This window comes from Mustelus asterias, chromosome 26, assembly GCF_964213995.1.
Source record: "Mustelus asterias chromosome 26, sMusAst1.hap1.1, whole genome shotgun sequence".
Lineage (NCBI taxonomy): Eukaryota > Metazoa > Chordata > Chondrichthyes > Carcharhiniformes > Triakidae > Mustelus > Mustelus asterias.
The window spans coordinates 46473021-46545109 of record NC_135826.1 but is presented as its reverse complement, the minus strand read 5'-3'; the positions used below and the strand labels follow the sequence as shown (position 1 = coordinate 46545109).

The window sequence follows — 72089 nt, the reverse complement described above, 5'->3', positions numbered from 1 at the left end:
TTCTGTTTTCAATTGAATTTAACAACTTTCGACTAATCCCTGCGTCCATTTAGTTTTCTTCCACTTTTGAAGGTTTTGGTTTTACACTCATTTTTGCTTTTGAATGGCATCTATTCTTCACTCACTCTTTGTCCTCAAGGCAGATCTTTGTTTTCTTTACTTGTCCCATTATCACTCTTCTGGCCCTACAACAAACCCTTTTATTTCACCTCTCCTGGCTTCCATCCTATCACACACCTTTACTTGTGTTCCTTTCCGCCCTTCCTTGCCTTTCACTTGCTCCTGTTTCTAACTATAATAACTCCAGAGACAGCTGTGATGAAACCACGCTTTATTGCACAAAATGAAAATAAACATTAACCACAAAGGTCCCAACTGAGACTAAAAGGTTAATGGACCCTCTCAGAGTCTTGCTTAATACAGGGCTCTATACAAAGTCCACCTGGTTGACTAATTACCAATCCCCATGGAGCTCGTATTCAACAAGTCCAACTGGAAGGTCAATTAGTGATTCCCCATGCAGATCAGGGAGGTTATCACACTAACTTTTCCCAGTTCTGATGGGTCAGGATTGCTGAAGACACAGCTGTAGTAAGACAGTAAGATGAAGGACTTAGGGGATGCACAAGTTGAGAAGTCAGATCAGAGAAAATCAGATTATGCAAGAGATTACAAGGATGGTGTGTGAGGGCAAGAATTTTAAAATTGCAGTGTTGCTGGAACATTAAACTTCAGAGAAATAAAGATCACACACTTGATTCGTTAACTCAATCTCTCTCCCCATAGATGCTGTCTGACCCGCTATTTCCAGCATTTTGTTTTTCATAGAATCATAGAAATCCTACAACACAGAAAGAGACCATCTGGCCCATCGAGTCTGCACCGACCACAATTCCACCAAGGCCCTACCCATTTACCCGCTAATCCCTCTAACCTACACATCTCAGGACACTAAGGGGCAATTTTAGCATAGCCAATCAACCTAACCCACACATCATTGGACTGTGGGAGGAAACCGGAGCACCCAGAGGAAACCCATGCAAACACGAGGAGAATGTGCAAACTTCACACAGTGACCCAAGCCGGGAATCGAACCCAGGTCCCTGGAACTGTGAAGCAGCAGTGCTACCGTGCCATCCGTTTTTATTCTTGAAAACTAATTAAAGACTGAGAGCTGACTAATTGCCTTTAAGATTGTGAAAAGGGTTGACAGAGTAGACATAAAGGGCAGGATTTTCCAGTCACATTCACCCCAAGACCAGAAAATCCCACCTGAGGTCAATGGACCTTTGCATGGTCCATGTCTCGCCCACTACGATTCCCATGGTGGGCGGGATGGGAAAATTCTGCCCAAAGAATTTCTGGTTTCTGCTAGGCATATCAAAATTAGGAGCCATAAATATAAGGTAGTCATTGCTAAATCCAGGATCGTGTATAGAAAGTGGAACTTACTTCCACAAGTTTTGAGGCAAATAGCTTGGCTGCCTTCAAGCATAAGTTCATGTAATTATGTACATTTGGAGGCTACTTTAGTAGAATAAAAAGAGGTTTAGTTACAAAACAGTTACACGAGCTGCATACTCACAGATAGTCCAAAATACCTCGACCTGAGGAGGTGTTGTCCCCCCCCAGCTGCGTCTTGATTGGTTGTTCAGACCATGTGACCCTTACTCAGTTATGTTGCTCTTAAAGGAACAATCACCACATTTCTTCCCCTTTAATTCTTTTATAAAATCCTCATTAACCAATTTACTTAGTCCTAAATTCTAATTATACATTATATATACAATTCGGACATTTATAAATTGCGACTTTGTTTAAAGTTTATTTATTAGTGTCACAAGTAGGCTTACATTAACACTGCAATGAAGTTACTGTGAAAATTGCCTAGTGCCACACTCCGGCGCCTGTTCGGGTACCCTGAAGGAGAATTTAGCATGGCCAATGCGCCTAACCAGCATGTCTTTCAGACTGTGGGAGGAACCTACGCAGACACGAGGAGAACGTGCAGACTCTGCACAGGCAGTGACCCAAGCTGGGAATCGACCCGGGTCCCCTAACACTGTGAGCAGCAGTGCTAACCTCTGTGCCACCATGCCGTCCAAGAGGGTATTTGAGGGGGTTTTCTGTTTCTTGTAGTGCAGTCTAATTCTGTATTTTGAGATGCTTCCAGTGGATCAATGTCAACAGGAACTACCATAAAGGGTACCCCTTCTGGCACAGGCAGTTCATCACTACTTGCTTCCACACAGACTCTGATATATCTATAACGGGTCAATCAGGTACTGCGGTGCTTACAGATTCAAAAACATTTCTTGACGGCAACATTGACCTCTGGAACACCTCTCTACTCCTCAGGAGGTCCACGTGTTTACAAACAATCTGTCCCTCCATATCCATTGGGTATGAAAGGAGTCCAGTCTCAGGGATAATAATTCCTGGGATCCAACTTGGCTCACTATTAAACTTTTTCAGATATACTGTCTCATCTACCATAAATTCCCGTGCTCCACTGTGCAAATAATGGCTTGTTTTCTTATTACTTTGGCTAGCCTCTATCCTCCTCAGCAAACTTGGAAACATGAGGCTCAGTCTGCTTCTGCGATGATGTATTATCAGCATCTCTGCTGGTTGAACTCCCATTGTTGCATGTGGAGTGGTACAGTAGCTAAGGAGGAAGTGTGAGACTTTGGTTTCCAAGATTCCTCCTTACATTTTCTGTAGGTCAAACTTGAAAGTTTGGACAGAACTCTGCTAGTCCATTTGATGCTGGGTGGTAAGGCGTAGTTCTGATGTGTTTTGATACCATTGGGACTGCTGAAGTTTTGAAATCTAGCACTTGTAAATATGGTTCCATAGTCTGAGACAATGGCTTCATGCAATCTGTGAGTTGAAAAGCATTGGCATAAACTTTTGATGGGTAGCATGCGATGTCGGTGACTTTACCTCAAAAATCTCCATTCGTTTTGAATGTACATCGATCACAAGCAAAAACATTGTGCCCAGGAATGGACCAACATAACAGCACCTTCCAAACCCACGACAACTTTCAACTAGAAGGACAAGGGCAGCAGATATATGGGAATACCTCACCTGCAAGTTCCCCTCCAAGCCACTCATCACCCTGACTTGGAAATATATCGCCATTCCTTCGCAGTCACTGGAGTAAAATCCTGGAATTCCCTCCCTAATGGCACTGCGTGTCAACATACAGCACGTGGACTGCAGCGATTCAAGAAGGCAGCTCACCACCTCCTTCACAAGGGCAACTAGGGATAGGCAATAAATGCTAGCCAGCCAGCAATGTCCATGTCCCATGAATGAAGAAAAAAAAATCAACATGGATTCGTACCCATGGCCAGCCAGGTCATTCCCAAGGGTCCAGTGGGGTGTAGCAGGCACCTTTTTTGCAGTTAGTGCTATTGACAATGCTTGGCTAGCCTCGCGATATCAGCAACAATACTAGGCCACCACACACAACTTCTGGCAAACATTTTCATCTTAGAGATGCCTTGATGAGTTCTGTGTAAGTCAGTTAGAATTCTCTGCCTGATACAGGAATAACTACACCATCATTTTGATTTGATTTGATTTATTATTGCCACAGGTATTGGTATACAGTGAGAAGTATTGTTTCTTGCGCCCCATACAGACAAAGCATACCATACATAGAGAAGGAAAGGAGAGAGTGCAGAATGTAATGTTACAGTCATAGCTAGGGTGTAGAGAAAGATCATCTTAATGCGAGGTAGGTCCATTTGAAAGTCTGATGGCAGCAGGGAAGAAGCTGTTCTTGAGTCGGTTGGTACGTGTCCTCAAACTTTTGTATCTTTTTTCCGACGGAGAAGATGGAAGAGAATTTGTCAGGGGTGCGTGGAGTGCTTGATTATGCTGGCTGCTTTTCCGAGGCAGCAGGAAGTGCAGACAGTGTCAATGGATGGAAGGCTGGTTTGCGTGACGGACTGGGCTTCATTCATGACCGGTCTTGGGCAGAGCAGGAGCCATACCAAGCTGTGATACAACCAGAAAGAATGCTTTCTATGGTGCATCTGCAGAAGTTGGTGAGAGTTGTCGCGGATATGCCAAATTTCCTGAGAAAGTAGAGGCGTTGGTGGGCTTTCTTAACTATAGTGTCGGCATGGAGGGACTAGGACAAGTTGTTGGTGATCTGGACACCTAAAAACCTGAAGCTCTCGACCATTTCTATTTCATCTCCATTGAAGCATCCTGACAATTCAATTCACTTTTGCAGGCAAAGGATGGTTTCATTTCCTCAGAAACTGGCTCATTTACCCATCCTATAAGTATCTTGTCTTTCACCTTAGATAAAAATGCATCTTGATTGTTCCAGTTCCTGGTCTGCTTCACAGACTAACACTGTGTCTAAAATGTTTAATGCCGCGATGATTTAATCTGGTACTGGAGAACATGTGACACTTTCTTGCAAGGGTAGGCAGCTAAGGGCATCTGCATCACTATGTCTGTCCCAGGTCAGCGCTTGAAAGTGTGTTCATAGGTGGACAGAATTAACGCCCATCATTGAATTCTTGGTGAAATGATCGACAGGATTGCCTTGTCGTCTTTGAAAAGGTCAAACAGCGGTTTATGGTCAGAAAAAAACAGTATCTACCATATAAATAATGAATTTCTTGATGCCAAATACTATTGATAGTTCTTCCTTCTCGATTTGTGAATAGCCTTTTTCGGACTCTGAGAGGGTTCTTCAGACATATTCGTTTTTTGATTTGATTTGATTTATTATTGTCACATGTATTAGCACACAGTGAAAAGTATTGTTTCTTGCGCGCTATACAGACAAAGCATACTGCACATTGAGAAGGAAAGGAGAGAGTGCAGAATGTAGTGTTACAGTCATGGCTAGGGTGTAGAGAAAGATTCACTTAGTGCGAGGTAGGTCCATTCAAAAGTCTGATGGCAGCAGGGAAGAAGCTGTTCTTGACTCGGTTGGTACATGACCTCAGACTGCTGTATCTTTTTCCCAATGGAAGAAGGTGGAAGAGAGAATGTCCAGGGTGCATGGGGTCCTTAATTATGTTGGCTGCTTTTCCGAGGCAGCGGGAAGTAGACAGAATCAATGGATGGGAGGCTGGTTTGCACGATCCTTTGTAGTTCCTTGCGGTCTTGGGCAGAGCAGGAGCCATGTCAAGCTGTGATACAACCAGAGAGAATGTTTTCTATGGTGCATCTGTAGAAGTTGGTGAGAGTTGTAGTAGACATGCCAATTTTCCTTAGTCTTCTGAGAAAGTAGAGGCTTTCTTAACAATAGCGTCCACATGGTGGGGCCAGGACAGGTTATTGGTGATCTGGACACGTAAATCTTGAAGCTCTCGACCATTTCTACTTCATCCCTATTGATGTAGACAGGGACATGCTCTCCACTACGCTTCCTGAAGTCGATAACTATCTCCTCCATTTTGTTGACATTGAGGTGGAGATTATTGGCATCACACCAGTTCACCAGATTCAGGCTATCATCCATCTTATGGGACAATACCACACCAACACCATATGGAGAGGCATCGCAAGTCAATATCTGTTCTTTAAGTGGGTCGAAGTGCACTAACAGGTTTGAGGAATGCAGTAATTGCTTCAATCTGTTGAACGTTTCCTCCAGGGAAGCCTTCTAAGATGAACAATGATGCTTCTTTAGCAGACTCTGCAAGGGGGTCCGTACTGTCGCTGTTGGGTAATAACATCAGTTGTCTTTTTCCATCCCCAAAAACTCTTCAAGTTCAGTTATGTTTGTGGGGGGGAAGCGCCTCTTTTATCATCTGACCTTGTCTTCCACAGGGTGCAATCCTTGTTTGTCTACCTGGTACCCTGGGTGGGTCACCTCAGTGGCTTGAAAGGTGCACTTCGCTTTCATAAAACAAATTCCAGTCTTGTGAAATCTCTATTATATTAACACCTCCTCTATTATAGGTTTGCTAGATGCTCAGCCTCCGTCAATCCAGTTCTAAGGAAACCATCAATGGTTTCTACAACCCATGGTAGACACTGATGTAGACTCTCCATTGTCCTTTGAAATATTGCACATGCCAAAAGGCAGGCGTGTGTACTGGACTAGGCCTTTGTGTATGTTTATTGTAATTTAACCCAAGGAAGTGTCATCTAATTCAAGTTGCTGGTACGCATGACGTATTTCCAGCTTAGTGTAAGATTGACCTCTGGCCAGCTTTGTATACAGGTCTTCAATTTTCGGGATATTTATCCAGCTTGGTGGTCTGATTAACTGTTAGCTTATAATCGCTGCAACTGTAGATGGTCTTGTCCAGTTTCAATACAGGGATGATGGGCGCTGCCCATTTCAAAAACTGAACTGTCTAGATGATGCCTAGTTATTCCCACCTATTGTGCTCAGCGTCCACTTTTCCTCAAAAGTCTTGTTCTTTAGAATTGGGAAGGTGTCTCTGGGTCAATGTAAATCTTAGCTTGCAACCCTTTGATTTTGCCTAATTCATCATGGAAGACATTGTCATATTTTCTTAACAATTTTGGCAGTCGCCCTGGCCACACTTGAAAGATTTCAGCCGAATTTAACTTACTTAAGCCCAATCCACGGTCCTTCACCCATCACTATTATTACCGTGAGTTGGACAGACTGCTGCCCGTAGGTAACAGGTACTATTTGACTTGATTTGATTTATTATTGTGGTGCCTTTTATTTTTAAGAACATAAGAACCATAAGAACTAGGAGCAGGAATAGGCCATCTGGCCACTCGAGCCTGCTCCGCCATTCAATAAGATCATGGCTGATCTTTTTGTGGATTCAGCTCCACTTACCCGCCCGCTCACCATAATCCTTAATTCCTTTACTGTTCAAAAATCTATCTATCTTTGCCTTAAAAGCATTCAACATGATAGCCTCAACTGCTTCTTTTGTATACGTCTTCAACTTGGCAGAAGTACTCTCTAGCTTCAATGGTTTGACACCCTCTGTCAGGTACTGAAATCTATGTTCACCCATCGCAGATGCTGCTGCCCCTGTATCCACTTCCATATTAAGTGGCTTCCCATTTATACAGCATGTTACAGTAATATGGTCTGGTTTGCCTGTTTTTAGACTAAAGAGTGAATATCAGAATTACTAGCGTCAAGCTCTTTCACCTGTAACGTCTTGGTTAATCGATTACTTGGCGGACTTGACATTGCTCTGCACTGCTTTATCAAATGTCCTCATTTCTGCCGAGAATCACACATAGTTTCCTTTAATCCTACATGAGTGAGGAGTGTGGTTACCTCCACATTAGTAACATTCCCTTTTAATCATTGTCTAATTGCCTCCATTGTATCTTTTTGTTCTGTGGATGACTGAAATTGTTTCCTGCTTTGCGGCTGCTTCGGTGGTTTTGGCACCATGGCTGGCTGCAGGTTTCCACCCTAACTGGTTAACCGTGCCATTTTGTGTACTCTGCAGCTCCTGCGCACCTTTTTTAGCACTTTCCATTGCCAGCACTATCTCCATTCCTTGATTAAAATTTATACTAACTTGTTAGCAATCTGCGTTGAATAGTGTCATTGCTCTCGCCACAGACTAACCGATCCCATAACATGTCATTTAGGGTCACTCCAAAATCATAGTACACCAACAATTTCTTCAGTTTAACAATGTAAGTCGTGATCGATCTGCCTGGGGCTCTCACCCTCAAATTAAGTGTGAATCTCTGGAGTATGATTGATAGTTGAGGTTGAAAATGACTCTTCACTAATTCCACAAGTTCACTAAATGATTTGGAGTGCTATGGCTGTAAGAATCATGGAATCCTACAGTGCAGGAGGCCATTCAGCCCATCGAGTCTGCACCGACCACAATCCCACCCAGGCCCCATCCCCACAACCCCATGCATTTACCCTAGCTAGTTCCCCTGAAACTAAAGGGCAATTTAGCGAACAAGGTTATAGATCTGAGTTCCACAGACACTCAGGAGAATTGCTTTACATTTGATCTCCTCCCCTATTTAATTTGCTTGGATATATAAAGGCACTTATTGTATTGTGTCCAGTCCTCCATGGAGGAGTTGACTGGGTCTGTTTGCCCAAAGAGAGGTATTCCAGTGAGAACATTCTTTAAATTTTTCTCAGACTTTGGTTTCAACAGGATAGTCACAGAACAGAGATAATGCCAGGATCATTTATCCTTGTCGCCAGATGTAATTATATACTTTAAGAGGCTCCTTTAGCACAAAAAGAGTTTTATTTACAAGACAGTTACATGAGCTGCATGCTTACAGTTAGTCAAAAATACCTCTAGCCTAGAACAGAAGTATTTTGATTCCGTGTGCTGGGTTTTGGCTGGTAGTTCAGACCACCCAACCCTTATGTTGCTCTTAAAGAGACACTCACCCCAGTTAGATAAACAAATAAGGGCAAAAGGGAAAATATGTGAATGGGATTAGAGGAAGAGGAGGCTCGGGTGGGGCATAAACACTGAGCCTATTGAATCAAATAGTCTGTCTCTGTGCTTTAACTCTGATCTCCCAAGTTGCCTCCTAAATGGAATTACGAAGCCTAACGAGATGCGTCCATAATAAATGATGCATTATTATGTTGATTGTCAGTTTTACGAGTTAATGCACTCAGCTAATTTATAAACAGAGTGATACACCATCAATCGAGCAAAGACTAGATTGTATGCAAGAACAAATAGGCTTTTATTAGCAAAAGACTTGGAGCACACCTATGCCGATGAACTGGTCCAGACTGAGGCAGGGGGGTGGGGAGCAGTCGCCTTTATACCTGGACGGGGGGGGGGGGGGGGGGGGAGGGGTCTTAGGTAGGGCCGGCAGGGATGTGTCCAGGCATGTCACATATACAGGTAATAAGCTAACAGTGGTTTACCACATTCACCCTCTGTTTAAAAAAGAGTCCGGTGGGGGTGAGGTGAGTGGAACGATATTTACAGAATTACAAATTTAGTCTCTCTGGGGGCTTGATCTGCCACTGCGACCGCCGTAGTGCCGGTTGTGGTGTCGGTTCAGGTGCCAGGTCGTAGTCGTCTGTAGTCCCTTCAGATTGTCGGGTGCGTGGTGACGGCTCCTGGGGCTCAGGTGTGCTGTATACGGGGGCTAGGGGAGCGTGCTGTGGCCCTGGTGCTGTATGGACAACGTTGGGGGTTGGGGGTGTGGGGTTGTGGGTCGTAGTGGTCCCTGGAGCACCTGCGGGTGCCAGGTCTCGAATGGAGACCGTGTCCTCCCGCCCGTCGGGCTACGCCACATAGGCGTATTGAAGGTTGGCGTGGAGGAGTTGGACCCTTTCGTCCAGGGAGTCCGACTTATGGGTCCTCACGTGCTTCCGGAGCAGGACAGGGTCTGGGGACGTCAGCCACGACGGTAGTGAGATCCCTGAGGAGGACTTTCTGGGGAAAACAAACATTCTTTCATGAGGGGTAGCATTGTTAGCTGTGCAAATCGAGTGTAGTGCATCAGGGAGGACCTCTTGCCAGCGGGTGACTGGAAGATCTTTAGATCTCAGAGCTAGTAAAACGGCCTTCCAGACTGTCGCGTTCTCCCTCTCTACCTGTCCGTTCCCCCTGGGGTTGTAGCTGGTGGTCCTACTCAAGGCTATGCCTTTGGAGAGCAGGTACTGTCACAGCTCATCACTCATAAAGGAGGATCCCCGGTCACTATGGATATAGCTAGGGAAACCGAACAGGGTGAAGAGGCTGTGCAGGGCCCTGACGACTGTGGCCGAGGTCATATCCGGGCAGGGAATAGCGAAGGGGAAACATGAATATTCGTCAATGACGTTGAGGAAGTATATGTTGCGGTCAGAAGAGGGGAGGGGGCCTTTGAAGTCGACGCTTAGGTGTTCGAAAGGGCGGGTGGCTTTTATGAGGTGTGCTCTGTCTGGCCGATAGAAGTGCGGCTTGCACTCTGCGCAGACCTGGCAGTGTCTGGTTATAGACCTGACTTCCTCAATGGAGTAGGGCAGGTTACGGGCATTAAGAAAGTGAAAAAACCTGGTGACCCCCGGGTGGCAGAGGTCGTTGTGGAGAGTCTGCAATTGGTCTATTTGTGTGCTGGCACATATTCCCCGGGACACGGGAATATGTGTACATATGTATATTGAGCTTCCTGGGCCTGTATAAGATGTCGTAATTGTAGGTGGAGAGCTTGATTCTCCACCTCAATATTTTATCGTTTTTGATCTTGCCCTGCTGCGTGTTATTAAACATGAATGCAACTGACTGTTGGACCATGAGTAGGGTGAATCGTTTACCAGCTAAGCAGAGGCGCCAGTGCCGTACAGCTTCCACTATGGCTTGGGCCTCCTTTTCGACAGAGGAGTGTCGAATTTCAGGGCCTTGGAGGGTTTGTGAGAAGAAGGCCACGGGTCTGCCCGCCTGGTTAAGGGTGGCGGCTAGGGCGAAGTCAGACGCATCGCTCTCCACCTGGAATGGGATGGATTCGTCTACAGCGTGCATCGTGGCCTTCGCGAGGTCTGCTTTGATGCAGTCGAAGGCCAGGCGGGCCTCTGCCGTCAGGGGAAAAGAAGTGGATTTGATGAGCAGAAGGGCTTTATCCGCATAATTGGGGACCCACTGGGCGTAATACGAGAAGAAGCCCAGGCATCTCCTCAGTGCTTTGAGGCTGGTGGGGAGGGGGAGTTCCAGGAGGGGACGCATGCGGTCGGGATCGGGACCGATGACCCCGTTTTCCACAACACAACCAAGGATGGCGAGGCGCGTGTGCGGAATACGCACTTCTCCTTATTATAGGTCAGATTTAGGAGTGTGGCGGTGTGGAGGAATTTGTGGAGGGAGTTTGGCGTCGTGGTCCTGCTGATCATGGCCGCAGATGGTGACGTTATTCAGGTACGGGAAGGTGGCCCGCAGCCCGTTCTGGTCTACCATTCGGTCCATCTCACGCTGGAAACCGAGACCCCATTGGTGACGCCGAAGGGGACTCTCAGGAAGTGATAGAGGCGGCCATCTGCCTCAAAGGCAGTATATTGGCGGTCCTCCGGGCGGATAGGGAGCTGGTGGTATGCAGATTTTAAGTCAACGGTGGAGAACACCCGATATTGCGCAATCTGATTAACTATGTCAGATATGCGGGGAAGAGGGTATGCGTCCAGCTGCGTGTAGCGGTTAATGATCTGACTGTAGTCAATGACCATGCGATGTTTCTCCCCAGTCTTAACAACTACTACTTGGGCTCTCCAGGGGCTGGTACTGGCCTCAATGATCCCCTCCCCTAGGAGCCGTTACACTTCGGACCTGATAAAAGCTCTGTCTCCAGCACTGTACCGTCTGCTCTTGGTGGCGATGGGCTTGCAGTCGGGGGTGAGATTTTCAAACAGTGAGGGAGGGGCAACTTTAAGGGTCGAGAAGCTGCAGGTGGTGCGCGGTGGGCGATCTAAGAACTGCTGATAGCAAACAGAGAATGGGGGAAAAGGCCCATTATACTCCATGGTAACGCTCTTAAGGTGACTCAGGAAATCTAGCCCCAGGAGTACGGCAGCGCAGAGTTGTGGCAGCACGAGGAGCCTGAAAGTTTTGTACACTGTGCCCCGCACAGTCAGGGTCGCCACGCAGTACCCGAGGACATCCACCAAGTGGGACTTTGAAGCCATGGAGATCATTTGCTTCACTGGCAGTACTGAGAGGGCGTAGCGACTCACTGTGTTAGGGTGAATAAAGCTCTCCGTACTCCCACAGTCAAACAAACAGTTTGTAATGCGACCGTTTACCTCGATGTCCATCATGGACCTGGCGAGTTGGTGAGGCCTATTTTAGTCCAGCGTAATCGAAGCCACCCTTGGATTTTGCGAGTAGTCGCACGCGGCTGACGGCGTCCAAGATGGCGGCCCGCACGGCCCACATGCGGCTGATGGCATTCAAGGTGGCAGCCCGCACGGCTCACATGTGGCTACCGGCACCCAAGATGGCGACCCCCGCGGGTCGCACGCGGCGCTACTGGGCTTGGAGGTCGATTTCGCTCTGCATACCTTCACGTAATGGCCCTTCTTTCCACACCCGGAGCAGATCGCATCCTTTGCCGGGCAGTGTTGTCGGGGGTGCTTCCCCAAGCCGCAGAAGTAGCACTTCGGGCCTCCGGAGACTGCCGCAGCGGTCGGGTCATTGGTGGGACGTGGCGTGGCGTAGGCCTGCGGCCCTCCCGAGTACAGAGGTGGCGGCGGCCGCGGTGTCCACGATCCGCCCCCGTGGTCGGGGGTGTAGGCCTCGAGATTCCGGAAGGCCACCTCTAACGAGTCGGCAAGTGCCACAGTCTTTTGTAGGTCCAGCCCACCCTGTTCCAGCAGTTGTTGTCGGGTATAGTTTGACCTGATACCTGTGGGCGGCACGGTAGCACAATGGTTAGCACTGCTGCTTCACAGCTCCAGGGTCCTGGGTTCGATTCCCGGCTCGGGTCACTGTGTGGAGTTTGCACATTCTCCTTGTGTCTGCATGGGTTTTCTCCGGGTGCTCCGGTTTCCTCCCACAGTCCAAAGATGTGCGGGTTAGGTTGATTGGCCAGGTTAAAAAATTGCCCCTTAGAGTCCTGGGATGTGTAGGTTAGAGGGATTAGCGGGTAAGATATGTGGGGGTAGGGCCTGGGTGGGATTGTGGTCGGTGCAGACTCGATGGGCCGAATGGCCTCCTTCTGCACTGTAGGGTTTCTATGATTTCTATGACATAGGCATCTCTGATTAAGTCCTCAGTGTTTTGGGCGGCTGTTACGGTCTTACAGTTGCAGGCCCTGCCAAGTGCTCGCAACGCACACAGGAATTGATCACCCGATTCTCCTAGCTGTTGTCTGCGAGTAGCCAGAAGATGTCTGGCGTAGATTATTAGACTGTTTGTTGTACTCGCCTTTTAAAAGTTCAGTCGCATCCTTGTAAGTTTCAGCGTCTCTATTCATCGAGAATACTTGATCGCTTACCCGGGCGTGGAGCATGTGTAGCTTGTCGGTTTCGGTCCGGACGACGGAGGAGAAGGTGAGGAAAGTTTCTAAACAGCGCAGTCAGTGATTGAAGCTGTTAGAAGCTCCTACAGTTTGAGGGTCCAGTTCGAGTTTGTCGGGTTTTAGTATCTGCTCCATCCCAAAACTTTTGCTAATAAAATTGATGTACCATCAATCGAGCAAAGACTAGTTTGTGTGCAAGAACAAATAGGCTTTTATTGGCAAAAGACTTGGAGCACACCCATGCCGATGAACTGGTCCAGACTGAGGCAGGGGGGTGGGGAGCAATCGCCTTTATACCTGGACCGGGGGGGGGGGGGGGGGGGAGGAGTCTCGGGTAGGGCTGGCAGGGATGTGTCCAGGTATGTCACATATACAGGTCATAAGCTAACAGTGGTTTACCACACAGAGTAAGCGTTATAAACTTTTTTTCAAATCTGCTCAACATCAAAAAAGCTCCCCACGCTGACAGGACCAGGTTGAGAAACAATTACAGGAAGTCTGGCTCCTGGGTCAGCACAGTAAGAAGTCTCACAACACCAGGTTAAAGTCCAACAGGTTTATTTGGTAGCAAATACCATAAGCTTTCGGAGCGCTGCCCCTTCGTCAGATGGATGATCTCCTCATCCGAGCAGATCCTGTGTATCCGGAGGAGATGCCGTAGCTTCTCCGCTCCGGGGAAGTACTGGACGACAAAGGGTACTCTGTCCACCGTGTCCCGTGTTTGTCTTCTGAGGAGGTCGGTGCGGTTTTTAGCTGTGGCGCGTCGGAACTGTTGATCGATGAGTCGAGCGCCATATCCTGTTCTTATGAGGGCATCTTTCAGCGTCTGGAGGTGTCTGTTGCGATCCTCCTCATCCGAGCAGATCCTGTGTATTCGGAGGTCATCTCCTCCGGAGCCTTCAACATGTCATTGATGAAGACGAACATCTCGCCAAGGCCATCCCCACACCCCCACTTCTTGCCTTCAAACAACCACGCAACCTCAAACAGACCATTGTCCGCAGCAAACTACCCAGCCTTCAGGAGAACAGTGACCATGACACCACACAACCCTGCCACAGCAACCTCTGCAAGACGTGCTGGATCATCGACACGGATGCCATCATCTCACGTGAGAACACCATCTACCAGGTACACGGTACCTACTCTTGCAACTCGGCCAACATTGTCTACCTGATACGCTGCAAGAAAGGATGTCCCGAGGCATGGTACATTGGGGAAACCATGCAGACGCTACGACAACGGATGAATGAACACCACTCGACAATCACCAGGCAAAACTGTTCTCTCCCTGTGGGGAGCACTTCAACAGTCACGGGCATTCGGCCTCTGATATTCGGGCAAGCGTTCTCCAAGGCGGCCTTCACGACACACGACAGCGCAGAGCAGAAACTGATAGCCAAGTTCTGCACACATGAGGACGGCCTCAACCGGGATGTTGGATTTATGTCACATTATCAGTAACCCCCACAGCTTGCCTCCCTGGCTTGTAGAATCTCACTAGCTGTTCTGTCTGGAGACAATACACATCTCTTTAACCTGTGTTGAATGCTCCCTCCACCCACATTGTCTGTACATTTAAGACCTGGCTGGCTGTAGGGATTCGCATTCTAATCAGTGTTCTGTAACTTGATTTCTGTGTCTGTGCCCTGTTTGAGAACAGATATCCACTCCATCTGACGAAGGAGCTGTGCTCCGAAAGCTTATGGCATTTGCTACCAAATAAACCTGTTGGACTTTAACCTGGTGTTGTGAACTGTGTTCACTCCAGTCCAACGCCGGCATCTCCACATCCTGGGTCGGAGCATGCGCAAAATGAATCCCATGCAACTGTGAAAGGCAACACGTGGAGAAGCGCATGCGCGGTACGATCCGGCCGTCACTCCCGGACGGCGCGTGCGCGATTCTCGGACGACGCACGCGCCGTCCGATCCGGCCGTGACACTCGGATGACGCATGCGCTGTCCGATCCGGCCGTGACTCCCGGACGGCGCGTGCGCAGAGAAGTGCCGAGTTTGGTGGTGCAGGTGTCCGTATTTAGTGTCATAAAACGGTGAGTTTAAAGGGAATATTTCTCCATGAGGATCGTGTGGAGCCAATGCCAGGAAATCGGCATGAACCTCCGGGTTTACTGACAAGGGACAGTTACGGTTTAGCTCCTATAAGTTGGGTTATTTCACTGACGGCTAAGTGTTGAGTGAGGAGGCGCTCAGGGATGCTAGGCCCAAGCTGGAATGTTCTGTCCTTGTGTTACTCCGGCTTGTGTTTCCCATGTATGACTGTTTCATCTGGTGAAATGTGGCATATTCCTCGCAGAGATCTGCACGGCCCTTCTTCTGCTGACACTGACATGCCTTCCAAGAGTAGGTAAAAATTGGGTGATAATTCAGTAGTTTTAATGGTGTATTGGGACCAATATGGTATAAGGACACTTAATTCTTATTGAGTTATCAGCTGTTTCTTTGCTGTTTTACTGTTCCCTGAAGTTACATTTACTGCCCAGAATAGAGATGTTCCCTTCAAGCACAGTCCAGCTTTGAAAGAACTGAGACTAAGTGGCACAGTGGTAACCACTGCTGCCTCACAGCGCCAGGGACCCAGGTTCAGTTCCCAGCTTGGGGTCACTGTCTGTGCAGAGATTGCACGTTCTCCCTGTGTCTGCATGGGTTTCCTCCGGGTGCCCTGATAAAGGGTCATCTAGAGTTGAAACATTGGCTTTATTCTCTCTCCACAGATGCTGTCAGACCTGCTGAGCTTTTCCAGGATTTTCTGTTTTTGTTTGAAAGGTCTGAATTGGGCTGCTTGCCCTACATAATTACATGACAAGGTATGAACATGGGATAGCACTGCACTTCTTGTTAATTGGCATATTAAAGGTATGTGTGTGCTGGGGATTGATTTGATTTTTGATTTGATTTATTATTGTCACATGTATTAACATACAATGAAAAGTATTGTTTCTTGCGTGCTATACAGACAAAACATACCGTTCATAGGGAAGGAAAGGAGAGAGTGCAGAATGTAGTGTTACAGTCATCGCTAGTGTGTAGAGAAAGATCAACTTAATGCAAGGTAAGTCCATTCAAAAGTCTGACAGCAGCAGAGAAGCAGTCGTTCTTGAGTCGGTTGGTACGTGACTTCAGACTTTTGTATCTTTTTCCCAAAGGAAGAAGGTGGAAGAGAGAATGTCCGGGGTGCGTGGGGTCCTTAATTATGCTGGCTGCTTTGCTGAGGCAACAGAAAATGTAGACAGATATATTCTGCTTCCTATTCTAGGGTTCGTACAGTCAATTGCAACAGGCAGAATAGCAGTGTCCTTTTAAACAAACTTGTTAGAGATAAGTTTTCAAAATTTATTTTGCACTGATAAAAATTATCTCATGCATTAGATATAAATTTATTGTACATCTGATTTTCTTCTTTGCTGTTTGTGATTTTTCATTTTCATATTCTTTTTTCCAAACCCTTTCAGTTCCTTTATTCTACACATTGATTTTTCTTTTCTGATGCCTCCTTTGTTACATTTATCTGTCTATTGTTTAAAGAATGCTTACTGACTTGTATTGAATTTGTCAATAGCCTTACTGAGAAGCAGACCAGACTCCTCTTGTTTGTTTAACCCTTTCTCCCCAATCCTAATTCTATCCCTAGTCAGGGAAATTAACTGTTATTGCACTGTGATGGAGGAAGGGATAACCTTGTTTCATAGGAACAGAGGAATTGGGAGCAAAAGTAAGTAAATTCAGCCCTTTGAGCCTGCTCTGCCATTCATACAAACCATGGCTGATCTCTCCTTGGTCTCAAATCCACCTCCATGCCTGTTCCCCATATCCCTTTAACCCATTTTTTAAAATCAGAAATATATCTAACTCCTTCCTGAAACCAATTAATGAATCCGACTCCACCATGCTATGGGGCAGTAAGTTCCACAAATTCACCACCGTCTGCAAGAAGTGGTTCTTCCTCATCTGTTTTAAATTTACCACCTCTCAACCTGTACCTGTGACCTCTTGTTCTGGATTGCCCCATAAGAGGAAACATTTGGTCTACATTTACTCTATCAGTTCCTTTTTTGAATTTTATATACCTCGATCAGATCCCCTCACCCTTCTAAACTCCAGCGCATATAAACCCAAACTGTTTAATCTCTCCTCATCTGTCAACCCTTTCATCCCCGGAATCAATCCGGTGAACCTTCTCAAACTGTCTCCAAAGCCATCAAATCCTTCCTCAAATACGAGACCAAAACTGGACACTTCTCCAGATGTGGTCTCTCCAGCACTCTATACAATTGCGACAACACTTCTCTACTTTTATACTCCAGTCCTTTCAAAATAAATGACACCATTCCATTTGCCTTTTTTATTGCATGCTGTATCTGAACACTGACTTTCCCAGCATACTCACCTGATTTTTCATTCCACGAACAGGAAAACATAGTGGGAGGTAGACAAGGAAATTTGGGTGGGGATCACTACTTCATGGTCCTGCATGGTCTAGATGCAAACTGATTATGAATTCAAAGATATTTAGCATTTGGTAGCTCTATACTCACTTCCTACACTTGAACAGTTGGTGTCATTTCCGCAATAATTCAAGCTTTATTTTTGTTTGTTTGCATAACCATTTATGAAATCCATTATAATAATGCTTTTCTCTGATTTAAATTGTTCTCATTTGCTATTATTCTTAATGAGGCATTTTTGTCTTTGATTTTTGGTGATATTTCTGAATCAGTGCTATGTAGCATTGATAAAAAAATCTAGAACATCAAATCAATGATTGCTGTGTTTATCCTTTGTGATATCCAGCTTATTTTAAGCTGTTAAACACACTTCATCAAACAACCATAAAATGTTAGGAACTTCTGAGATAGATTAGCAAATACATTGCAACTTGAAAAGATCCCCAAACAAACAATTAAATTCACCTCCAGTTCTGTTGACTTATAGAAATTAGGCTTTTTAAAGTCTTTTTGGATGACCTGCCAGCTTAAGTCTGGCTTCAGCCTGGAAGAACAATGCACTGTGCATTGCACAGTATACTGCTCTTGCTGTGAAAACACATATTAACTGTTTTACTCAGCAACACTGTAGGAGATCTGATGCATATTAAAACATGGAAGCTATTTCCATTAATGAAACTGAGCCATACCGATCACTGGTTTGATTGCCATAGTAAATTAACTAATCCTTACAAAATTAGTGGGAAAATCGGTAAAGAATCTGGAAGTATCCATTGATCCTTCCCCTCACTGCAAAGTGTGAAAGTGTAAATGTTGGGTCAGGATAGGATCCATCTAAGATGTGATGTACTCAAAAGCCAAATAGCCTGCCAGCACTCAGGTTTTCTGTGCATATGTAAAGAATTGCTTCTTGAGAAAAGATACTGCAGGATGAAAGTAAGATCACAAGAAATAGGAGTAGGAATAGGCCACTCACTATCAAGCCTGCTCCACCATTCTATAAGATCACGGCTGATAATGTGCTTGGCCTGAGTTCTACTTTCCTCCATAACCTGCAATTCTCTTGTAAACCAAACACCTCTCTAACTCAGCCTGGAATTTATCCAATGATCCACCACCTCCACTGTCTGTAGGAGAGAATTCCAATGGTTAATAACCCTCTGAAGGAAGGAATTTCTTCTCAACTCCATCTTCAATGGGAGACCCCTTAATTTAAAATGGGTTCTCAATTCCCTCAACAAGGAAAAATGCTCCTAATATCTACCATGTCAAGCCCCTTCAGAATGACACAGCTGGATGGGAGGGTGAACTGTGAGGAGGATGCAGAGATGCTTCAATGTGATTTGGACAAGGTATATGAGTGGGAAAATGCATGGCAGATGCTGTATAATGTGGATAAAGGGGAATGTGTAATGAGATGTGGGTGTCCTTGTACACCAGCCGCTGCAGGTGCAGCAGGCAGTAAAGAAGGCAAATGGCATGTTGGTCTTCATAGGGAGAGGATTTGAGTACAGGAGCAGGGATGTCTTGCTGGGCCTTGGTGAGGCCAAACCTGGAATATTGTGTGTAGTTTTGGTCGTCTCATCTGAGCAAGGATTTCTCAAGAGCCAGGAAAGATATGCAGTGTCCTGGCCAATCCACATCAAAGAAAAAGATTACCTAGTCATTATCACAGTGCCATTGTGGAAGCTTGCTATTGAAAGAAAATTGGTGACTGTGTTTCTTATATTACTTTTCTTTACAAACCCAATGTATAAAGCGGACAAACCCGTAATCCATGTCCTTGCTTGCTTCAAAAACCAATTCAAATTGAATCCAATTCATGGTCTCCACGAGAGAGACATACAAGATCCAAGCTGACAAGAAAAGGCATTGCACTTGATCTTGCCCTTGATCTGATGCTTGTTCTTAGCCAAAAGGCCATGAAGCAGCAGTGACAACACTTCAAAAATTACTTAGTTGGCTGTGAAGTGCTTTGAGAATTCCTTCAGTTGTGAAAGATGCTATATAAATGCAAGTTTTCATTTTCAATAATATAGAAAATTATTCTTGCCTCAAATTCATAATCTGATGTCCCCAGAGGTTTTCAGGAATTAACGATCACCAGATGTATCATGTTACTTCCTGATGAGAATCTGGACAGTTCTGTCACATTTGGAGAAGTCTGTTTGTTGATTAAAACAGCAAAGAAAATCAAGAATCATGAGTCAAAACTGCATCTGTAAAACATTACCACTTAATTGTAAATATACTTAAAAATCTACCAAAATCTCGCTTGTTTTATTCATTCAAAGTGGTGTGATATTAACCATTCAAGAATTGCAACTAAACATGCCTCTTGGGCAAGTATAGTGCTTGAACCCATGACCTTGGTGTCATTAGCACCATGCTCTAACAATCTGAGCTAACCAGAGGCCATAATGCATTGGACAAGCAGACAGAGACAATGCACAGAATCGAGCTTGAGGTTGTTTGTTTATTAGCCGTGTGCTTTACTCACTAAGCCACGGCACTGAGCTTTTCGAGGGTGTTTTACCATTTATTGTGGTGAGATTCAAGCCAGAGACCCCAAAGCACTGATCTAAGCATGTGGTTTACCAATTCAATGACCTAGCCCACTAGGGCACAGCAGGATCCAAGCCAGCTGCACCTGGTATTCCCAAGCAGTCTCCCATCCAAGTACTAACCTGGCCTGAGTCTGCTTAGCTTCCGAGATCAGGTGTTTTCAGACTATTTGGCCGTAGGCAAAGCATAGGAAGTTGTGCATGAGGTTCTAAATAAACCATCAAGACGGTGACTGGGAATTGAACCTGGGTCAACTGCTTGGAAGGTAGCTATGCTTACCACTATACCATTATCGCCCACGAAGCCAGCATTTATTGCCCACCCCTAAATGTCCTTGAGAGGGTAGTGGTGAGCTACCTTTTTGAACAGCTGCAGTCCATCTGCTGTTACCTATATATAAGTAATTGTCACAATTATTGGTACAGAATTATACTGAGCCTCAAAATATCTTTTATAAAGCTTAATAGAATAGGCTTCCAGGCTACTGTTCATATTTTGTTCACTTACTCTTAATTTATCCCAGTATTTGTTACACTCCCTCTTTATCACTGTGCCTTTCTGGACTAGCTCTGCAGAAAGATGTAGGATGGATAGAGGAAAAAAACCTGGAGCCAATGTGGCAGAGCATTCCTCAGTATGAAAATGCATTTGTCATGTTGGCTTTAGTTGTAAAATATTTGCTTTGGTGTGTTTTTGACTGGGCAACCTTTCAATAAACAGTTCATCTACTGCAGACCTTTGCAACTAGGAAGTTGCAAACTCTGGTTGCTTGCCTGTAGGTTTGCTTTTCTTCTTCCTCCAAACCTCCTTGGGTGGAAAAATACTGTCTCTGCCCTTCCTACCATTCCATACCACACGCAGCTTCAGTGTGTTTCAATGTTGTCACTAATCTTCCTCATCAAATCCTTTTTATCATTGCAGTCCTACAGTAATTTTAAGATTGTTGCTAAAGTAAAGTTTATTTATTAGAAGTTACTGTGAAATTCCCCTCGTCGTCACCCTCCGGCGCCCATTCGGGCCAATGCACCTAACCATGTCTTTCAGACTGGGAGTAAACCAGAGCACCGGGATAAATCCGGAGCACCCAGAGGAAACCTATGCAGACACAGGGAGAATGTGCAAACTCCACATAGACAGTGACCCAAGCCGGGAATTGAACCCAGGTCCCTGGCGCTATGAGGCAGCAGTGCTCACCACTGCGCTGCCCCTGTATCAATGAATGGCGATTACAAAGTCAGGGGAAAAAAACTTTCATAAGTCATCCATTGATGTAGTTGGATAGAAAATAATAGGATCAAATTGAACTGTTCCTCTGGAGAAGTCCTAAGCCTCAGGAATAGCACGCAAAGAGTTAGAACAGTTATCTGAATCTTGGTTCCAATCTTAGATTGGAATGGTGAGACTGATTTAGTTCACAACAAAAACCTAATGAAATAATTTCATATCTATGTGAAACTCATAAAGAACAAAGAAAATTACAGCACAGGAACAGGCCCTTCGGCCCTCCAAGCCTGCACCGACCATGCTGCCCGACTGAACTAAAACCCCCTACGCTTCTGGGGACCATATCCCTCTATTCCCATCTCATTAATGTACTTGTCAAGACGCCCCTTAAAAGTCACTACCGTATCCACTTCCACCACCTCCCCCGGCAACGAGTTCCAGGCACCCACCACTCTGTGTAAAAAAAATCTGCCTCGTACATCTCTTTTAAAACTTGCCCCTCGCACCTTAAACCTATGCCCTAGTAATTGACTCTTCCACCCTGGGAAAAAGCTTCTGACTATCCACTCTGTCCATGCCCCTCATAATCTTATAGACTTCTATCAGGTCTCCCCTCAACCTCTGTCACGCCAGTGAGAACAAACCAAGTTTCTCCAACCTCTCCTCATAGCTAATGCCCTCCATACCAGGCAACATCCTGGTGAATCTTTTCTGTACCCTCTTCAAAGCCTCCACATCCTTCTGGTAGTGTGGCGACCAGAATTGAACACTATATTCCAAGTGCGGCCTCACTAAGGTTCTATAAAGCGTCAACATGACTTGCCAATTTTTAAACTCAATACCCCGGCCAATGAAGGCAAGCATGCCGTATGCCTTCTTGACTACTTTCTCCACCTGCATTGCCACTTTCAGTGACCTGTGTACCTGTACACCCAGATCCCTTTGCCTATCAATACTCCAAAGGGTTCTGCCATTTACTGTATATTTCCTATCTGTATTAGACCTTCCAAAATGCATTACCTCACATTTGTCATGTATGCTGTCACACACATCTGTCACAATTGTTAACAGACATAGGTTTTTGCAAGAATTTGCCTCGACCTAATGGTGAAAAGAAAATATAAAGTAGCTGTTTGGCTTGTATTGCAAAATGGCATCAACCCTGCTCCCTTTCCATGAATGAACAAGAAATACCTGTAATAATCAGAAAATATCAAGAAGTGGTCAGTGGACATCTCTCTGGAAAACAAAGCTCATAATATTTTGGATATGTGCCCTTCACCAATCAGGGCAAGGTTACAGATCTCACAGCTTTATCTTTTTTGCTTCTAACCATTGGATCCTGTGAGGTGGATGGCTACATATATAGAACAGCAGCAGTTGTGTTGATAATGGGCCTGTCTTGTGCTTCAAGCTTTAATGGTCAATATGGTAATAAACATATATTTTTAGGACAAAGTTATTTTAAAACGAAACTGCCTCTGTCTCTCTAGATGTGTCTTATTCGGAACAGACATTTAATTATTTTAAATCCTGGTGGGAAGCAAACTAATTCTGAGTTCTACTGAAATTTGTAGATCAGCTGAGTTTCACACCTATAGTTCAATTAAAGGGAGATGTGGAGTTTGCTCCAAAAGGAGTGATTGAGATGAATAGCATAATGCATTGAAGGGAAAGTCAGAGAAACAAATGGAGGCGAGAAGAATAGACGGTTATGGGGAAAGGGTTTGATAAATAATCGTGTCAAGAGGCTCATGTGGAACGTAAACATGGCAGGAACCGGTTGGACCAAATGGCTTTGTACATTCTGTGTAACCATATGAACCTCTTGATTTAAATTACTTGCTAGTCTCACTCTGTAGTAGCTAACTGTCCTCACACCTAAAACATTGGTAGCAGTGTTTGTTTTGTGTTGTAGAAACAGAAAATGCTGGAAATTTTCAGCAGGCCAGGAAGGGTAAGTGGAGAGAGAAAGTTTACATTGCACCAACCTGAAACATTACACCGGTTTCTCTCTCCACAGATTCAGCCTGGTCTTCCGAGTATTCCCAGCATTTTCTGTTTCTGTTTATATTTCAAATTTTTCACATCCATATTATTTTGCCTTTATACATTTTTGAATGAGTACAGCTAACAATTCATTGATATTATCATTTTAAGTGGATATTTTGGTAGCTGAAAACAAAAAAAAACAGTTTTCAGGATTTTAAGTGTTAAACTGAGCAGTATGAAGCTTTCTTTAGGATAGCTTTATCATGACAGGCTCCACTTGTTGGCGTGTTCCTCAGCTAAGAAAGACAGTGGAAATTTATAACACGGTTGGAGGTCTTTCAGCCTACCGTCACTTTTTTTAAAACTAGAACAGTTCACAACTAATTCTATTGTTCTTTAGTCAAATAGCGCAATGCAATCTTGGAAGTTTTAAAACTAGCATTTTGCAAATCTTATTCCTGGCAAATGAGCCAGTGTGTATAAAGGTGGTCTATTTTTTTTCCCAATGGTCTTGGGCATTCCATTTCTAAAGTAGTGTGAAAATGATGGATTTGATGAGCAACCCACATAATGTTTCCGTGTCAACATATTTATATCCCTTACCCGATGTACTACGAAGTGAATATTACGTTTCCCACCCTGTTACGAGGTTGTGCATAAATCATCTAGTGCGAGGGCGGCACGGTAGCACAGTGGTTAGCACTGCTGCTTCACAGCTCCTGGGTTCGATTCCCGGCTCGGGTCACTATCTGTGTGGAGTTTGCACATTCTCCTCGTGTCTGCGTGGGTTTCCTCCGGGTGCTCTGGTTTCCTCCCACAGTCCAAAGATGTGCGGGTTAGGTTGATTGGCCAGGTTAAAAATTGCCCCTTAGAGTCCTGAGATGCATAGGTTAGAGGGATTAGCAGGTAAATATGTGGGGGTAGGGCCTGGGTGGGATTGTGGTCGGTGCAGACTCGATGGGCCGAATGGCCTCCTTCTGCACTGTAGGGTTTCTATGAAATCTTCTTCTATGAAGTCTTCTACAAGCATTTATATATAAAACTTTGAGCAAAGTTTCTGGTGTCTCTTGGAAACATTTTTCCATGTGAGCTGAATGAAGTGAGCACTTATTGCTATGCAATCTGTCAGTCACACTCCCACATACTCCTGTGTGACTAAATATAATGATTTTGTTCCAGCAGACTGTTGTTTAATTTTGATCTATGACTTAATGTTTGAATTTAAGCTCGAGCCTTTCATAAAATTTTGAATAAGCAAGACAGAAATTGAAATCAAAATGTCATCAAGTTTCACTAGGGAAGAATTTTTTTTGAAAGACTTTTTATTCCTGAAGTGTTTTGGAAATAATCTCATAGCAGTTCTTTGGATTCAAAAGACTAAGGTTGGGGCTGAGCTTCCCAATTAATTTTAGACCATGAGATATAGGAGCAGAATTATGCCATTTGGCCCATCGAGTCTGTTCCGCCATTCAATCATAGCTGATAAGTTTCTTAACCCTATTCTCCTGCTTTTTCCAATGACCTTTGATCCCCTTACCAATCAAAAACCTATCTATCTTCACCACCCTCTGGCTAACGAAATTCCTCCTGATCTCGATTCTAAAGAGTCATCCCTTTTACTCTTGAGGTTGTGCCCTCGGATCTTGGTCTCCCCTTCTAGTGGAAACATTTTCCGTGACAACAACTTATTATAACTGTGTAGCATCTTCAACATAGTAAAACAATCCAAGACATTTCACAGGAACATTATACAGAGATAAATAGCTATAAATATTTTAAAATGGTAATTGAAACGTGGCATCAAACACAGTAGTTTTCCTTTACATTGTACCCCAAAAATGTCACAAAGGAGTAAGGATGTTGGCACTCAAACCAGGAAGTTAGAAGAAACCAATACAAAAGCAAAATACCACAGATGGAAATCTAAAATAAAAACAGGAAGTGTTGGCGTTATTCACCATGTCGGGCAGCATCTGCGGAAAGGAAAAACAAAGTTAACGTTTTGGGTCAATGTCATTCAGAACTGGAAAATGTTTGAGATGTACCAAGTACAGAGGTGGGGAGATACCAGAAAGAACAAAAGGGAATGACTGTGATGGAGTAGAAGGAAAGAGAGATTAAATTACATGGGATCATGGTGGAAGGCAGAAGAGGGTGGTGACAGGACAAGTTTAAAGTGATCTTGAACTAGAGAAAAAAGTTCTGAAAAGGCCTACATCAGAGTAAACCTGGCTGAAGCTGGTTGTCAGTAATGACCTTCGAACATAGTATTGCAAGGCAGCTGTTATTGTGGAGCAATGTCAGTTGAGTTATTTTATTTACAAGCTTAGCCCAGACGATTCGTAGCCCTTGGAATGGGCTTAGCATACAGGTATGTGTATTTGTGTTTGTAAATATTCTGTATACACTTTATTATTAAAGACTATTGGGAAATAAACATTTTAGAATTTTCAAGTTAAAATGTAATTCTTAATGAATTTTCTTGGTAATTGGCGGATAATGCAGTTTAGTCCATGGGAGATCTGGTCAGGAACAAGTGGCATTTTGACAGCTTTTTCCTTCCTTCCAGGACCCCCTTAGACCATAAAACACAGGAGCAGAATTAGGCCACTCGGCCCATCGAGTCTGCTCCGCCATTCAATCATGGCTGATATTTTTCTCATCCCCATTTTCCTGCCTTTTCCCCACAACCCCATATCCTCTTATTAATCAAGAACCTATCTATCTCTGTCTTAAAGACACTCAATGACCTGGCCTCCAGCTTTAAAATAAAAACAAAACTGCGGCAGAGAGTTCCACAGATTCACCACTCTGGCTGAAGAAATTCCTCCTCTTCTCTGTTTTAAAGGATCATCCCTTTAGCCTGAGGTTGTGCCCTCTGGTTCTAGTTTTTCCTACTAGTGGAAACATCCTCTCCACGTCCACTCTATCCAGGTCTCGTAGTATCCTGTAAGTTTCAATAAGATTCCCCGTTATCCTTCTAAACTCCAACGAGTACAGACCCAGAGTCCTCAACTGTTCCTCATACAACAAGCTCTTCATTCCAGGAATCATTCTTGTGAAGCTCCTCTGGGCCCTTTCCAAGGCCAGCATATCCTTCAACCTGTCAAGGCTACAGGATTACAACCTTTAGTTGGTGATTTGATAATTCTGGAGAATGTTATTATTCTCAAAGCATGTGATTATTAGGGTCATAGTATAAAAACGTATTGAAGTTGATAGTTTGGGAAAAGGGGTATGTGAGTTTCCTGTGATTATTGAACTAGTAAGAACTTCTTGCTGTGCTTACCCCAGTCCAACGCCGGCATCTCCGCATCATTATTGAACTAATCAGAGTATTTTTCAGCAATTTTACATTTTAAAATAAATCCCGTGCACAGAATCTTAGATCATGGAAAGTGCCATTTGGGTCATTAAACCCTTTGGAATGATCCACCCAGTTAGTCTTACTGTGCTGCACTTTACACTTCAGCAGTAATTTCATTTTGCTTTTGTTGTTTTTGAATCCTATTGAACCTGCTGCCACCATTGAAATAATGCATTCCAGATCCTTGCAACTGGATATCAGTTTGGAGCAAAATATTGAAGGACCTTCACTTCCACAGCTGCTGACTAACCTCTATATTTCCAGCTTTAAAATAAAAACAAAACTGCTGGAAAAATTCAGCCCATCTGGCAGCGTCTGAGGAGATAGAAGCAGAGATAGTGTTTTGAGTCCAACATGACTCTTCAGAACTGAAGAGAGGTAGAAATGCAATGGGTATTGCTGTTGGAAAAAGAGGGAGGGGCAGGTGGAATGAAAACTAACTTCAAGGATAGGTTAGAGGGTAGGGGAAATTAAACGGCAAGATGTCATGGAACACAAGGCGAAGGAAATGGTGGTGATACTATTAACGACACAAAGCATTGGTCCAGAGTACATGTTAATAGCAGAGTAAATCATTTCAGAAGGAGGCCATTCAGCCCATTGAGCCTGCACCGACGACAATCCCACCCAGCCCCTATCTCCACATATTTGCCCTGCTAATCCCTCTGACACTACGTGACAATTTAATTTGGCTAATCCACCTAACCTGCACATCTTTGGACTATGGGCAGAAACCCACGCAGACACGGGGAGAACGTGCAAACTCCGCACAGACAGTCACCCAAGGCCGGAATTGAACCCGGGTCCCTGGCACTGTGAGGCAGCAGTGCAAAGGCCAGAACTGTCTGAAAGCAAAAATGAGAAGATACAGAATGGCACTTGGGAGATGCAATTCAAAATGGAGAACAGAGTTCACGGTGTGAAGTTGCTTAACTCAATGCCCTCTACTAAGGGGGAAAGGTTCTTCCTATCTATGTCCATCATAATTTTATATACGTCAATAAGAACCCTCTCAGCCATCTCTGTTCTAAGGGGAACAACCCCAGTCTAACCAGCCTCTCTTCCTAGCTGGAATGCTCCAGCCCAGGTAACATTCCTGGTGAATCTGCACTGCACCCTTTCTAGTGCAATCACATCCTCCCTATAGTGCGGTGACTAGAATTCTAGCTGTGGCCTAATGAGCATTTTATGCAGTACCATCATAACCTCCGTGCCTTATAATATATGTCTCAGCTCATAAAGGCAGATATTCCATATACCTTCTTAACAACCTTATCTATCTGTCCTGCTGCCTTCAGGGACTATGGACATGCACCCCAAACTCCATCTGATTCTCTGGTATTCCTAGCGTCCTAATGTTCATTGTGTATTCCCTTACCTTGTTAGACCTCTCAAAATTTGTCACCCTGCACTTTTCAGTAAAGGGTGAATGCATAGCAAGGCACTATGGGAAGGGTGTTGAGGTATGGGTGTGATGGAAGAGTGGATTAGGGTGTCGTGGAGGGAACGGTCTCTTGGGAATGCTGATGGGAAGCAAGGGGAGGATGTGTTTGGTGGCATCATGCTGGAGCTGGTGGAAATGGAGGATAATCCTTTGAATTATGGAGACTAGTGGTGTGGAAAATGAAGATGATAACCCTATTGTGGTTCCGAGAGGGAAGAGAATGGATAAGGGCAGAAGTGCAGGAAATGGGCCGGACATGATTGAGGGCCCAGTCTACCACAGTAGGGGAGGATCCTTGGCTAAGGTAAAAAGGAAGCACATGTTAGAAACCATTGTGGAAGATAGTAACATCAGAACAGATGTGAAAGAGAAGCTAGGATAATAGAATTGAGTCCTTACAGGAAGCAAGGTGTGAGGCAGTGTAGTTGTGGGAGTCAGTAGTTTTGTCATTAATATTGGTAGGTAGTCTATCACCAGAAATTGAGACAGAGAAGTCAGGGAAGGGAAGTGTTGGAGATGGATCAGGTATGAAGTGTGGAAAATGAAAGTGATTTGGCATTTTGCAGCCTTCTGGACTCAGCACTGAGTTCAACAACTTCAGACCATGAGCTCAGGCCTCTATTTTTGAATATTCTTCCCCAAATGCCAATCTGTATCTTGTTCTCATGAGTTTTGCTTTCAGACAGCACTGACCTTTATTCAGCTATTGATAGTTTCTTTGGACTAGTGCTTTGTGTTTTTAATGCTACCATTACCACTTCCTTGTCTTCCATGACACCTTTTTATCATTTAATTTCCTCTGCCCTTTACCCTTTCCTTGACCTTCACTTTTGCTCCACCTGCACCCCTCCCCCCCCTCCCCCATTTCAACAGCACGAAACTATCACTTTCCTACCTCTCCTCTCGGTTCTGAAGAGTTAGATTGAATCCAAAATGTTAACTATCCTATCTCCTCAGATGCTGCCAGAACTGCTGGCGTTCTGTTTTTATTTCAGATCTGCTTTGTTTTTATTCCCAGCTTTACCCTGTGATTGAAAAATACTGTATATTATTTCAGCTTCTGGGCAGCACAGTTGATAGTTCTGCAGCCTCACAGCTCCAGGGACCAGGTTCAATTTCAGCCCCGCGTGTCTGTTTGTGTGGAGTTTGCACATTTTCCCAGTGTCTGCGTGGGTTTTCTCCAAAATCCAAAACATGCTGGTTAGATGAATTTGCCACGGTATGGGGGGCGGGAATGTGCGCGCGTGTGGACTAGTGTCCCAGGGTACCGCCCTGGCTGTGTTTTTGTATTGTACTTTGGGATGGTCCTTTGGAGATGTGCTTTTGTCGCCTTATGGATAAGTTTGAAAAAGGGGGGGGGAAGCATTTAGGTCACCGTAATTCTATTCCCCAAAATGCATCACAGATACTTTGTGAAGAAATTACTTTCAAGTGGAATTATTTTGTAGATCCGTACAACAGCCATATTAAGGAAAGCAGTGTCTCAGTTAGCAGAATGCACCTTTGTCCCAGTCGCCTGGGCTGGATTTGAACTTGGGTTCAGAAGTGAGAAGCTACTGCCTCATTACTGTGTCATACAATCCAGCAGATGTTTGTTCATTGTTAATTTACCATCTGACCACACAACCTAGCTCAAAGTTAAGGGCCTGCAGGAAGCATCTAAAACTATATATAGTGCCTGTTAATTTTGGTTCCAGGGCAGTGACATCTGTGCACCAATGCTAGGTGTTTCTATTGCTGAATCTGACTATTACCTAGGTGTAGGCCAACTGGTCTGCCACAGGGTTAAGGATGGTTTTTAACTGTGAAAATTATGGGAGCTATCGCACCATTTCCCAGAATCAGCATAATTTTTAAAAATTCATTCATGGGACATGGGCGTCATTGGCTGGCCAGCATTTATTGCCCATCCCTAGTTGCCCTTGGGAAGGTGGTGGTGAGCTGCCTTCTTGAATTGCTGCAGTCCATGTTCTGTGGGTTGACCCACAATGCCGTTAGGGAGGGAATTCCAGGATTTTGACCCAGCGACTGCGAAGGAACGGTGATATATTTCCAAGTCAGGATAGTGAGTGGCTTGGAGGGGAACTAGCAGGTGGTGGTGTTCCCGTTTATCTGCTACCCTTGTCCTTTATAGATGGAAGTGGTCGTGGATTTGGAAAGTTCTGTCTAAGGACCTTTGGTGAATTGCTGCAATGCATCTTGTAGATAGTACACACTGCTGCTACTTGAGTGTCGGTAGTGGAGGGACTGAATGTTTGTAGATTTGGTGCGAATTAAGCGGGCTGCTTTGTCCTGGATGCTGTCAAGCTTCTTGAGTGTTGCTGGAGCTGCACCCATCCAGGCAAGTGGGCAGTATTCCATCACACTCCTGATTTGTGCCTTGTAGATGGTGGATAGGTTCTGGGGAGTCAGGAGGTGAGTTACTCACCTCTGATCTGCTCTTGAACATGGACTGCTTCAGTATCTGAGGAGTTGCGAATGGTGCTGAATATTGTGTAATCATCGGTGAACATCCCCCTTTGGAGGGAAGGTCATAACACTAGCCAGGTTTATACACATGCAAGACCAGTAGCACAAGACTTGTAAAGCTTTAGTTGTTAATGTCATCTGCTATTATTAAATTTCAATTTCATTTAACAAAGCACCTCAATCATCAGTGTTATACATTACATTATTTGAATAAACTGTGCTTGACTATTCTTATAAATGCAACTAAATCCTAAAGGCAAGAGTAAAGGTGAGGCTAATTGAATATTGGATTCTTGTGATTCATATAAGCATTATTAATCAAATTCTATTTTATATATAGTTTCTTGGTATAATACTTTTATGTTAAACCCATCATATCCCTAGCCTGATTAAAACCTTGCAAAGATCTTAGACTTTTTGTTCTATGTCAGAGCGTGTAAGAGTAAATAATGGCAATAAAATAACTTCTTTCTATCCTTCCTCCATAAAATCATAAAGTTATCAATCCCAAAATAAATGTATATGTGCATTTGCAAATGTTTCTGGAAAAATCAGAATTCCCCCGCTACTGATATTTTTCTAATTTTCCCAGTGTCAGATAATTTAGTATTACTAATTTGTGTGGTAAGCTTTCACTTTTATTCTACTATTGTGAACTCAGGGATCTTACACACGTCAGAAATATCTTTTCTTTGGTAACTACGTTTATTTTTAAGAGGATAATAACTAGGAGAAATCTTGGGGGCGGTAGCAGTTTTTTCAGTGACGTTATTGGTGTTGCAGCTTTTAATGCATCATCTAGAGCCTTTGTGTTATTGTCACAAACACGATACTTATTCTAAATTTAAAAAGCAAGCTTTACTATTTAAACTAAATTAATAAAAATAAATTATGCAATCAGGAGGCTATGATTTATCCTTCTGCGTGCTCCAGGAACATCGTAATAAATCGAATGAAGAAATTGAGAGAGGAGGCTGCATTTGGACTTGCTATATTTGAGTTTGCCCTTCTTTCCATTCTAGCGTTGTTATAGCTAAAATATGTTGTAATTGATTTACTCCTGTTTTTCCCCTCTCAGCAAACAAAGATCATTCAATGGAGAGCTAAAGTGAATTATTGTTTCTCAGTGGATAATTAGAGAGACAACTCCTTGAAACCTAACCTCAGGAATACAGGGCAAATCTGAATTAATTTGATTGAAAGTTAAACCTGGCAATGAGGCTAGTGTTCCCTCTATAAATACATGTTATGGATATTGACTTTCTGCAGTTTCTGAATATTTGGATTGAATTTGCATACAATTATTTCGGTTTATTCATATTTTATTAAATAACTGTGGTGAAGGATGAAGTGAGCATTTTTAAGTATCCTTTTGTTGGTGTATCTAGAATACCAGAGTTCTTAAAAGGTGTTTTTACATCGGCATTCATTTAGTTAGAGCCACGGGCGAGCCATGCAGAAGTTTGTCTTCGCATTCTGTCAGTAGAATCTTGGATGCACTCTCTCATGGGCAGTGAATCTCCTAAAGAACTTAATGGGGTAAAGCAATATCCAGTGTAATGTTGGGTTATACCAATTGGAAATTGTCAGGTTCCATTCCATTCCACTGAGTGAGTGACACTTTGACTTCTCTCTCTTTATCTTCTACATTTCTCCTTGCCAAGCACGACACACATCCTATCGACTGCATGTCATCATCTTCCTAAACCTTCAGGTCTGAGTATTAGCATAATAATTTCACCTGTGGTCACTTTTATCTGCAACTGCATGAATCCATTCATATCTGTCGGGTGGTAGTTGATTTTTGCTTTGTGAATCTTTCATATGGGAACACCTTTGACAGAGGATTCTGCTTCCAGCTGACTTGTGTCATTCAGCTCTGCCTACATGGCTTCTCTCAAACCCTCCACTGCATTGTCAGACTGCTTGTCCAATATCCAGTTGAGCCACATAGAGAACTTGCGTCACATCTGTGGCCCCCCACTGTAAATCTGTACCCTTCCTACCAAGTCCACCCCCCTTCTGGGATAAGCTGCATAAGTGAATTAGACTTCTTGAGCCTTGGGTTCAGTTTGATCCAAGTTGACTAGCTAAGCTGCTGTCTGCTCCAATACAAAGGCAGTCTGGTACCAGTTCTGTAAAATCTTCCACATCCTCCTGACTGTAGTTAAAAACCTCCTTTCATGCATATGTCACCTTGAGATTCAGCTATTTTGGTCTCTCCTGGCCATCTTCTCATCTTCCACACGTCAGCTGGTCAATAACGCTGCTGTTCTATCTCTGAATCACTCATGGTCACGTCCTCATTGACTTGTGTTGGTTGGCTCATAGTCTACCAATGGCTATGAAAAAAAATCAGTCATCTTTGTACCCCTTCACGGCCATGCCCTGACCTTTGTCTCTATAATCTCCAACAACCTCTGCCATGCATTTTTAGTTTTTACTGTTTTGATATCATTTCAAGTTTCATGCCATTGGTTACCATAACCTTCAGCTGCCAGGACCTCCTAGTCTGGTGTTCTACCCAAGATTTAACCCTCAACCAACATCATTTTTTAAAAAATGACCTGGTCATTATTTTGTTGCTGTTTGTGTAACTGTGTGCAAATTGGCCTCTGCTTTTCCTGCATTATAATAGTGACTGTAATGTAAGTGTTAGTCCCTTCCTTACACAGCTAATAGTAGGTGTGCTCTCTCTGAAATTCTTTGGGACTTTTTTAATATTAAAGGTGCTATATAAATGAAAGTGGTTAGCCTTTATCTTTTCCCTCATTTTGGAACAGGCTGACCTTGCCATGTGTTTCTAGCTTTTATTGTTTCTATTTCTTGCCAAATCTCCATGCCTTTCCAGTGCGTCTCATAATACATTTTAAAAACTTTTTATTGAAAAATGTAATGACTGTACAATTACTTTTTCCATTTCTCCTAATTATCAATTCAACCCCCCCCCCCCTCCACCCCATTATCTCATTCGACTTAACAAATATGCGTAGAGAGTAAAAATAACATTGATCATTGTTTGTCTCATCTTGTTCTTTTACGTCTTCTTTGCCTTATTGCGATGTTTTAAATGATTTAAGTCATTCCTGCTTCTCTGAATGGTTCACAGGTCATTCAACCCATTAACCCTAATAGCAGAGTATCTGAAATGTTTAGAATAGAATCCCTACAGTGCAGAAGGAGGCCATTCAGCCCATCGAGCCGGCACCAAGAATAATCCCACCCAGGCCCTATCCCCATAACCCCATGTGTTCATCCTGCTAGTCCTCCTGACAACTAAGGGGAAATTTAGCATAGCTAATCAACCTAACCTGCACATCTTTGGAGTGCGGGAGGAAACCGGAGCACCCGGAGGAAACCCATGCAGACACCGGGGATAATGTGCAAACTCCACACAGACAGTGACCCGAGGCCAGAATTGAACCAGGACCCCTGACGCTGTGAGACAGCATTGCTAACCACTGTGCCATCTTGTCACATACATTTCTAATAATTTTTGTTTTTTTAAATTTGGTTTCCATCGCTTGAATTTTTTTCTTTATTTCTCCTGTATGTTGGTTCAGGATCCTTGAAGCTAATACTTTCCAGCAGTATAAAGCAAGACGAAAACATGAAGATTGCTGTTTATTTAATCGCCAAAATAATTTAGTGAGGTGCTGTGTTTATAGGAATGGTCTTTGCTTCAATTCCTTTTGAGGCTGTATCTTGTGACAATTGTGCAAATTAATTCAACTTGCATGGTTTTGAAACCCTTGTCTAATTGAGTAATTGATGCATTTGTGTGTTTTTTTTAGTGCTTTGTGCTGACCTTGAATTTAGCCGAGAAAACCAATAATGACGGACAATAAACGACTCGCGTATTCCATCATTCAGTTTTTACGCGACCAGCTCCAGTCTGGGGATCTGACTTCAGATGCTCAAGAGAGCTTGGAGGGTGAGTGAAAAATATTTATTGGGGAAGAGAAGTGAGAATTATAAATTGAAGAATTAAAATTGAGCACTAAAGCTCAACACCAGAGAACAGGGTTTTGTATATTTCCAAAAACTTTTTATGCATGATTATTTAGGATCAGGAAAAAGTCCATTCCATTATTCCAGTCGGTGGTGGAGTGTGTATTGAGGTATCAATAGGATAGCTTCCATGCATTGTCTTGCACTGAATAGAGGTCCTCTCCCCACAGGGAGAGGCAGAAAATAAACCGATGCATAAGTAACCTGAATTACAATTGCTGTTGAGTGATTTTTGTTTTCTTTTGGAGTAACATTGGTGAAGAGCTAAAATTGGGTTCTTAAATAACTAATAACATGGGGAAGTGAAATCTAATAAACCTGAAGGTGGAGGGAAAAGGCAGTTTCTAAAGCGGTCTGCAAAATTAAGAAAATTAACTTGTATTTAAGTACAGCATATAACAACCCAAACATGAACAAATTAAAAACCGTTTGGGTGCCAAATAAATTGAGCAACTTAAGTAACTGGGGAAAAGGTGAGGTGTTGGAAATGGTCCCGATTTGGTTTTAAGTTGGAAAAAGTTAGTGGACTAAAATTAAATGGTTAATCAATGATCGCATTTTAACGGTGGCTTGTGATCTTGTCCCCAGTTGCGGTCCAGTGTTTAGAGACTGCATTCAGCATCTCCATGGATAATGAGGATCTTGCTGTGTCTCAGACACTCCCAGAGATTTTCACGGCTGCTGTTGGTGAGGTAAGAGCTGAATTTGAGAGAAAAAATATTCATAAGTGTTCACCTTTTTTACTTTGATATTTACTCAATCGATTATGTGGGCTTTCATTCCAAAAACATTGTTTCTGTTTCTATCAATTAAGCACTCATCCATGCCTTGCCTTTACAATTCATCATGATAGGGGACCTGCATGGCTTCTTCCAGATGCATTGGTTAATTCTCCTTTTGCTGATGTCTGAGCACTATAGCATCAACTGAAACCTAGTGTATAGACTCAGCACTCCATCATGTAGGAAATTGGTAATACAAGTACTATGTTGCTGACAATAATAGAACATAGAAAAAATACAGCACAAACAGGCCCCTCGGCCCACAAGTTGCGCCGGTCATGTCCCTACCTACCTAGGCTTATATATAGGCCTGCCTATAACCCTCAATCCTATTAAGTCCCATGTACTCATCCAGAAGTCTCTTAAAAGACCCTATCGAGTTTGCCTCCACCACCACTGACGGCAGCTGATTCCACTCACCCACCACCCTCTGAGTGGAAAAACTTACCCCTGACATCGCCTCTGTACCTACTCCCCAGCACCTTAAACCTGTGTCCTCTCGTAGCAGCCATTTCAGCCCTGGGAAAAAGCCTCCGAGAATCCACCCGATCTATACCTCTCAACATCTTGTACACCTCTATCAGGTCACCTCTCATCCTTCGTCTCTCCAAGGAGAAAAGACCGAGCTCCCTCAACCTATCCTAAGGCATGCCAACCAATCCAGGCAACATCCTTGTAAATCTTCTCTGCACCCTTTCAATCATTTCCACATCCCTCCTGTAATGAGGCGACCAGGAACAAAGAACAAAGAACAGTACAGCACAGGAAACAGGCCCTTCGGCCCTCCAAGCCTGTGCCGCTCTTTGGTCCAACTAGACCAATCGTTTGTATCCCTCCATTCCCAGGCTGCTCATGTGACTATCCAGGTAAGTCTTAAACGATGTCAGCGTGCCTGCCTCCACCACCCTACTTGGCAGCGCACTCCAGGCCCCCACCACCCTCTGTGTAAAAAACGTCCCTCTGATATCTGAGTTATACTTCGCCCCTCTCACCTTGAGCCCGTGACCCCTCGTGATCGTCACCTCCAACCTGGGAAAAAGCTTCCCACTGTTCACCCTATCTATACCCTTCATAATCTTGTACACCTCTATTAGATCTCCCCTCATTCTCCGTCTTTCCAGGGAGAACAACCCCAGTTTACCCAATCTCTCCTCATAGCTAAGACCCTCCATACCAGGCAACATCCTGGTAAACCTTCTCTGCACTCTCTCTAACGCCTCCACGTCCTTCTGGTAGTGCGGCGACCAGAACTGGACGCAGTACTCCAAATGTGGCCTAACTAGCGTTCTATACAGCTGCATCATCAGACTCCAGCTTTTATACTCTATACCCCGTCCTATAAAGGCAAGCATACCATATGCCTTCTTCACCACCTTCTCCACCTGTGTTGCCACCTTCAAGGATTTGTGGACTTGCACACCTAGGTCCCTCTGTGTTTCTATACTCGTGATGACTCTGCCATTTATTGTATAACTCCTCCCTACATTATTTCTTCCAAAATGCATCACTTCGCATTTATCCGGATTAAACTCCATCTGCCACCTCTCCGTCCAATTTTCCAGCCTATCTATGTCCTGCTGTATTGCCCGACAATGCTCTTCGCTATCCGCAAGTCCAGGACTGAGCACAGTACTCCAAGTGGGGTCTGACAAGGGTCTTTTATAAAGCTGCAATTGTAATAATAATAATTGTTTGGAAGTTGTGTTAAATTTGGCAACATAGAAACTAGAAGCAGGAGGCGGCCATTCAGCCCTCCGAGCCTGTTCCGCCATTCATCTTGATCATAGCTGATCATCGAATTCGGTAGCCTGATCTCCCCCGCCCCCCTCTTCCTCCCATATCCCTTTAGCAATGACAGCATCTGTCAAAGCCATGTACAGTGGGCAAGTTCTACTCTATATTATTTGGTGGCCTGGACTAAGTTGGTTGTAAGCATGATATTGTAATCTTAAGCATGCCTCTGAGTTAGAGAAAAACATAATCTGTGTGTTCCCTGCTTTTAATCCATCGGGGAGTTGGGGCAGTCACTCCAGTTATTTAATGTTTTGGGTCATGTAAAATCTGTGTTCAGGGCCACTTGCTGCAAATGCAGTTGTAGACGCATGGGCCACACAATCAGAATAGGAAGGCAAAAATTGGAAGGTAAAACATGCTTTAAAACATATCCTTAGTCATTTAACCAATTTACTTCGTTGGCAGTTTTGACCTTTTAGAATTAGTAGCTGTGTATCATAAGATGCTTTAAATGTATTAGTCATTTAACATGGTACCATTCTGTGAACACTAATTATTGCAGTTGAATGACCTTTTGATAATAAACAATATTCTAATTTTGCACATCTCCCTCCATTTCCCCTATCCTTCATGTCCAGGCGTAAGCTTTTCTTTGTTTTATTCACGCTTCCTCTTTGCTGTTGTGACTTCCAAGTGGTTGCATACCTGGTGTGATCCACAAACTAAATGCATCAGTGAAATAGAGGTTACATGAAACCAAATAAAACATATGTTTCTGTGTTTCCTTCCTCATTGGATCCCCTTCTGTTCAGTCATGTAACGTTGAAAGTGCAGTGGTGTTTGAATAAAACTTGGATTACCTCCAGCATACTAGAGGATCCAGCATCAACATTACATTAATATAAAAGCAAGATCCTGCGCATGCTGGAATCTGAAACAAAAACAGAAAATGTTGGAAAATCTCAAGAGGTCTGACAGCATCTGTGGAGAGAGAATAGAGCCGACGTTTCGAGTCTGGATGACCGTTTGTCAGAGCCCAGACTCGAAACATTGGCTCTATTCTCCCTCCAATTGCTGGCTAGATTTTCCAGCATTTTCTGCTTTTGGATCAAGATTACATTGCGTGGGCTGAAATTTGTCTTTTTAATCTGTCATTTATAAAATCCTAACTGAGTCTCTTTCCCCCTAGAAAAGCATGTTTAAGATTCCTTGATCTCTGACATAAAGGCTGAATTTTGAGATGCGTGACACTCTTTTCCATGTTTATTTACAGGAGATACCTAACGTGATTGTGGACTCTGTGCCTACTTCACCAACTGTTGAAGACATCTCAAAAGCTGAGCAGCTGAAAACTGAAGGTAAAAATGATTGCTTGCAATGTATATTTGTCAGAATGTCTGTGTGTATTTCTCTTTGCCCATGCCTAACTTACTTACTACATTAAACAGTGGCTTCTTGCCAAGGACATTAGCAAAGATTTTCGCTGAAGTAGTTCACCTTTCAGTGTTTGGGCTAGTAAATCTGCTAGATTGGCAGGTTAAAATTTTCACCCGCAGCAGGCAGTCAGCAGAGTTGTGACTTATCAACGCAAACAATCTTCGTCGTAAATCCCTTTTTTGATTAACAAAAATTACTGCATGCAGCATCTGTTTCGATAGGAAGGTTCAGAAAAAAATGTTGTAAGACGTTGGGGAAAGACCAGAGGACTGAGATTAATTGGGTATCACAGAACTGGTACAGGCAGAATGGGCCAAGTGCCGCCTTTGTGCTGTATGATTCTGTAATAAGTTTGCTGCTTCCAGTTCTTGAACAGGACTCTGGTGGTACTTTGATGTGAGACCAATTGCTAGCTGGATTGTTGAACCTTGTGTGAGTGGAAGTATTTGGAAGAAAGCTTTTTCATCTTTGAATATAGAAAACCTGCAGTCTCGACTTTGCCCTTCAGGTTTATGACCATTTACTTAAAGCACCCTCACTCAACTATTCTGTTTTTGTCTCAATTTTTAATCTTAAGGTTCACACGGTCATACTTTTGTTGGAGCCATTCCCAATTATCCAAAATGTTCTGAAGCTTTTGAGAACTGAAAGTTGGGAATTACAAGCTGTATGAAGAGGAGGAGGGGTGGCAGAGCATGAAAACAATTTGGAAAAGGCAGTGGTTCATAATTAGAAGCGTGCTCAACCTTAAAAGTTTCTTTGATTATAACTTGGATATCCGGGCTTTCCTAGGATGCATGTAATTGATTCTGATTCTCTCCTTTCATCATTTAGGAAATGAGCAAATGAAAGTAGAAAATTACCAGTGCGCTGTAGATTACTACACAAAAGCCATTGAGTTGAATCCGAGCAATGCAGTTTATTATTGCAACAGGTATGATGGATGTTAGTTTTATTTCCTTCTGTTCTGTGTCAACCTTTTAGATACACATTCCAATTATACTTGGAGCCTTTTATGTGAGCTGTGGTCTTTAGCAGAAAGATTACTTCAAGGGTGAGCTATTTAGCAATTAGCAAGTTGGGTGTCATTTATTATTTTGTCCCACAACTTTAGGCTTTGCCAACCAGTCAAGTGCAGGCATATCTACAGATCCCTCGTCACCAAAGTCTTGTACGAACAGTCCGAGGAGAGAAAAGCTGAATGGGGCAATTGGGAATTAAATTGAGGGCTACCATAGCAAAATATTTGCATAGAATCATTTATTACTGTAGCAGTCTGCTGGGACTCTCCACAAACCGCTTTTACACATGTGCTGCCTTGTATTTTGTGTACTGTATGCCAGTGTCATATATTTGGTTTAATACCAACCGAAAAATAAATGTTTTATTTGTAGTCTGGCGTGTCAGCTGAATGATTCACTGAAGCCGTTGGGGTCTGCCATGAAATCTAGTGACAAATCAAAAAATGATAAAAGCACCCTTACCGAAGTTATATTTCAACAAAGCTAAATTTAGTTTTGATATTTAGATAAACATTCCCAAGCAGCTTCTAACTAATTCTTCTGAATTATTTGACCAGATAGCTGCTGTACAATCCCTCCTAAGCATTCTTTTTGCTATATCTAATTATTAGCTGTTTAAAATCAAGGCCAAGAACAGATTCTGTTTCTCCCCATTGTGCCTTTCAAAATCAAGTTCATGCGAGGACATGGCAGTGGACTGAGTAAGTACAGAGGACTAGTACAGGAGCTGTAGACTGAATGGATCCTTCTGCTATGTAATTTTTTTTTTTTAAAAATAGATTAGGGTAAATTGAGGATAAAATTTAAGCTGAAGTATAACAGGAGCAAAGTGGGAGCAGATTCAAATTAATGAGGAAAGTTGAAACGAGAAAGAACTTCGATTCATCATCACTGCCATGTTACATCCTCAGGCATCCCACAAACTCTTTAATCATTTCTTTATACTTGGGCTACATTCATGGTTATGTAGGCAAACATGGCAGCCAATTTACAGTTGGGAAATGTAGCAGTGGCGCCAGTCCATCACATGAAGACTGATTATTAAACACACTGAGCTGGGATCTGAAATGCACTTCCCTGAACAAGATTGTGGAAACAGATTCAACAACAACATTCAAAAGAGAATTGGATAAGTATTGGAAGCGGAAAAAAATTACAGGGCTATGGGGAAAGAGCAACATGGTGGGACTAATCAGGTGGCTGTACCAAAGAGCTGGCATGGATACGATGGGCCAAATGCTGTGCTGTTGCATTCAATGGAATGGGCTTCCACGCAAGGTGATAACAAAAACCTTGGAATTATTTCAGAAGCTGTGGTAGACCAACTGGGTCAGGTCATTGAGTGTCTTTAAGACAGAGATACATAGGTTCTTAATTAATAAGGGGATCAGGGATTGTGGAGGAAAAGGCAGGAGAATGGGGATGAGAAAACCATCAGCCCTGATTGAATGGTGGAGCAAACTTGATGGGCCGAGTGGCCTAATTCTGCTCCTATGTCTTATGGTCTTATGGTCTAACTGGATGGAATAATTGGGGTTCTATTGAATGCTTTCCTTATACATATATATCTAGTGAATGTCGGAACATGAAAAATGGGGAGAAGTGATATTGATATTCAGACTTGAGATACAGATTAGTGGCAAAGAGAGGATCTTCTGAAAACTGTTAGTTGATGGTCATTATATGAGAGAAAGGGGAATCAGTGAAATAGAAAGCCAAGCTCACAGTTGGATTGAGATGTATGAAGGCTGCAGCATCTAGAACTGTAATAGCTGGGCAACTCATATTTTTGCTAACTGCATGTGTATAAGATGATTCAGATGTCTCTAACCTGCTTCATTACAGCAAGATCAAATACTATGATTTTTCAAGCTCTTATCGGATGTAAAATGATCTGATTTTTACTGCTCACTATTTTGTGTTCTTTTGCAGGGCAGCAGCGTTGAGTAAATTAGGAAACTATACCGGAGCAGTGCAAGACTGTGAAAAAGCAATAGCTTTTGACCCGAGCTACAGCAAGGCTTACGGCAGAATGGGGTGAATAGGATTTTTTCTTTTCAAACACAATTCTCCCCTACTCCATGCCTGATTGTGCTGGTTCCAAAGATGAGGATTCTGGGCACCTTCTACTCAAGTAGTCACTTTTCATTTACCAACGTAGGCTAGTCAAACCCGAGAGGGCATCACCGGCAAATTTGATCTCATCCTTATGGGATGTCTGCATGTTCACAGGAGATTACAGGCACAGAAACAGTAACAGGAATCCTGGGCTTCCACTCACTAATCCAGAACATTGAAGCAGTTGTGGCTCTGTGGCCAAAGTAATTAACATAACTAAATTGGCACAGGCCATGGCTAAATCCTGGTTTGTGTATTTGTTCACTAGTTAAGCCTTTGGAGATGCTGTTTAAAATGCATACCACCTGTAGCTATGAGCCTGTATGTATTGGAGCTCAGAAGATTGGGAGGCAATCTTCTTGAAACATACACCATCCTGGGGGTGCTTGACAGAGTGAATGCTGAAAGGATGTTTCCCATTGTGGGGGAGACCAGACCTAGGGTACACCATTTAAAAATGTGGGGTCGTGATGAGGAGAATTTTTTCTCTCTGTGCATTGGGAGTCTGTGGAACCCACCTCCCCAGAGAATGGTTGAGACAGTGACATTGAATATTTTTAAGGCAGAGGGAGATAAACTTTGATTCCCTTGTTAATCAATAATCTATTGGGAGTAGGCAGAATGTGGAGTTGAGGCCTCAGTCATGACCTTATTGAATGGTGGAGCAGACTTGAGGGGCTGAATGATCTACTAACCCTAATTAGTATGTTTGGATAGGATTAATATTTTTAATCACTGCTGACAGTTAAGAACACTTATTGTACAGATGTCCTAAATTTTATGATTTAAGCCACAAAACAAAGTAAAGAATTTTCCTTTGTATTCTGCAATTAGGGGCAGATTTTTGCACTCACCCCAAGGTGGATTCTAAAGCCGGGAGAGGCGGGGGACGTAAAATTGCATGGCCAGAATTTATCCCAGGATCCTCCTCATGCAACGCAGATGCAATTTCACGGTTGGGCAGGCAGGACCTTGGGCAGGAGCCCAGGCCTTTCATCTATTAAGGCTATTAACTGGCCCATCTGGGACCTTGGAGCTCCTCCTCTGGCCACTGCAGCACTGTGCCTGGATGGATTGGTAAGCTGTCAGCCAATCTGTTTGGCCTACAGCTCCAAAGATGGACGGAAGTTCCTCCCACTGCCAATCAACGCTCAAGTGAATGTTAAATGGCAATGGGCTTCTATGAGTCGGCAGTTGCATGTTATGTGCCAATTCTCACCGCCATCCTTAAAATTCTACTCTAGAATCTCCAGGAGATGCTTGTTTGTGACCATGAGATTCCCACAGGGCAGTAGCTAGGAGACCAGGTGGCAGCAGTGAAAATAGCAATGCTGTCGGAGAACCCAGTGTGTTCTCTCCTGCTTAAGTTAGCAATGATGGCCAGATAGGTTTTTTTTACATTAACTAGGGTTTGCTTTATCACCTCCATTATTTCTATTTTCTTTCCCCATTCTCGTATTTGCCATTTGTATCCAGTCCAGTGAAAGACTGAAGCACCATCTAAATTTGACTGAGTTTCTGCTAGGATAATATCTAAAGATTTAATGTGTAACTAGGTAAATTGAAAGACTATGGGAAAGGACAGTAGATTTGTATTGAATTCAAACAAAGCATTACCCTGGGTCTCTGGATTACTCGTACAAAATGACAGTATCACTATGTCACTGCCTCTCCTATCACCTGTGCCCTTGCTGACCTACTTGAAACACAACTCATCAAAAGTTGTTATTCTTGTGTTTAAATTTGCCCCTTAAGCTCCAGGTCATCAACTAAAGGTTTTGACTCTGCTTTTATTGTTCCTTCTATCTTTCTGGAACATCTTAGGATATTTTTCAACATTTAAGGGTACGTAAATGCCTTTTTCATTCACTCGAGCAAAGAAGAAGATGTTATCCTGTGAAATTTAGCAGACAATACAGTATCTTCCAAATAGCTCTAACATTGGACTGGGCTAAAATCCTGTTGCTTCTACTAGTAACTAATGGTTTCAAGACCTTTGGGAAAGCAATAAAGCAAGGATTCAAAGTTCAGCATTTCTGTTTGCGAGCCCTGCAATCAAATATTTACAGACTGTTGGTGTAACATAATGGCCACGATTCTCCCATCCCACTGCGCTAATTGCGGGAGATTGTTGCATCGGCCGATTCACTGGGTTCACATGAGCCTTCGCACCCCGCTTGTGTCTCCCAGCGCCGGATTTCTGGCGGTGTCTGCTCCGTGCCGGAAATCGGCAGGGCGACGTAAAGACCATTTAGATGGTCATTGCAGCATAAATTACATACGGTTAACAGGCCCAGGACTGAAGTCTCCGGGCCCACTAGCAACTCCCACTCTGCCAGAGTATTTCACTCCAGCGAGAATTATGTAGCTCCCCACTTTCGGGGAGCTAGCAGTCCGACCCAGCTGGAGTAAAGTGGGGGGGGAGAAATCGAGGCCCCCCCCCCCCCAAAAGGGTCGGGTGGTGGGGTGAGGAGCCCCTGGGTATTGGCACCCTAGCAGTACCAGCCTGTGCCCCAAGGGGCAAAGTGCCAATGTCCAGGGGGCACCTTGGCACTGTCCACCAGGCATGGGGCAGTGCAAAGGGGGCAGGGCATATGGCGACAGGGCCTGATGGGGGCTGGCCTAGGGGACGATTGGTGGAGGTGGGGGGGGGGGGGGGGGGGGGGGGGGTCCTGAAGCCACTCGGTATAGGGGTTGCTGGGGGAAGCAGGGAGGCCAGCGATTGGGGCTGGATGGGAGTTGGGGGGGGGGGGGCGGGGGGTGGATTCAGGCCGCGCCGGGGTAGGGGGGGGGGAGCGCATGCGCAGTGACCAGCTCAGCGCAATGGTTTCAGCCTCTCCAGCGGGGTTAGGCCCTGCACCCTGAAATGATAATGATATTCAGGTTGGTGGCCTCTGCAGTGCACAGTGTGAGAGACTTTTCTCGGAACTCCCACTGGGAAAAAAAAGTATGAATTATTCCAGTTTTCACGCCAATTCGACACTTCGAATCTTTGGAGGGGAATTCTGCAGAATATCTTTTGCAATGTCAGGCGTGTTGTCACCTGAACCAAGGAGCTCAATCATGGTCATTTGATCTTGGTTGGAAAGCTGTGAAGGATAAAAGTATATTTGAATCTTATAGCGTGTTTAAATATTCTGTTTGTCATTGATGTCTATCAGGCTGCCACAGAGCTTATGACGCAAGTGTCACCTTGACTGACTTTGTACAGTTTTCACCTCTTGAGACATAAGGATTTGGTGCTTGAGTCATGGTATAGGACTTCAGTACCAAAAGAGCATCAAAGATCTGTCATCTTTTGTACCTTAAACTATCTGCCTGAAAACAAAAGATTCGATGGTGCAATATTTCCAATGTCCTGGCGAATGTTCTTCCCTCAACTTCACTTGGGGGAAAAAAAACAAATAGCAGGTCATTAATTGCAATGTTAGTCAGTCCTTGCTATAATTAAACTTCAAAAAATAAGTCATTGAGTGTGAAGGACTTTGAGTGTGATAAAATGCCATATAAATGCAAGCCTATGTTCACTCACATTTTGCTGGCATGCCCTTCTTGAAATTTGAACATTTTATAATTTCTATACGGTTCTGCGGTGATGTTGTAAGTTCTAAGAATACAGAATGTGTTGCACCTGCATAAAAATTAATTGATTTGATTCATTTCAGGTTGGCCCTAGCTAGTCTAAATAAATACAGTGAGGCAGTTAATTACTACAAGAAGGCACTGGAGCTGGACCCTGAAAACGAATCCTACAAAGCAAACCTTAGTGTAGCAGAACAGAAGATCAAGGATGCGCCAAGTCCAGTAAGTGCTGAGAAATGAAACAAGGATCCGCTCATATTATTTTGTAATCTTGTGAGCACTCAAGATTTTAAGTCTGTACAAAAGCAGGATATTGTCTGAAATCCATTTTCGAGGGCTTTTATCTGCAGTAACACGAGTACAGTTTTATTTCTGCAGTGTTGTGAAATAAAAAGAGAGAGAATAATTTCAAGTCCAAGTAGTCCTCTGTTCTAGATTCTCAATTTTTCTGACTTTATAAATCATTGAATGTTTTTTCAAAAGTCGAATCTAAATCCCTGAATCTTTTTCTGAATGGGGCTACCCGGATAACGAAGTGCTAGCCACTTATGCTGTCACTAAAGAGAAACTGTCCAGAGCAATTCTGTTGATTGAAATGCCAATTCCAGATTGGCCTGGGAAGTGCTCTAGGACTGAGTTCACCCAGCTGGCAGTGCAGAACAAATATTTAGCGTACACGTACAGTTTCGTGTGTCTTTTCTTTTTAGAAATAGCTGTTAGAATTGCTCTATAGATGCTGTATGATTATGTGCATGCTTTAGGATCTACAAAGGAATTTTAGAAGGTTGACCACTTCAGTTGTGCTTGCTGCATGCAGAAGAACGGAAATAAAGTAGAGCTGGTCTTCATGATAAATTTAAAAGCAAGGTACTTCATACTGACTCAACAAGAAAATCCTCTGTCCAGAGTGGCGTTGAATAACCAGCAAATTTCCAAGTTTGATCCCTAGTCTGTGCTGAGGTAGCCAATTTTAGCAAGGATGTTGTTAGGTGACACAATTATTCAATGGTCGAGCGGGGCAAAAAAATCACTTGTTGGACTGTATTCCAGCACATCTGAACCTGTTTTATCCTACTGGAAGGTTGCTTCTGATAGGAGAACTAAAAGATGCTTTGAAAGGTGAAAAATGAAATGAGGTAGAGGAAAGAAATATGCAAATATTGATCCATAAAGAATTACAAGCAGCAATGCAAGGTGATGCTATCACAACTGCAAATATTTACTTGGGTTCATTTCTAGAAGAGCAGACTACAAAAACAGGGAAGTAATCCATGGAATTCCTACAGTACAGAAGGAGGCCATTCAACCCACAGAGTATGTACCGACCACAATCCCATCCAGACCCTATCCCCATAACCCCACACATTTACACTGCTAATCCCCCTGACACTAGGATCAATTTAGCATGGTCAATCCACCTAACCCGCACATCTTTGGAGTGCAGGAGGAAACCGGAGCACCGACTCGGGGAGAAAGTGCAAACTCTGCACAGACAGTGACCCAAGGTTGGAATTGAACCTGGGTTCTTGGCGCTATGAGGCAGCAGTGATGTCTTGGTTAGACCACGATTGAAGTATAGTCTCCACAGTGAAAGGATATTGAAGGACTGGAGGGAGTCTAAAAAATATGTATAGGGATGTTTCTATGAGAGAATGCAGCTATGAGGAAAGATTAAACAGGCTGGGGCTCACTATTCTAGATAAGAGGGGGACCCGATAATGGCGATTTGTAACCATGAAGGAGTTTGATGGGCTGGATTTGGAACAGGTGTTTCCAATTATAGGTGAGTCCATGACACGGACTCGTGCGTATAAATTATAAGATGGTCACCAACAAATCAAATAATGAACTTCGGTGGTAAGAATGGAACTTGCCACTATGTGGGAGAGGTTGAAGTAGCGACTTTCCAGTAGACGCTCGAAATTTACATGGGGGACAAAGAAATATTGGAACGGGTGCTCAGGCTGAGAGGTAATTAAAGTGGGAGGAATCTCCTGTAGAGTATAAACACTGGCATAGACCAATTGAGCTAAATGGTGTATATCCTGCATTGTGCATTCCATATAATCCTTTTCAAAGTGCACAAAATCTGCACGCAACATGCAGAGTATTAAATAATAAGCTTTATTCAATTATTTCAAAATTTTATGGGTGCCATTGGGGATCTGAGCAACTTTGGTTAGCCCAGTCATGTCGGAGGTAGATTCCATTTTAACCAACTAGTCATTTCTGGGTGGCGTTCATACCACAGTTAAACTCCAGGGCTACACTCCTGGAACATTCTGCATAAAGCTCTCCGCATCACTTCAGGCTCAAAATCAATCTTGTTATTGAAGCCTTTGCTCACCTCTTATCATTTATCCCTTTTTATTTGTTTTGTTGTCCTTTTCCCTTACCCCTTCCAAACGTGCTTTGGGCATTTGCTATTTGAAAGGTGTTATATAACCAAGTCGAATGAATCTTGAAATCTGTACTGGAAGAGGAGTCGACACTTTTCTGTCATCCTAGTAATGACATAAACACAATGCCATTTTGTGCTACTACTTTGCAATCAATCTCGCCTCTACTTTTCTTTTGTCATATGCAGCCTGTTTATTTAAGTGTGGTGGGAGGGGGTTAATTTTTTTTTGTATGTCGTGGATGCACAGGAACTGAAGGGCCAATTTGCATTTGGTTGCTATGTAGCCATGCAGCTTAAAGGGAATATTGACTGCAGCTCTTTTTTTTTTGCCGAAAAGCAAACTTTATACTTGCTGTTCTTTTAGTTGGGAGCAACAGGGAGGGGGCGAATATGGAAACATCACTGGGCAGTAGATGGAATTGAAGTATCCTGCGACTCGTTGAAAAGGAGTTGGAAGCTGCTTTTTTTTTTCCCCCTTTCCATAATGGAATGGTTCTGTTTGAGAGTAGCAGAGAATCGTTCACTATCGCATTTCAAGCTTGGCAGCTGACCGGCGACTGAACTGGGAGATGGTTTCACCATACAGTTGAGTTGAAGTGTCCTCCAGGGTGCATGTGCCCTCAACTTGATGTCAGTCGTCCTCCTCCATTCCACATCCTCTCGCTTTAGCTCATGGAGTATTTGTTCTTTTTTTTTCCCCCCAGACAGGAGGCAGCGGTGGGTTCGATCTGGCAAGTTTACTGAATAACCCAGGCTTCATGAATATGGTAATTTTGCTGCTTGGTCTCTCTCTTTACCTGCTTTTTTTTTATGTTTATAATTTATTTATCTGTTGCCCCTTACAAGACCACTTGCCTCCAAATAACTTTGCCCCATTGGGTGAAGAAATTCAATGCCATGAATATATCCCGTTACTGCTCCGTGGCCAGCATTCTGGCTGAGATGGACAACCTGCCTGATTACTTGCCAGCCTTGCAGAGGAATCATTTCTTTCTTGGTATTCCTCCAACAGGCCTTGGTGGGTGATGCTGATGGAAAATGTTGTCACTAGGATTTCAGTCCGGTGCGAGTGTGAAATTTTTCTGTTGTGTTCACTTGTACTTTCCGATGCTGTCACCGCTTGATTTCATTTTATTCCTTCTAATTTTGGGTTGCATCTGGGGTCGAGTACTAGTCCCAAACCACAATAGAGCGAAGTACCGATATGCACAAGTGGGTGGGTTGTTGGGAGTAGCTGACGGTGATGAATTGAACCTATTGCCAACACTAAGCATGTTGACTTAAGCGGGCCTGTTCCAATAATGCACTGATAGCCAGTATAGCCCAGTAACAATGGATATCTCAGCAATGTAACAAGGAGGCAGACTCAGCACTCAAATTATGTTGGAAGACCAGCCCTACAAATAACAAGCTCTTCACTTTGAATGTCATTTGCATCATTGTAATATGTAAAAACTTTGATTTGCAAATACGTTATTTATGTAAAATATACCAGAAATCATTTTTAGTTGACTTGAGTGATTTCAGAATTATTTCCTTTTTTTAGGCATCAAATCTAATGCAGAATTCACAAGTACAGCAATTGTAAGTTTCTCCTTTTTAATAGTTTCTCTCTTAGTTACTCCTAATTCTGAGGTTCTTGGGTTCATTTAATGATTTTTGTCCAAATTCTGTTGGACAGAATGTCTGGAATGATGTCTGGGTCCTATGGTCCAGTCGGCGGTGGTGGGGCAGGTCCTGGGACAGGAGCCAATGATATTGCAGGCCTCATCCAAGCGTGAGTTTGCTTTTCGTTCTTGCTCTTCCTGCCTTCATTACAAGTCAAACAAATCTTTCGTAATAAGCTTGCAACCAAAGGTCAACTATCCACCTCTCTCCACATGAATGAATTCCACTTGCTGCTTTTATTTATGTCCTTGAAGGATTCTAATGATTTACTGATCACCTTTCACCTCCTACCACTTTATCCTTGCTCTTTTAAAAAGGAAACGCATACTACATCTCCTGTCTGTTGCCAATTTTATGCACATTGGACTGTCTCCAGTGGCTACCCCATGAGATAAATTAGTTTTCTCTCCATCTTATCTATGGTAGCTTGGCCTCAAAAGCCACAATAAAGGTAGTCAAATACTTTGATACTCAACCTTCTTTATTTATTAACATATGGAAATACAGTGCAACACAGAGTCAGAACTGGAGGCAACGGGATACACAGATCCCACGTAATACGACTAAAGCCCACGGTACTGATGATGTCACTCCTCACGCTCATACCCACTGTATACATTCAAATGGGAAGCTACTTGCTACAACACTATCAACTCCTTTAATCATAAACACATCAAATTTAGCACCCCTCAATCTTTTGTGCTTAGAATCATAGAATGATACAGCAGCGAATCATCTGCCACATGATTGGCGCATCATGTCTCTGACAGCTTTGTGACTGTCCCATTAATAACCCACCCCCTCTTTCCCGATAGCCTTGCAAATCTTTTTTTTTATTTATTCAGTTTACTCTTGAATGTTATTGAAACTACTTCCAACACCCTTTCAGGCAGAACATTCTAAGTCACAGCAACTTGCTGTATGTTTCTTTAAAAAGGTTGTCTCCGATTACCTCTTGTTCTTTTGCTAACCATTTTAAATCTGTGGCCTCTGGTTACCAGCCCTTCTGTATTTCATTAAATGTGAAGTCCTTTGAACCCTACTGAGGATGCGAAAGAGCCCTATATAAATAGAAACTGTTTCTTAGCTTGTAGACTCTCCTGTGTTAATTTGAAACTGTGTTGAATTGTAAAATGAGTACCTGTGATAGCCGCCTACTGCCATTGTTTTGTTTGGGTCGCTTACTATCTCCAGATACCTTGGGCTGCCACGAAAGATTACCTGTTGCAAAAAAAGCTTTCTAAGCTCATAAGTTCAAAATCTGTCATGTTGACTGCCTCTGAACTTGTGCACAAAATTGTAGCACTCTGTGAGCAAGTCACAAACGGATTGATGGGGTATTGACGTGTATCAGATTGCTTGGTCCCCAGCTGTTGGCAGTGTTATTTTCAGATGTCCGATGGGAAGTATGTTTGGGGGAGGGGGGGCGGGGGGAGATTGTCTCAAGTGGATGCATGGCATGCAATCCACACAAATCATGTCCTATTTCTAATGTGACTAGCTTTCTTTAATTTTTTTTCCTTCAATCCAGAGGACAGCAGTTTGCACAGCAGATGCAGCAGCAGAATCCAGAGCTAATTGAACAGTTACGGAGCCAAATCCGGAGCCGAACCCCCAGTGCCAGCAACGAGGAACAGTCCTAACAGGAGACAATGTGAGTGTTGTTTGACAGTGAATTGGCAATGTAGGTAAATACAGAAGCTAACTTCAGGAATATGGGAAAATGGCAGCATTAGTCAGGAAGACTGATTGAAAGTTTTCATTGATTTTTTTTTCACTTAATTAAAACACTTGAGGTATATTTTTAGTCAGTTTGCAGTTAGCAATTAAATCAGTGTAAATATAAAGTACTTTGTGGGTAGCAGCGAATCAAATGACAAAAGCCATTGCGGTTGTAGGTCTTTATCCAGGCAAAGATCTTTAAGATGAAACAAAGATCAAACTAAGGGAGAAGTTTCTTAATTCTACTATCTGGAGCTCTGTATAAACCCATGGTCCCGATATTTCTCCCTGCATTTTAAAACCAGTCTCCATGACCAAGTATTTAGTTGCCTCTTAGCCCTTGCACAGGGCTATCTATTCCACTTCAAAACAGTACAGGATATTTTTACCTTCAAAATATTGCATCAATGTAAGTTGTTGACAGATAAACTTACACAAAGCATTTTATTAACTGAAGAGATGAGGATGTGCCTTATCTGGGACTTTATCCTTATTCTCAAGTGCCTTAAGAGAATCCACTGTCATCATCTGTTTAGTGTCTTGTTTGAATGTTAGAAGTAAAATCACTGTATAATACAAGGACAGCCAGTGTAATCTTCAAACACACTGGAAAAGCAAGAGAGAAGAAAAGGAAGTATTTAAGGGGGTAGTAACATGAAAATCCCGAGGAACCACTGTCATTCGGCATTTGAGAATTGGAAATGTTGAGGCTTTCAAATGCTGCTCACCTGTGCATTTCCAACATTTTCTCATTTTACTGACTCATGTCTGAACTGACTTAGCTAGTCACAGTCACAATAGTGGTAACATTCTGTCCTTGTCCCAAGTATCCTGTTTCTGATTAGCTCCCCCCAAAGCTGGAAAGTGGACATTGTGATGATACTGTGCTGTTAATATATTTTAGATTTGGAGGTGGGGGGGGTGGGTGGGACTGCTTTAAGATGCGGTGTTTTGTTAAAAACAGTCGGTTTGCCTGGTAGGAATGCAGCAGATGCTGAGAAAACCAGCTAATTACTCATTTTAGACAAGTAGTGTTTATTAAGCGGAAGGCTTAATGGGATTTTTTTAAATTAAAGTAATGGAAGGTACGTTAGATGCATGGACAATGTCATGTGATATTAGCCATGATGTGGAGTTGCCGACGTTGGACTGGGGTAGGCACAGTAAGTAGTCTCAACACCAGGTTAAAGTCCAACAGGTTTATTTGGTAGCATGAGCTTTCAGAGCGCTGCTCCTTCATCAGGTGAGTCAATTCTCCTTCATCACTCACCCGATGAAGGAGCAGCGCTCTGAAAACTCGTGCTACCAAATAAACCTGTTGGACTTTAACCTGGTGTTGTGAGACTACTTAATGTGATATTAGGTTAGTGGGAGGAGCTTGGCTATAACAGAGAATCAGTTTCATTTTCATTTTTAACAAAGAGTAGTTGTTGCCTGGAGCTGATAGAAAGAAGAGGCTGTCTCTTGCTCGCTCCAGAAGTTTTCTGAAAGCTCTAGGGCTGTTAACCCAAGTCAAAGCACGTATGCCTGGATTTGCTATTTTAAAGTGGAGTTCTTGCTGGGAATTGCTTGAAGTCAGAGGTCTTTAGCAAGCTGCTAAAACTCATCCTCTCTCTGAAAACTCCAAGACTATTAACAAAAGTTAAAGCACGTATGCTTGTGTTTTGCTAACTATGTTTAATGTGTGGTTCAAGTCTATAAGAGAAATAATGTTTGATTGGAACTGATATAGTGATATGTCATAAATTAGAATTGTTTCCTTTCATTTTAAGTATTTTTCAACTGTTAAAAGTTAAGCTGATTCATTTGTTATAGTTAAACAGTGTTGCAAAATCAAGTTTGTTTTGATAAATGCTCCACAGTTTGTCAGGAGAATCATGCCTGGCATGTAACATCCTATCCTCACAATGCCAAAATAGAAAAATTATTGGGGTCTAGTCTGGCTTCATAGCATACCTTGGGGTTCTGACCTGGCACCCCAACAACATATATGGCCAATGGATGAGGACACATTGAGTTTGGTTGTTTTGCCCTCTGCAGTTAAATGGTCTGCACACTTTTACTAATGAAGAAATAGCCCATTACACAGCATGGAACAAGGCGAGTTGCCAGTGGAGATGCATTATCAGGATGGTGGGAGCAAAGAATGATTTTTCTTAATCAATAAGATGACCTTTTTGTTACTGGAAACCTGAAATCTTCAAATAAGATTTTGTATGTGAATTAATTTTTGGATGTTAATTTACAGGAGATGTGCATCAGTCCAACCCCTACTCCTACAAATTGAGGTCGTTTGTTCTTCACTTTGCCATCAGGAACTTGAAGTAATGATTTGTACTGTCACTTGCATGTTCAGGCGGATCCTTAAAGCGGAGAGCTGACAACTTGTAAATACGGAATTAAAAAAAAAACTGGGTTTCAAGCTTGCAAACACCACTAATTGACCTTTTTGTGGAATTTATGTATTGAGCTTTCTGTGATTCTCTAAGTTTTTTTGATCAGAATGTTCACGGAGGAACACCTAGCTGCTCGATAGCTTATCCAGAACGTCTATCATCGTGTAAGATTCTACTGTTCTTCTTAAAAACAACAGAAGCTAACAGCAATGGCTCCATATCTCGCCTTCTCAATACTGACATTTCCCATAAGAATTCTTTTTTGTCTGAAACATTTTTTCCAACGTTTAGTCTGTGCAGGAGAATGGAACAGCAGAAGCCATATGTATAAATACAAACTAATTCAGCTTACAGTATGATCAACATCACTTGTGTTTTTCATTCATGTAGGCTTTTTAATGTCGCAGAAGATGTTATGAAAATAATAGAAGAATTTGTGCGTGGTCTTTTTAAACTTAACTGTTTGAAAACGAGAGGTGAACATGAATCGGGAGTAAAATGGTGAAACTTTTCTCAGTGGTAGTTTTTTGAAAAATCACTAATATTACCAGCTCACCTGAGATCCACTTCCAGTTTGTAGTTAATATATTTTAGAGAATGCTTTTGCAGTGTGGACAAAAGTTGTGTGTGCAGGGGCGGGGCGGGGGGTGGTGGGAATTGATTCGTGAAGCATGCTACTATGGTAGTGTCTGCCACACTGTTTGGGAAGCGGAACTGTTCTCGACACTACCAAAACCTCACATTTTCTGAGGATTGAGCATGTGTTATGCATTGTTCTAGCTGTAGGAATAAAAAGTCTTTATCAGCAGCCAGTTTTTGTAGCCAATACTTGCTCGTGAAAGGAGAGGACAATTGAATGGGAAAGCTTCTACTTCAATCACTAAGATATTGAGCTTAAATTTCTGTAGTCACTTGGGAGTGCAGAACTTGAGTATTGTTGAAAAAAAGAGACATGCTGTCAAAGTTTTTCATCTGAGACTCATCAGGAAAGAATCGCAAGAATATCAAACTTAAAGAGAACAACAATATATACTGCATGAGAAGGGTGTGCTGATTGGTTAGCAAGTGGATTCTGGTAGAAGTATTATCATGGAGAATGTACTAAGGAACAATTAACTGCCAAATATTTGTTTAAATTCAAATCCAGCGAATCAACTCTAGTCAAGGCATTGCCATGGGGAATGAACAAAGGAATGGCTCTACCCATGTTTTTATTTGGGTGAAAATTGCACAATGCGTGGACATGGTGTCTCTGTCTATAAAGGACAGACCTTTTGTGTGAATATATGTAGCTTCTAGCACGTGTAAGAAAGTGAGTCCGACTGGGTGATCTTAAATCGTTACTATAATTCTTAGCATAATTGTTTTGTAAGTGTTGTCCAAACGCAGAACCGCATCTAATATTGGAAACTTCTGAGTTTTACAAACACAGGCTCCTTGACTACAGTCAGTACTTTGCCTATTGCAAACAGCTGAAGTGACATGCTGTTTGATACAATCCAGCAGTCAATACCTGGCATTACACCAGCACTGAAATTCATGTACCACGTTTGTGTGGAAGGCAGAATGTCTTTTTGGCTTTGACGGCAGCATCCTGTTGATGGAGAATACCACTCATGTTGCTATTGCATAGTAGCAGCTTGACACGGATTGCTTCACCCATTGCTCAGGTCTACCTCGTATTACCCTGGAACGGTAAGGTGTCAAAAGTTTTGACAAAACAAAGCTTGGACAGCATGTTTCATCATTTTTCCAGTAATACTTGGACTTCTGTACAACTATGAAATCTACTTTTAAATATGCATACGGTATTCATGGAAGTGTTTTGGTGCCCTTTCTGTGCACATATATTTACCCTGTGCCACATGGCCAAAACCGCTTGTTTGCACTTTTGATGGAAAAATAGACCATGCAAACACTGTCAGTGCAAGTCCCTGTAAATAAATTTGATTTATCCAGTCAATAGTAAACTAATGGCTCTAAATTCATTCTAAACTTACTGGATCACAGGATGTAATCAGTAATACATTTGTTCACAGAGGAAGCCTGGAATGCCATGTCATGACAATTGAATTTGACTTATTCAATCACCATACCTAGTTCTGTGAGTAGGGTCTATTGCAAGGCATGGGTGTCCCAAATATTGAGGATATTATTAAACTAGAAAAAGTGCAGAAAATATTTACCAGGATGCTGCCGGGACTCGATGGTTTGAGTTATAAGGAGAGGCTGGATAGACTGTGACTTTTTTCTCTGGAGCGTAGGAGGCTTAGGGGTGATCTTATAGAGGTCTATAAAATAATGAGGTGCATAGATCAGCTAGATAGTCAGCATCTTTTCCCAAAGGTAGGGGAGTCTAAGACTAGAGGGCATAGGTTTAAGATGAGAGGGGAGAGAAACAATTTTATTTAGAGGGTGGTGAGTGTCTGGAACAAGCTGCCAGAGGTTGTAGTAGACGCCGGTACAATTTTGTCTTTTAAAAAGCGTTTAGACAGTTACATGGGTAAGATGGGTATAGAGGGATATGGGCAATTGGGACTAGCTTAGAGGTTAAACAAGGGACAGCATGAACAAGTTGGGCCGAAGGGTCTGTTTCCATGCTGTAGACCTCTATGACTCTGACTCTAAGTATTTGTCATCTTGTTATGCTATGGAGTCTCAGGGGCCCTGAGTAAAGTCCATGGTCTCCATAAATTTCAAATACTAACCGATCCTAATGTTCTGGCCTAGGATTTATCTAGCAAAGGAACACAGTGCTACAAATAGCCCCTTTCACAACTATCTGGCTCTTAAAATGCAAGCAGGACAAATCAGCAAAGAAGAAATAATGAAATGCAGAGTTGCCGGGGAGGTTTTGAATGCCAGGCCACCAACGCTCTTCGTCCACAATGCTTTAATATTCATCTCAGAATTGATGAATTGTAAATATTATTTTCTCATTTAACAAAGACATACTTATTCCTGGGAACTGAATCCAAACAACGTCTTTGGTTCCTTGATATTATTTAAGTGTAATTAGCAGTTAAGTGCAGCCACCCAAAGTGAATATTTAAGCAGACTTTTAGCCCTTGAACCCTTGGGTAGTTTTCCATTTGTAGGTATCAAACATACTGCTAACCCAGAGTAATCTGCCTGTACAGATTTGTATTATTTTTAAAGAAAAGGTTGGGCAGAGAAGTGCAATGTTTGTCTCATCCACACAAGAGTCCAAAGTATAAAATATCAAATGTTTGTCATCAGTCAGGCCCTCATTATGTAAAACAGTAACAGATAAAGACCTGTACCTCAATTGTTTGTTGTAGTGTTAGTGTTTAGAAAACGTCCCTTTTTGTCTAGGATGTGGTTTTGAATTCTAATGCAAAGTGACAGACCGACAACACACACCTCATATTTTCCCCTCCAATTTTCTTGCCTTTACAAAAAGCAGTAATGCAATAAAATGCATTGAACGGAGCCACGAACACTGGGTTGTTTTAGAATCCCTACAGTGCAGAAGGAGGCCATTCGGCCCATCGAGTCTGCACCACCCATGCCCTATTCCCGTAACCCCACATATTTCACCCTGCTAATCCCCTGGCACTAGGGTCAATTTAGCTTGGCCAATCAACTGAACTCGCACATCTTTGGACTCGAGCGTCCAAACCTAATTGCCACTCTCCGGATCATGATCCTGCATTGTTTGGAACCTACATGTATGTTTTTAAGTGAGGCTCATCAGATCCTGAGCAAGAACCCTGGCTGCTGTTTCTCCCTTTCCTTTGTACTAAGGCTAATGAGAGGATTGGAATTTAAACCTGACTAAGTGATACTAGTCCATCAGAGCTCAGGACTCATCTGGGGTATTCTGTTCAGTTTTGGTCACTAAATCTCAAGACGAACAGGTGGTCTCTGGAAAAGTTATGGTGTCAATTCACCACAACAATTACATAGGGTTACCATAGATTATGTAGTATGTGCAGAAAGAGCTCAGTCAGCCCAATTTAACTATGAGCCCAAGTGGCATGATTTGCCTTGCGTTCCCTTAATTTTGGACAATTGAAGGGTGATTTAATCAGGTATTTAAAATGATTTAGGGATTTGATAGTTAGAAACGGAGAAATAATTGCCTCCAGTGGAGGAGTCCAGAATAAGAGAGCATTATTATAAAATTAGAACTATATAGGTGTGAAATCAGGAAGTTTAAAAAAAATAGAAATCTGGAGCTCTCTTTCATCGCTCCACAAAGATGTGGGTGCTGGATTTATTGATATATTCAAGATTATACTATTTCTTTTGGTTAAATATTTAGAGATTTGGTGCGCAGGCAGATAAATGAAGGGGAGGTATAGATCAGCCATGATTTAATTATAATGGTGGAACAGCTCAAGGGGCTGTATGGCCTACTCCTGTATCTATGCTACCAATTTAGGTGCTCCAACTAAATAAGCACTGATTGGGAAGCCAAAACTTCACTGGCCTGTGTGGCTTAGTATCATTTCGGAGAATATGTCTATCCAATGACCACTGGGCTGGCTGCTCCACTGGCTTTTAATGGCCACCATGAGATGATCAGCCAAGGATGAGACCCACAGTTATTGAAATACAATGCAGCTTGTTATGGCAATTGATAAATCATACACATAACAGCAGTGGCTCAGTCATTTGAAGGAAATGCCTACACTCTAGGGGATGAGTCTTTCATCTGAAACTCCATCCACCACAACTGTCATATAACAAATTTCAGATCGATAAGCAGAAGACTCCTTTTACTGTGGTTGATGAATATAATTTTTTTTTTAAACTGAAATGTTCTACTTTTGAGCCGTGAAGTTTGTGCTAAATCGGTGTTTTTGATTAAACAGGAGTAGCTGTAACAGTGTGTTATATTGAGAATTTTGATGCCTGCATTAAAATGCAAACTTGTGAAGAAACAACTTCTGTTCTTGTGTTTTAAAAAAAAAATGTACAGAAGGAATTCAAATGTTGGAAAAGGTAATTATCAGCTGTCTAGAATTTTATTGTTGGGCCCACTGGTCTTAACTATAGCAGTGTATATGGAAACTAAGTCTAGTGACAGTAGGAAGGCACCACCCCTTTTGACTATTGTGAAAGATCTCTCTCAGCAAAAATTAAAAATACTCAAAACTACTCAGGTCAGGCGCCATCTTTGGAGAAAGTAACAAGGTTAACATTTCAAGCTGGTGAGCTAGATTATGTTCAAGAAGGTTTTAAATAGGCAAGTTTGGAGGTGGGGGGAAAGGAGGAAGATGTGATAGGATGGGAAGCGGAATAAATTAAATCAATCATTACAATCACTGCTGTCTGGGGGCGGAAAGAAGGGAGCTATGGTTATGGTTCCCCCATTATTAAACTCGATGTTGAGTTCTTAATCAAAAGAAGTACTTAATCAAAAGATGGGGAGGTACTGTTCCTGGAGGGGAAGATTGATTTTATGTGGAGCTTTGAAGCTCAAGAGGGTCATCCGTTGACTAATGCAAGCTCTGCAGTCTGACAAGGCACTACCTGATGAGTAAAACAATGGAAAGAAGCTCCTCTGAACCTCTACTACAGGTATCCGAATGGTGACTACAGTCCCACAGCAAATGTCAACTCCTTCACTATTTCCTCACTCAAATCTATAACTAAGGAGCTAAAGCATTCTTCTTTTTACCTGAACATTTAAAGTATACTAACTCTGCACAGTAACTTTGTCATGAGGTCACAGTAAATGGAGGGAAAGTTGGCAGGTGACCCAGGAGTTATATCACTCCTTGAATTATCTTTCATGTTAAATGCCACTGACAAATTAATACAAGCGACTTGGAGTGTCCTGATATATTCCTGAATAACATTCATCAGATGCCTCAGGTCTGTATTTCCGATCACTTCCTTACTGTTATTGGAGTCACTTATAAGTCTGTACTAAGGTTAGTTACATAATGTGGAATAGTTCAATGCACAATGTCAAGCAGCTGTAGAAAACATGGAATGCATCAATACATCAAGTCTGATACAAGGCATACATTACAATCAAGCATCTGAGACAAAGGCTAGATCAATACACCACAGCCATCAGTTGCATACAAATGCCAGCCAAAGCAGACATGTTGCACAGAACTACTGCATCTCAGTGATAAAAGGGCAAAATGGAAGAAATGTTATTTTAACTTTAGCTTTTTCTTCTTTTATTCATTCGTGGGACATGGGTGTCGCTGGCTGGCTAGCATTTATTGTAAGAAGTTTAACAACACCAGGTTAAAGTTCCAGGCCAACGCCGGCATCTCCACATCAGCATTTATTGCCCATCCCTAGTTGCCCTTGAGAAGGTGGTGGTGAGCTGCCTTCTTGAATTGCTGCAGTCCATGACAATTTCAACACAATTATTGTAGTACTAGGGCCTATTATAGCGCACTGGCTATGTTACTGGATTACTAATCCAGAGACCTGGAATGATGACCAGAAATAAGAGTTAAAATCCCACCGGAGCAGCTGGGGAATAAAAAGCTAGCATCAATAATGGTTTGATGTATCTCCTAAATTGTTGTAAAAACTCAAACTAATTAGCTAATGTCCTTGAAGGAAGAAAATCTTGTGTTTATCTGGTCTAATCTGTCTGTGACTACAAACCCACAGCCCTCTGAAATAGTCACAGAGGTTTACAGCATGGAAACAGGCCCTTTGGCCCACCTTGTCCATGCTGCCCTTTATTTTAAACCCTGAAACTAGTCCCAATTGCCCAATGGCTGAGCCATCCAGTTATATTCAAGAAGTTGGATTAGAACCTCTTTCTCACTGGGCAATTGAGGGTAGACAAATTCTGGCCTTAATCTGGGAAAAAATTACTTGGCCAAAGAGGTTGAGTACCAACTTGTAAATCCTTCCAACAAACATCAATGGCAGGTGGCAAGAGTCAGTGAGATTTTTTGTATTTGTTTATGGGACGTGGACTTTGTTGACCAGACCAACATTTATTGCCCCCAAGAAGATGGGGGTGAGCAGCCAGCATAATTAAGGACCCCACGCACCCCGGGCATTCTCTCATCCAGCTTTTTCCATCGGGAAAAAGATACAAAAGTCTGAGATCACGTACCAACTGACTCGAGAGCAGCTTCTTCCCTGCTGCCATCAGACTTTTGAATGGACCTACCTTGCACTAAATTGATCTTTCTCTAGACCCTAGCTATGACTGTAACACTTCATTCTGTACTCTCTCCTTCTCTATGAACGGTATGCTTTGTCTGTATAGCGCGCAAGAAACAATACTTTTCATGTATGCTAATACATGTGACAAATCAAATCAGCTGCATTCTGGAACCGCTGCAGTCGCTGAGGTGTAGGTACAGCCACTGTGCTGTTAGGAAGGGAGTTTCAGGATCTTAACCCAGTGACAAGTGAAGGAATGGTGATATATTTCAAAGTCAGGATGGTGAGTGACTTGGAGGGGAACCTCCATGTGGTGGTGTTCCCTGGTATCTGTTGCTCTTGTCCTTCTAGATGGTGGTAATTGTGGGTTTGGAAGGTGCTGTCTAAGGAGCCTTGGTGAGTTCCTGCAGTGCATCTTGTAGATGGTACACATTGCTGCCACCGTTCGTCAATGGTGGAGGAATTGAATGTTTGTGGGAGTGCCAATCAAGCGGGCTGCTTTCTCTTGGATGGTGTCAAGCTTCCTGAATGTTGTTGGAGCTGCACTCATCCAGGCAAGGGGAGAGTGTTCTATCACACTCCTGACTTGTGCCTTCTATATGGTGGACAGGCTTTGGGGAGTCAGGAAGTGAATTACTCACTGCAAAGTTCCTAGCCTTTGCCTGCTCTGGTAACCACAGTACCAGAGCACGTGGACTAGTCCAGTTCAGTTTCTGGTCAGTGGTAGCCCCCAAGATGTTGATAATGAGGGATTCAGCTTGGTAATGCCATTGAATGTCAAGGGGCGATGGTTAGATCCTCTCTTGTTGGAGATAGTCATTGCCTAGCGCTTGTGTAATGCAAATGTTATTTGCCACTTGTCAGCCCAGGCCTGGATATTGTCTTGGTCTCGCTGCATTTGGACATGGACTGCTTCATTATCAGAGGAGTTGCGAATGATATTGAACATTGTACAGTCATCAGTGAACATCCCCGCTTCTGTCTTTATGATGGTAGGAAGGTCATTGATGAAGCAGCTGAAGAAGGTTGGCCCTCGGACACAATCCTGAGGAGCTCCTGGTCAGATTACTGACCAGTCTGTGATAGAATGAAATTGGAGTCTCCACCATCACTATTCATAGCTCCAGGCTGCAACATGATTGACGAATTCTATGTTGCCACAGCAACTCAGACTCCTTAAGGAGGGGGGAGGTCAGTCTGTTAGCCGAACGGCCAGTGTGGATCAGATTGGTGTCACACCAGCATTGGGTTTGATCCCTCTTCCAGCTAGGCTGGGCTTGGGACCTGCCTTCTGCCCTGCCCAAGGTGAAGATAGTAAGAAGTTTAACAACACCAGGTTAAAGTCCAACAGGTTTATTTGGTAGCAAAAGCCACACAAGCTTTCGGAGCTCTTCGCCCCTTCTTCAGGTGAGTGGGAATTCTGTTCACAAACAGAGCTTATAAAGACACAGACTCAATTTACATGAATAATGGTTGGAATGCGAATACTTACAACTAATCGAGTCTTTAAGAAACGAAACAATGTGAGTGGAGAGAGAGCGCTCTCCACTCACATTGTTTCGTTTCTTAAAGACTTGATTAGTTGTAAGTATTCGCATTCCAACCATTATTCATGTAAATTGAGTCTGTGTCTTTATAAGCTCTGTTTGTGAACAGAATTCCCACTCACCTGAAGAAGGGGCTAAGAGCTCCGAAAGCTTGTGTGGCTTTTGCTACCAAATAAACCTGTTGGACTTTAACCTGGTGTTGTTAAACTTCTTACTGTGTTTACCCCAGTCCAACGCCGGCATCTCCACATCAAGGTGAAGATGGCAGCACTGTGCGTCGGACGTGTCTTTAGGCAGAGAATGCAAGAAGTATCAGGGATGGGCAGAGATCTCGGAGGGCAGTATGGGGGTTACAGAGGGAGGGATAAGGCAATGAGTGATTTAATAATGAAGATGACAATTTTAAAACCACCATTCGTGACTTGTCCAAACTTGTCTTTCTGTGTGAGTGCAACATCCTGTTATTTTTACTCAGCCAAGCAGCTTCAGTGAGCACGCTGGCAGTTAACACTATAACCATGGGATGGTGCTATTGCTTGACTTCACATTGGACCAATATATTTTTAAGAGCTTTAAGCAGTTTATAAATCATCTTTTATTTCTGCTCCCAATACATTATGATTTAGTTTTTTTACTTCCATGGTTATAGTTTCATGTTCCACTCTGGATTTGTGCACACTCAAAAAGAAAAACTTGGAAATAAAAATGGAACTCCAGCTCAGATCAGTACCAGTTATTTCCGAGTTTCCTGCCGGACTGCTGAGTGTTTCCAGCATCCTCTGTTCTTGTTCCAAGTTTTATTGTTTTTCCCTTCTGAGAAGAATCCAAGCTGATGGTAAGGGACAGAGTTGTGTGACACGGATCTCCTCCCACCCTCTCTCACATAACCGTTACAAAATATATCTTTTGACACTTCCTCATATACATATCCAGCTTCCTCTTAATTGTATACCTACCATCTACCTCAACCACTCCATCCACATTCTAATTACTCTCAACAATAATCTCTCCCTCAATGGCAACAAAGTGAAGGAGATAGTCATCGACTTCAGGAACTGTAGTGGAGGGCATGCCCCTGTCTACATCAAAGGGGATGAAGTAGAAATGGTTGAGAGCTTCAAATTTAAGGTGTCCAGATCACCAACAACCTGTCCTGGTGCCTTCATCTGGACACCATAGATGAGAAAGCCCACCAACATCTCTACTTTCTCAGGACACAAAGGAAATTTTTCATGTCCAACTCTCATGAACTTCTACAGATGCACCATAGAAAGCATTCTTTCTGGTTGTATCACAGCTTGGTATGGCTCCTACTGTGTCCAAGACCGCAAGAAACTACAAAAGGTCGTGAATGAAGCCCAGTCCATCACGCAAACCAGCCTCCCATCCATCGACTCTGTCTACACTTCCCGCTGCCTCGGAAAAGCAGTCAGCATAATCAAGGATCCCACGTACCCTGGACATTCTCTCTTTCACCTTCTTCTGTCGGGAAAAAGATATAAAAGTCTGAGGTCACGTAGCAACTGACTCAAAAACAGCTTCTTCCCTGCTGCCATCAGACTTTTGAATGGACCTACCTCCATTCAGAGAAGGAGAGAGTGCAGAATGTAGTGTTACAGTCATAGCTAGGGTGTAGAGAAAGTTGATATTTCTCTACACCCTAGCTATACTATAACAGTACCTTCTGCACTCTCTCCTTTCCTTCTCTATGAACAGTATGTTTTGTCTGTATAGCGCGCAAGAAACAATACTTTTCACTGTATACTAATACATGTGACAATAAATCAAATCGAAAGACATTTCTGCTAATTACCCAAGATAAAGGCAAAATACTGCGGATGCTGGAATCTGAAACCTAATTCCCTATTGGATTTATTATCCAATTATTATATAGCCATCTTATTATGACCCCCCCTCCCCCCCTCCCCCTCCACCCCCACCAATAAGTGACAACAACCTCTCTATGTCCTAACCCACAAACACCTTCATAATCTTAAAGACGTCTATCAGATTACCTGGCAGTGTGCTGGACTGAGTGAAAAATGTTAAATAATTGGATGTTAACTGAGTTGAGATTCAACCAGCACACAACTGGACTGCAGTCAGACAAAGGAAAGCTTAAGGGCTTGATGAATAAATAAATGCATCCTTGACGATTGCAGTGAACCTTTTTTTAAATAAAAGTTTAAAGATATGGCTGTCATCTCAGGTTTAAGGGCGACACAGGTGGCGCAGTGGTTAGCACTGCTGCCCCACAGCATCAGGGACCTGGGTTCAATTTCAGCCTCAGGTGACTGTCTGTGTGGAGTTTGCGTGTTCTCCCTGTGTCTGCATGGGTTTCCTCCGGGTGCTCCGGTTTCCTCCCACAATTCAAAGATGCGCTGGTTAGGTTGATTGGCCATGCTAAATTGCCCCTTGGTGTCAGGGGGACTAGCAGGGTAAATACGAGGGGTTACGGAGATAGGGCCTTGGGTGGGATTGTTGTTGGTGCAGGCTCGACGGGCTGAATGGCCTCCTTCTGCACAGTCAGGATTCTATGAATATTAATTACAATGTGGATGAATGATCTAATGAAGTTAACAAATTTGGTTAATACAATTGAGTTTTATGTTGAAAAGAAAAATGAGGCAATCAATGTATAAAATTTGAATAGATGTTTTACGTAAAACTCCAGCAATATACGGCAGATCCTTCAGTGTCCATAAAAAAACCGGGCCAGCATTTTCTCAGCCTTTCTGTTGCTGGCACTCTTGCCTCTGATTCAGAAGGTCATAGCTTCATGTACCACCTGAGATTTGAGTATGTCTGATCTTGGATCATATTTTAATGAGAATGTAGGGAACACTACACTGTCAGGGGTGCCAAAAATGCCAGGAGGCATAGCGCATTCAACATGATTTTCCATCAGGGAGACAGTGGCGCAGTGATAATGTCACTAAGCCAGTCATCGAAAGGTCCAGGCGAATGTTCTGGGAACATGGTTCAAATCCATGGAACTTAAATCCAATTAATAAATCTGGAATTGAAAATTAATGATCATGAAACTACCATCGACTGCCATAAAGTCCATCTGGTTGACGAGGAAATCTACCATTCATAGGCCTACATGTGAATCCAGGCCCACTGGAGTCATTGACTTCAGGAAACACAGTGGAAGACATAACCCTGTCTACATGAACGATGATGAAATTGAATTTTTTAAAAACATTCATTCATGGGACATGATGTCACTGGCTGGCCAGCATTTATTATCCACCCCTAGTTGCCCGAGGGCGGTTGAGAAACAACCACATTACTGTGGCTCTGCAGTCACATGTAGGCCAGACCAGCCATCACCTCCCCTATCATCAAGAGCTTCAAGTTTCTAGGTGTCCAGATCACCAACAACCTGTCCTGGTCCTCCACGATGACGCTCTAGTTAAGAAAGCTCACCAATGTCTCTACCTTCTCAAGAGGCTAAGGAAATTCGGTATGTCCGCTACAACTCTCACCAACCTTTTTAGATGCACCATAGGAAGCATCCTATCCAGATGTATCACAGTTTGGGTCCTGCTCTGACCAAGACCGCAAAAAACTACAAAGAGTTGTGAACATAACCCGGTCCATCACGCACACTAGCCTTCCATCCATTGATTCCATTTACACTTCCCGCTGCCTCAGAAAAGCAGCCAGCATAATCAAGGACCCCATGCACCCTGGACATACTCTCTTCCACCTTCTTCCGTCAGGAAAAAGATACAAAAGTCTGAGGTCACGTACCGACCGACTCAAGAACAGCTGCTTTCCTGCTGCCATCAGACTTTTGAATGGACCTATCATATATAAAGTTGATCTTTCTTTACACCTTATCTGCACCTTCCCATTTCCTCCTCCCCATGTACTCTATGAACGGTATGCTTTGTCTGTATAGTGCACGAGAAGCAATATTTTTCACTGTATCCCAATACATGTGACAATAATAAATCAAATCACAGCAATGTAGTTGACTCTTAACTGCTCTCTGAAATGGCCCAGCAAGCCCTTCAGTTCAAAGGCAATGAGGGATGGGTAACAAATGCTGCCCTTGTCAGTGGTGGCCACATCCCATGAAAGAATAAAGGAAAAGTACTCCTATAAATTACACACATGGGTGATCTGTGTAATGATGGGGGCAGCATGGAGGCACAGTGGTTAGCACTGCTGCCTCACAGCACTAGGGACCCAGGTTCGATTCCTGGCTTGGGTCACTTTCTGTGCGGAGTCTGCACATTCTCCCCATGTCTGCGTGGGTTTCCTCCAGGTGCTCCGGTTTCCTCCCACAGTCCGAAAGACGTGCTGGTTAGGGTGCATTGGCCGTGCTAAATTCGCCCTCAGTGTACCCAAACAGGCGCCGGAGTGTGGAGACTAGGGGATTTTCACAGTAACTTCATTGCAGTGTTAATGTAAGCCTACTTGTGACACTAATAAGTAAAATAAACTTTTAAGGGTGGCACAGCGGTTAGCATTGCTGCCTCACAGCTCCAGGGACCTGGGTTCAATTCCTGGCTTGGGTCACTGTCTGTGTGGAGTCTGCACATTCTCCCCGTGTCTGCGTGGGTTTCCTGCGGGTGCTCCGGTTTCCTCCCACAGTCCGGAAGACGTGCTGGTTAGGGTGCATTGGCCGTTCTCAATTCGCCCTCAGTGTAACCGAACAGGTGCCAGAGTGTGGAGACTAGGGGATTTTCACAGTAACTTCATTGCAGTGTTAATGTAAGCCTTACTTGCGACAGCAATAAAAAAAACTCTACCATGTGGGACAAAGAATTTGACAGCGGAACTATTCTTCAGTCCTTGTGTGGCTGGGTCGGAAACATTTCGCTGTTACCAGGCGCTTAGGAACGCAGGTAAAGATTACCACACGGGCGGCATAACGATTAATTATTCCGCAGCTGAAGCCTTAATACTACTAGTTTTTTAAAAGTTCCTATTTTAAGCTAATAACGAAACTGAAATCCGTCGCCGTTAATTAATTATTTTGAAGCGGGGGGGGGGGATGAAAGGCGTGTGGGCGGGTGCGAGTCGATGATTGACGGGAGGACCGACCAATCGGTCTCGAGAGTCGGCTTCCGGTGCCAGTGAGTGGCCAATCAGCGCGCAGGTCCCTGGGAGGAGGTCAGTGTGGGGCTGAGGGCAGTTTGACTGGGGGAGGCATCACAGTGGAGGGTGCTGGAGTCACTGGGTGTGGGTGGCTGACTGACCCCTTGAACCAAATATAATTAAATCACGGAAAGTCAACAGGTAGAGTCACAGTAAGCAATTGGAAAATGAAATGGTTTCTGTTGGCCTTTAGTAAGAGATTGGGGCGCAAGAATGAGCCAGACCTCCCACAAATGTATTGGAGTCGTTTTTAAAAATTGGGGATGTCCAATTCAAGGAGGACAGTGTTTTTCCTCTCGGAGAGTCATTACTCTGTGGAACTCCTTGATGGAATAGAATCAGAGAATTAGAATCATAGAATTCTACAGTGCAGAAAGAGGCCATTCGGCCCATCGAGTCATCACCAACCACAATCCCAGCCAGGCCCTATCCCCATATCCCTACATATTTACCCATTAACCCCTCGAACCTATGCAACCCGGGACACTAAGGGGCAGTTTAGAATGGCCAATCAACCTAGCCCACACATCTTTGGACTGTGGGAGGAAACCGGAGCCCCCGGAGGAAACCCACGCAGACACAGGGAGAATATGCAAACTCCACACACAATAGAATCACACACAATAGGAATAGAATCCCTACACTGTAGAAGGAGGCCACTCGGCCTATTAAGCCTGCACTGACAACAATCCCATATTATCTCCATAACCCTACATATTTGCCCACCTAATCCCCCTGACACTAAGTGGCAATTTAGCACAGCCAATCCACCTAACCCGCACATCGGCACGGTAGCACAGTGGTTAGCACTGCTGCTCCACACCACCAGGGACCCATAGAACATTACAGCACAGAAACAGGCCTTTTGGCCCTTCTTGGTTGTGCCAAACCATTTTTCTGCCTAGTCCCACTGACCTGCACCTGGACCATATCCCTCCACACCCCTCTCATCCATGTACCTGTCCAAGTTTTTCTTAAATGTTAAAAGTGAGCCCGCATTCACCACTTCATCTGGCAGCTCATTCCACACTCCCACCACTCTGTGTGAAGAAGCCCCCCTTAATATTCCCTTTAAACTTTTCCCCCCTTCGCCCTTAACCCATGTCCTCTAGTTTTTTTCTCCCCTAGCCTCAGTAGAAAAAGCCTGCTTGCATTCACTCTATCTATACCCATCATAATTTTATACACTGCGATCAAATCTCCCCTCATTCTTCTACGCTCCAGGGAATAAAGTCCTAACCTATTCAACCTTTCTCTGTAATTCAGTTTCTCAAGTCACGGCAACATCCTTCTAACCCCGAGTTTGATTCCCAGCCTGGGTCACTGTCTGTGTGGAGTTTGCACGTTCTTCCCGTGTCTGCGTGGATTTCCTCCCATATTCTGAAGGACGTGCTGGCGAGGTGCATTGACCCGAACAGGCTTCTATTTTTAGACTCAACAACATTGGTTTGGGTCTGGACCCTCATATAGGGCGACACAGTGGGTTAGCACTGCTGCCTCACAGCGCCAGGGACCCGGGTTCGATTCCCGGGTTGGGTCACTGTCTGTGGGGTTTGCACGTACTCCCTGTGTCTGTGTGGGTTTCCTCCGGGTGCTCCGGTTTCCTCCCACAGTCCAAAAGACGTGCTGGTTCGGTGGGTTGGCCTTGCTAAATTCTTCCTCAGTGTACCCAAACAGACGCCGGATTGTGCTGACTAGGGGAATTTCACAGTAACTTCATTACAGTGTTGATGTAAGCCTTGCTTGTGACTAATAAATAAACTTTAAAAAAATCTTTTGGTCTGTGGGAGGAACCCCTAGTTCTGGACTCCCCCACCATCGGGAACATTATTTCTGAATCTACCCTGTCTAACCCTGTTAGAATTTTAAAGGTTTCTGAGATCCCCTCCCAACCCCAAAAGGGCTGTCTCTTTATCCTGTGCCCTCAGATCCAAGTCTCTCCTACTGATGGAAACATCTTACCCAAATCCACTCTATCCGGGCCTTTCATTATTCTGTAAGTTTCAATGAGATCCCCCCCTCATCCTTCTAACCTCCATTGAGTACAGACCCAGAGTCCTTAGACGCTCCTCATAGGTCAAGCTTTTCATTCCCGGGATCATTCTCATGAACCTCCTCTGGACCCTCTCCAAGGCCAGCACATTCTTCCTTAGATACGGGGCCCAAAATTGCTTGCAAATCTCCCCAGAACTTTATAAATCCTCACCAGTACACCCCTGCTTTTCTTTCCAGTCCTCTTGAAATGAATAACAATTAGCAGCAGTGTCACATATAACAGTTACCAAAGAATATTGCAGTCAGTAAGCTCTCACTGTTTTTCATTGCATAGGTGATAGTATTTCCCCTCAGTCCCCTGGAGTTTGAAATAGAAAGCGATCTTCTTGGGTTTACATTTCCAACCAGTACCCAGCAGTTACAGCTCGAAATATGCTGATATCAGGTTCTGCGTACACTAAAATGGAATAGCCAGTTGACAATTCTCACTTAGATGTGAGCTCAGGAGAAATTGTCACTTTGCCTGAAGGTTATGGGGTTACGCTGCAACTGTACAGGACCTTGGTGAGACCGCATTTGGAATATTGCGTGCAGTTCTGGTCACCTCACTATAAGAAGGATGTGGAAGCGCTGGAAAGAGTGCAGAGGAGATTTACCAGGATGCTGCCTGGTTTGGAGTGTCGGTCTTATGAGGAAAGGTTGAGGGAGCTGGGGCTGTCCTCTCTGGAGCGGAGGAGGCTGAGGGGAGACTTAATAGAGGTTTATAAAATGATGGAGGGGATAGATCGAGTGAACGTTCAAAGACTATTTCCTCGGGTGGATGGAGCTATTACGAGGGGGCATAACTATAGGGTTCATGGTGGGAGATATAGGAAGGATATCAGAGGTAGGTTCTTCACGCAGAGAGTGGTTGGGGTGTGGAATGGACTGCCTGCAGTGATAGTGGAGTCAGGCACTTTAGGAACATTTAAGCGGTTATTGGATAGGCACATGGAGCACACCAGGATGGTAGGGAGTGGGATAGCTTGATCTTGGTTTCAGATGAAGGTCGGCACAACATCGTGGGCCGAAGGGCCTGTTCTGTGCTGTACTGTTCTATGTTCTATGTTCTATGTTAGCTGACACTGGTGGAAATATATCTCACTTTGAGTAACTGTCATCCAGCAGTGGAGAAGAGGGGAAACACCTTGGGGTGGGGAGCTTCATTTCTTGTTGGATTTTATTGTAAATATTTTTTGATCCATGTTGGTATGATGTTTAATAAATAATTTGCAGGCTGGACATTAAATCTGGAATTAAAAGTCTACTGATGACCATGAAACCATTGTTAATTGTTGTAAAAATCCATCTGGTTTACTAATGCCCCTTTTGGGAAGGAAATCTGCCATCCTTACCCGGTCTGGCCTACATGTGACTCCATATCCACAGCAATGTGGTTGATTCCCAACTGCCCTCTTAAATGGCCTAGCGAGCCACTCAGTTTAAGAGCAATTAGGGATGGGCAATAAGCACTGGCCCAGCCAGTGACACCCACATCCCCTGAACAAATTCTGGAAAAAGATGTAGTGGACTAGTAATCCAGAGACTTCCATAAGTGAGCTGAAGACGAGTTCAAATCTTCCCATGGCAGCTGAGGAATTTAAATTCAGTTGATGAAATAAATCTGAAAGAGAAAGCAAGTATCAGTATGACCATGAAACTGTCACTTTTTTGTTTAAAAAAACACATCACGAATGTCCATTTAGGGTGGAAAATCTGCCCTCCCTATTCAGGTCTGTATGAACAGGCCCATGACAACATGGTTGAATCTGTGAAATGGCAGAGAAGACTTGTCAGTTATTAAGGAGATAGCTCACCACTACATAAAAGATAGTAACGATGGACAGTAAGATAGGAACACCCAAATCCCCATGACTAAATCTGTATTAAATATCCACACCCATCAGGATATACTTTTAACTCCAATGCAATTACTGTACGCAGTTGACAAGACTGAAATTAGTTGAGTCATCCCTTGTGCTACACTCCCTCCCATCAGAAGTCAGTAGCTAATGAGTTTAACAAACTTTTTATTAAGTTACCAGCATAGCTGGTGGCACAGTGGTTAACACTGCTGCCTCACAGTGCCAGGGACCTAGGTTCAACTCTGGCCTTGGGTCACTGTCTGTGTGAAGTTTGCACATTCTCCCTGTCTCTGCATGGGTTTCCTTGGGGTGCTCCAGTTTCCTCCCATTGTCCAAAAGACGTGCTGGTTAGGTGCATTGGCCATGCTTAATTCTCCCTCAGTGTACTCGAACAGGCGCCGGGATGGCAACTAGGGGATTTTCACAGTAACTTCATTGCAGTGTTAATCTAAGCCTACTTGTGACACTAATAAATAAATAAACTTTAAACTTAAACATTGCAATCAAGAAAAGAAACTGATATTGTCACTATTTGTTTCTCTCCTCAGGTACAATGAATTTTGAGATATTCACAGGTCATCAGAGAGGGTCTTCAATGGGACTGTTCTGCCTTTTCTTCGGAGAGTAAAGATGAGAATACAGAAGTTGACATATAATTGAAAGTCGTGACTTCCATCTCTTGTGTGTATTTGAATCCACACTCCTGAAAGCCAAGACCACGTAACTCGGATTTGAAGATGAATGTTTTGGTGATTAAACTCCTCTGCACGGCTGGGGTCTTCATCCTGATGATGTTGGGCGCACTGCTGCCCGTTCGAATGATCCAAATTGACTATGAGAAAGCACACAAGTCCAAGAAGATGCTCTCACTTTGCAGTTCGTTTGGTGGTGGAGTATTTCTGGCTACCTGTTTCAATGCTTTGTTGCCAGTTGTAAGGGAAAAGGTGAGGACTGTCTGCCTGTTAATTGTCTTTGTTGGCCGGAGAGAAATATACAAAGGCTTGGTCAGGATCTTTTGCAGGTCAAAACTCTGAGTTAAACTTTGAGGAAGTAACCTGATTCAGCTATTAGACAGCC

General features: G+C 43.3%; 2 protein-coding genes across 14 annotated transcripts in view; both read left to right on the top strand.

Annotated features, from left to right (window-relative positions):
• The first annotated feature begins 14870 nt into the window (after positions 1-14870).
• Positions 14871-53369, top strand: LOC144479672 (small glutamine-rich tetratricopeptide repeat-containing protein alpha-like). 12 transcript variants are annotated; one of them, XM_078198674.1, is made up of 14 exons: positions 14914-14983; positions 15665-15806; positions 15907-16002; positions 34251-34390; positions 35056-35159; positions 38257-38341; positions 39255-39354; positions 41375-41479; positions 45226-45364; positions 48248-48310; positions 49090-49127; positions 49225-49320; positions 50743-50865; positions 53182-53369. In XM_078198674.1, the coding sequence occupies exons 4-13, from the start codon at positions 34291-34293 to the stop codon at positions 50852-50854; spliced, it is 942 nt and encodes a 313-aa protein (XP_078054800.1). In that variant the 5' UTR covers positions 14914-14983; positions 15665-15806; positions 15907-16002; positions 34251-34290; the 3' UTR covers positions 50855-50865; positions 53182-53369. The 12 variants fall into 12 exon arrangements, with proteins under 12 accessions (XP_078054795.1, XP_078054797.1, XP_078054802.1 ...); XM_078198671.1 differs by lacking the exon at positions 15907-16002 and having other exon boundaries at positions 14896-14983; positions 15665-15757; XM_078198672.1 differs by lacking the exon at positions 15907-16002.
• A 13346-nt stretch (positions 53370-66715) lies between these two features.
• Positions 66716-72089, top strand: part of LOC144479670 (zinc transporter ZIP3-like) — a 16809-nt gene continuing 11435 nt past the window's right edge. The window contains exons 1-2 of one of the 2 annotated variants that reach the window (XM_078198667.1): positions 66716-66860; positions 71561-71956. In XM_078198667.1, the coding sequence (XP_078054793.1) occupies positions 71750-71956 (207 nt within the window). In that variant the 5' untranslated portion in view covers positions 66716-66860; positions 71561-71749. Of the gene's footprint in view, positions 66861-67169; positions 67255-71560; positions 71957-72089 lie in introns of those variants that run through there. The other variant, XM_078198668.1, reaches the window with a different exon arrangement.

Coding starts and splice junctions, on each gene's coding strand:
- LOC144479672 (XM_078198669.1), top strand. CDS start 34,291: ATGACGGACAATAAACGACTCGCGTATTCCATCATTCAGTTTTTACGC. Junction 39,355..41,374: donor GCAGTTTATTATTGCAACAG/GTATGATGGATG, acceptor GTTCTTTTGCAG/GGCAGCAGCGTTGAGTAAAT. Junction 41,480..45,225: donor AAGGCTTACGGCAGAATGGG/GTGAATAGGATT, acceptor GATTCATTTCAG/GTTGGCCCTAGCTAGTCTAA.